The 60,948-nt window shown below is 34.6% G+C and overlaps 1 protein-coding gene across 1 annotated transcript; it reads right to left on the bottom strand.

The window, feature by feature from the left end:
- Positions 1-2,840: 2,840 nt before the first annotated feature.
- On the bottom strand, positions 2,841-60,745 carry mus101 (mutagen-sensitive 101). The gene is given in 5 exon segments (XM_090397694.1): positions 2,841-4,853; positions 4,855-6,225; positions 6,227-7,299; positions 27,457-27,940; positions 60,508-60,745. Coding segments are annotated over 5 exon segments (4,782 nt in total). The 5' UTR covers positions 60,538-60,745; the 3' UTR covers positions 2,841-3,029.
- Positions 60,746-60,948: the final 203 nt, after the last annotated feature.

A 60,948-nucleotide genomic window follows, 5' to 3' on the forward strand; every position in this document is an offset into this window, starting at 1 on the left:
AACTAATTGAATAATAACAACAGAATAACTTAAGTGAAAATTTTAATTAATCATAAAATTTTTCACTAATACCAAAAGAATTCTCGGTATGAATTTTAAATTAAATGGACGAGAGACAACTGGAAGATTCAACAGTGAAATGTGAGCTACAAGCAAATGATATAGAATGGCATGGTCTAAAATACATGATAGTCCTAATAGCATAATTTTAAAACAAGAAATATATTGTTATATCTTAATAATAATAATAATAAATTTAAAAAAAAAAAAAAAGAACATTGTAGGACATATGAAGAAAAACTGTTTCACATAACAGGAACAATTTCAGTCTGGTTGGTAAAGAAAATCTTCATGACTTCCTTTGTAAACTATTTACAAAAGAAAGAGAACTATTTTTTTGTGAAGGACCTTAATCTTTTTCCCAAAGGATTCAATCTTTGGTATAGACGACATGTTTTGCAAGTCCAGACTGTTCCATCTCATGGAATTTAATATAATTGTGGTATTCATTACAATGAACAGCCACAGATCTACCAATTTGGATAAAGTATGATTATCCACAACAATGGCAAGGAATTTGATAAGCACCATACTAGGCTAATACTGGATGTTTTACCTTTGCTGACCTTGAAAAGGCAGAAATCTTGTTAACAGAGCAAAAGGACAAATGAAGGCCCAACAGCTCAAAATAATTTGGCTATTCCTTTTGGTAATGTGATGGACCACTTCTTCAGAGGAAGATGAAGCAAACAGCCAGGAAGGTGGTCTTAATATAATTTTATTTTTCTTGTGATAGCAATGCTTCTGTAGAGTACAAAGAGTGAGCCTAATCAACATGTGAAAAAGCATGAATTCGATTGCAAAACAGCATTATTGGGTTTCTTTCTAAAAATGGAGATGTGTAGGCTATGATATTGCTGATGAAGAATTCAATACAATAATTGCTTTTGACTTCAAGAGTGAAATGAATGCAGTGGCAAACTTTATTAATCATGGTAATAAAATCTTGTATTCTAAAAGCAACATTGCCAAACTGCAAAAATTTCATTGAAGGAATGGAAGAGATGTCTAGCAGCCTTTGTTCCAAACACTCCAAAATAGTTTGTAAAGGTTGGAGAAAGAGGACTACTTATGGCTCTAATCTGCTAGTGAAGCTCATTCTGACAAGTGGCTTGAGTGAATGCAAACAATATCTGCAGAAAATATTTATGAAATAGTATTTCCTCTATTTATCTCATATTTAGTTCATAAATATTTATGAAATAAATGTGTGAAATCAAAATATTTATACAGGGGAACATCCAAACTGATTAAGAGATTAGAGCAAAGACAAAGTTCTGAGATTTCTTGTTTGAACTGTTTTGAATGAGGATGAAGATTTTCTTGTGAATGCAGATAGTAATTTAGAAAGGTGTTTTGTAATTTTATAGCAAGGTGAGCCAGTGCAGTCAACAAGAGAACAGTAGAATATTTGCTTTATGGACTTAAAAAAAAAAGTCCATATAATCTAAGAGGGTAAGATTTTAGTCTTCTTTTGGTTTCTTCATCACAGGAAGAGACACTACTAATGAATGTGTTCAACTTTATGTAACTAGATGTACGATCATTAGAAATGAGGATGATACATAGTGTAGTCACATAGAATTAAGATACGTTTTCCATAATATTCTTTTTGGTTTTGAACTATTGTGCTTTTCCCTCATTAGCTTTACTAACAATAAAACTAGTACTCCTCCTGAGAGAGAGAGAGAGTAAAGCCTTAATAATTTCGGGATAAGATAAGCTAGAAGACAGCTTGGACTTAATAAGGATTTATGCCACTTGTAATGAAGACAGTTAGCCATGTCTAAAAGAATATCACACAGCTCTATCTAGAGTCAGACAAAAAAAAAAGGAACAAATTTAGAAGTGGTAGCAAAATCCAGACTTTCACATAAGATTTATTTTTTCTGTAGAGTAAGGTCAACCTGAAATATTAAGCAATGTTTTATCTTGTACCATAACACTTCAAAAAGAACACTGGCGACAATTAAACAGGTAAGCCATGGATGGGCCCTTTTGCTCCAATCCTTACAAACTATTTCATGAATTGTTTTGAACAAACGTTAGTAGACAACATATCCCCTTAGCATTCCTTGTGGTACAGCTATGTGGATGACATTGAGTTTGCCTTTTGGAACTTCAAGATTTTATTAGCAAAATCGACAAAGATCACCATCACATTCTATTCATGCTTGAAGTAGAAAAAGATCATATTTGAGAGAAATAGTATTATAAACTTAGCCACTAACTGAAAGTCAAAAGATTGCTGTTTCTCAATTTCTGGAAGCAAGATACAACTGAATTTATTTAAATTGGAGGCGTAGGGGAGGTTTAAAGTAGACTCTAGGAAGAGCCTTTCTGTCTTATATTTGTCTTTCTATGGTAATAGTAGGAATCATTTGCATGGGCTGCTATAAGAGCAGCCATAATGAATCCAGTACTGGATGTAATTTCTATGTTCATCTGCTTTGATAATATCTGTTCGTTTAGGCTGATCAGAGAATGTTAATGTGCTTGCATAGGATTCCAAGTTCCAAATTCATATATAATTAGGCTCAAGAATGAAGATCATATCAGAGAAAAGATAGAAAGCATCACCATAGTTTAAAACATTTTTTGGTCCAGATTACTTTTAAATTCAGTAAAAACTAAACAGTAACATTTAAAAAAAATTGAGAAAAATTACGTGGTAATATAAATAAATGCAATTTTTATCTTAATCATCTATCTTTCATATTCCACTGCAAATACAAAGCAACCGACACATGTTTAAGTTCAGCCTTGGGGAGAATGGCAGTGGTAAAGATATACAATCATTTCTCCCAATCATAAATAAAACATAGCTATATATAATATATACATTTTTAAATATTTCATACCATGCTATACATTCCTAGAAAGTACATACATTCTAGTTGTATGTATACCAACACAAAGTTTCATTGACCAACAATAAAACTATATAAACCTGTTATTAAATAATCCATTTATATTTGACGATGCCGTTTCTTTTCAGTTTTGGCACTAGATTCACCATGTCCTCTCTTTTTTGAATTTTGTACTAATTCATTTACTTGTGGTATGAAATATTTTTCCTTGGGAGGGGGCGGGTCCTCCACCAAGAAAAAAGCTAAGTATTCTGCTTTCAAACAACAAACACCTGCTTCTAGCAAAGATGGTAAATCTATTTTTGTTAAAGCAGTTTTTTTGGAAAGTTCAAAAAATGCATGTGTAATACCTTGATAGTCCAGTAATGAATTAAGGGATATAATTTCTGCACCACCGCTTTCTAAAATTCTGCCATATGTAGATGCCTTCTGTTTCTCAGCAAAAATGATAACCTTCCAGTGATGGAAAGCACCCATCTCATCTGTATTTTTTTGAAGTTTTATCCTCCACCTGCATGGGCAAAGAGCTACTTGAACAAGTTTCTGTGGAAACTTGTCTAACATTTGATGAGTAAGTTTGCTTCCCCACTCATATTCTTCCTCTGCCACAAATCTACATTTCTGAGATGAAATATCTAGATAAGATTTATGAAGAACCCATTTACCTGCTGCAACACTGGCCAAGAACTTTTCATTTTTCAATGGCTGACCTAAAATAAGATGTGTTGCTGATTCATCAAAAATCTTTTTATCAGATACTTCTCCACCTAGTTGTTCAATAATAGTTGTGCATTCCACTTTTTCTTCTTCTGATAATCCAGAAAGCATGAACTTTTTAAGCGATTTATAATCTGTACAGGAATCAACACTATCATCTGAATCCTCATGAATGTCTTCTATAAAATCATTAGATTTGAAATGGTTTGTGATAACTTGATTATTTTCTTGACTGTTAATGTTGGAACACTTTTCTTCTGATTTTAGTGATGCACACTGCTCAACTGGAGTATATTCTGTTGATTCAACTATCTTAGCTGAATATTTACAATTTTCTTCCTGTTTTTTAACTGTTGCTACTTTTTCATTTTCCTTAAATCCATTATTTAGAGGATATCTACAAGAATCTTCCTTCTCAATGAGGGTCTGAGTATCTTGTGTGTCTGGCTGATTTTGAGCAAGGTGCTCTGACAATCTTTCCCTTTCACTTCTACCAGTTGGATCATCCCATGAAATTGGCACACTCTGAGATGCTTCTGGTGGAGCACTTTCTAGATGGCGAGATGATTCGACTATTGTAACTGCTGGTTCAGGTGGAATTGGCTGTGGTAACTGTGAGGATGATGCATCTTTTATGGATGAACAATCTACAACTATTCTATTCTGAGCCTGACTCCTTTTCAATGCTGTAATTCCCTTCTCAGGTGTACTTGAACCAGAATTTGAACTATTCAGACGACGACTCTGTCTTTTTCCAACTTTAGCACACTTTGCAGTTGTAGAAATAAAATCTTCTAATTGTCTACTAACATCATTATTAATTCTATTAAAAGGGATACTTGATTTTTCTTCTTCCAAGGGGCTTAATTTACATCCACTGCTATTTTCAGAATATTCAGGCTTTCCCTCTTTTAAAGCAGAAAGCTTGACTTTTGATATCTGACCAGAAAGTGACATCCGAGGGTTATAATGATGAGGAAACTGTGCCTCATCAACCCAGGTTCTGCTATCTCTACAAGCATATACCCATTCAGGTGAAACGATTTTTTTCCCCTGTTCTCTAGCACTCCTAAATTCTTTGGAGATATCATTGACTCTTCCTTGAAATACAAAATGAGTCACTTCTGTACTGTAGCTCCAGCAACAATTTCCACCAAGAGACTCAACTATTTCATTCAATTCACCTTGTTTACTGCTCAGTTTTTTTAGCAACACATAAAACAACTCCATAAAGTATAGTTTTCTTTTTCTGTTCAGAATGTAATTTCTGGAGATCATGTTCAAAAGAATTTGAGATTTCACCTGGAATATTCTCCTGCTTATGCTCTTCAGTTTTTTCATCTTTTTCCTTTGTAGGATTTATAAAATGCTTAACTGCAACAGAAAGATGTTGATCAAACATCTCTTCAATTGGAAAACTAGATTTTCTCTTTCTTCCAGTATTTTGTTTACTGCAATGACTTTCTGAAGTATCTAAAGAAACCATCAGATCTCCAACATCATAAATAGGATGATATTCTTTACTTGGGTTTAAAAACTGACTAGGTGAATTGCTCTTATTACAATCATTATCACTTAAAGCTATTTTATTATTGAATGGCTTATCAATTACACCTTCATCTTTTGTTTGACAATCATCATGAATTGATGGCATACAATGTTCAAGATTTTTCTCAAGTCTTGATGTATTTTCAGGTTTCATTATGTTATCTTCATCCATTTTTTGTTTACTGCTGTCACCATCATGCTTGTCCACATATTCTTTTATTTCCATATCTTCTGCAATTGTTGTATGCAAAGCCTTTTCTGGTTCATTCTTGTGATAATTTTTCACAGATACTTTTAAAGTTGGAACTGTTTTATGCACATCTATATTTTCTGGATCCAGCTCTACAAAAAAATCTTCTTCATTTGCTTTTTCACCCATTTCTGCAGTAGAAATCAACCACAACTTAGTCACAGCTGGTATCTTCCACTTTTTGGCAGCTTCATATTTACTTCCTTCTGGATTAGAGACCACTAAATGGGTATTAGGTAAAAGTCCCCTGTTTCTGTTAGCTTTATGAACAAAATATTCTTGGCACTTTGCCCCAAGAACTTCAGCAATATGCATTAAACAGTCTCTCTCCGTTCCTAAATACTGACTAAATGAGATGACACAATCTTTTAAAGGATAACAACCTTTTTTAATACAAAGTGGTTTAAAAAGTGGATTTGACTCAAATGGTAAGATGGTTTCTTCTTCAATGCATACTTGTAACCAACAGTTGGTAATAATTTTCTCTGCAGGGACATCTCCTTCAAAGCCTAAAACAGGTACAATTGCTATATCAATCGTTAACTGAGAAGGACCAGTAAAAACTAGTCCAGAATTAGATTCAATCATTTCTTTTAATAATTGGGTATCCTTTATGCCAAATCCCATAATAATAAATGAGAGCCCATAAAATAACTTATTTGATGATTTATCAAGGCACTGTTCAGGTTCATCTAAACAGGTATGATTAGCTTCACTTACTTGTTTGTGATCTCCAATCTGACCATTCTGGGCTTGATTATCACACATTTCTTGCTCAGCAGTATTTTTTTACATCATTAGTCAGGTACTGTTTCATGACATCATCAAAATGTTCTTCTGTTGTTGGAATAACAGTCCTTTCCCTTTCCATCTTGCTAACTTCCAAGTTTTTACTGCATACTGAAAATGACTCCTCTATTATTTCTTCCAGAGTCAAAGAAGGATTCTGAACACACATATATGGAGTTTCTTCAACAAACTTTTGCTCTTTGTAACACATAACCAACCAATCATAAGTTACAATATGTGGTCTTACAGAGCTAGCATTAATCTTCTTGATCAATTCACTGTCTTTTTCTCCCATAATAACGTGTGTCACACTTTCACACATTTTACTAAATCTTGTACCACCTGTTAAACTAATTAGTTTCTGAAGTTTTTCAAGATGACTCCCATTAAATCCACTAAGAAAAATTCTGCATCCATCAAGAAATTGATTAAAGCAAGGTGATTTACTTAACTGAAGTGAATCTAAATCATTAAAATTATTTTTCTTTGCAATTCTTGAAGTAGGAAGAGAAACAATAGTTACATTACTCTGAACAGTTTCGTCTAATCTGCTTGTCACAGTATTTTCAATAGCACTACAGTCGGCTATTAACTGTTGTCTTAAACCTGAATCATTTTCATCAGGTGTGGAAGTACTATATTTTCTATTTTCTAATTCATTTAATTGATATAACGATTCATCTTTACAATAACCTGATTTCAAACTATCAAACAGCCATTCAACCGTAACACAATGTAGCTTCCACATTTTGGCATACTTATATTTCTCTCCTTTTGGCTCTCTAACAATTAAATGAGTAGTACCTCTTGCCAGCAAAATGCCAGAATATTTGCCTCCATTTTTCTCAATTAATTCTTGTGCCTTTCTTCGTTCCTCTGCTGTCAACTGAGATACTGTAATAGTAAAACCTCTGAAGACAGGACAACGAAATTTATCGTAACAACTATCACTTGCATGAAGTTGTTCATACTGTCCATTTTTCCAGCACTCATCAACCCAGTCAGGCAACATTACAGGAATATTGAAATTTGCTGCAACATGATATTTCTTTGATCCAACTTCACCTAAAATAAAAATGCAATTTTTAAAATTAAAAAAAATTCTTTAAAATAAGACCATTAACAAATAATAATAATAAACAGTGTAAAAGCTATTGCTCAAGCATAACATAACATGATACCTAATGGAGAGTAAATATTATGTATTTATGAAGATATGAAATCAGTTCTAAGTACTGGAGGGTCATGCTGTCAAGGTATCACAGATTTTGTTTCCTGTATATAACATGCATTACTTTTCAAATCATATAACAACACCACAGTATATTAAAAAAAAAAAAAAATTAACAGAGTAACCAAAACAATGATTTTTAAAATAAGTAAAAACAATTTAACAAAAAGCATTTAAAGATATCATTATTTCTGGGAATGTATCGAGATATATGGAGGGGGGGAGGGGTCTGGAATGTTCTAGGTGTTTATCAGAACTTTCCAGATCCTCTTGTCTTAGTAGACAAGAAGCTCTTCTGAGTATTTGGGAAGGATATGTAGCATGAACATTGGACATAGAATTCTCAAGGGTTTAAGCTCCCCCCCCCCCCATTTCACCAGAAAAAAATAATAAAAAATATTAGTACAATACCAACCACAAAGGATAGCAGATGTTCTAAATTAATACACCCTAACTACTCTGAATTTGTATCTGGTTATGTGCTCACCTATGTTCCCACCAGGAGTACCAACCAACCAACAGAGGCAGAAAAAGAGCTTTGTGCAAGGCAATATTTTGGTCACTATGTAAAGAAGGACTACACAAATTCTTAATCACATCCAAAATAAGAGGAAGTTTACATGGGAATTTGGGAAATATGGCAAACTCTTCTTCTTCCTGGATGTATTGATAAAAAAAAAGTAACTAGATAGATCCCTTGGTATACAGAAATTCAACAAATACTGATAATTATTTATATGCTAGTTCATCCTGCTATCCTTTTCCACAAAAAAAAAAAAAAAAAACCTGCTAAAGGAAAGAACTGAAACTTTCATAAACAATTAATCCACTTGTAAAAATATTGCCAGATTATTTAATTTTCTACCTATTCAGGAAATACTGGTAAATAACAACATGATGTTGAAACTTTTGCTAAATACGATTGCTAAATATAAATAAATATAAATAAAAGCAATTGCTAAAAATTTTGTGTTATTCAAAGACAAAATTCAAAATTTAATGTTCTTTTAGGGTGCCCTTAAGATTTATCCATAACTCAAAGGAAATGGGACATTCTAAGAATGCAACAAAAGGTTTCACCTATTTTTATAAAAATGTCTTGGATTTGTTTGTTCTAAGATTTAATCTTAGAATAAAGATAAAACAAAAATGGAAATGACAAAATATAATACACATAGCAATCTGGAATGTAAAAGGAATAGCATATAAAGAAATAGAATTAGACCAACTATTAAATGAAAGAAATTTTAAAATAGCAGTAATCACTGAAACAAAAAAAAAGAAATTAAAAGGAACTATGAGAACCGAAAATTTTAATGTGATATACAGTGGAGGTGACAGACACCAAAGAGCACAAGCAGAAGTCATGATTTGGATTCATAACTCCCTTTCAAAACAGTTAAAACATTATAAATTATGGAATGAAAGAATAATAGAAGCTAGAATAAAAATACATAGAGGCTATTTAACAATAATTGGTTTATATGCCACACAAGAAGGAAGAGAACAGGATAATACTGATTTTTATAATCAGCTACAAAACATATTATATAATAAAATAAATAAAAATGATTACGTAATTTTAGCAGGAGACTTAATGCAAGAATTGGAAACACGAAAATTAATAATAATATAGGAATGCATGGAGAACATACTCTAAACAGGAATGGTAAAAAATTGAGCGACTTTGTAGTTTATAATAACCTAAAAATAATGAATATTTTTTCTATAAACATAAAGACATACATAAATATACTTGGGCAGCAAGAGGTTGGAAATCAATATTAGATTATTTTATATTAAATGAAAAGACATCAAAATTTTCACTAGATGTTACAGCTCACAGAGGATATGAAATAAACAGTAACCACTTCCTTGTGAAAATAAAATTAAGATTACTACCTAAATGGCTACAAGTAACAAGAATAGAAAGAAAAATTGAAACATTTGTTTATAAAACTAGACTATTGAATGACACAAATGTACAATGGCTATATGAACAAAGAATTAACCAATATCTAGATAAAATAAAACAAAATGAAGAAATAGAAATAGAATGGCTTAATATAAAAATGATACTCAATGCAGTAGCAAATGAAAGGTTAGGAAAGACCAAAAAATTTAATAAAAGGAAAAAACTGAAGATCTGGGATGATACAATTAAAGAAATAATCAAAAAGAAAAAAGAAGCCTATCACAAATGGTTAAGCAGTAAAAGAAGATGAAATAGAATATAAAGATTAGAAGATGAAATAGAATATAAAAGAAAAAGAACCATAGCTAAAAAATAAGTCAGAAAAAGACATAGAGAATCATGGAACAAATTTGTTTCTAATTTTAAACATGATTTATATAAAATAAGACCCAATGTATATAAGATTTTGAAACATTTAAATGCAGATACAAAAGAAAACATAAAATTAAACACCGAATTGAAACGAGAAGAATTTCTAAATTGCTACACAGAATTGTGGACAGACAAATATTTTAAAAAAGACAACTGGCAAACAATTAACAAAAATGAAAAGGAAATAACTAAACAAGAATTAGAAATCAGCCTTAAAGAAACAAGAAATGGAAAATCACCTGAAGAAGATAAGCTAGGTTCAGAACTATATAAATATGCAGGAAGAAGACTCAAAGAAAGACTCTTATTATTTTTAAATAAAATTTATTCAACTGGTATCCCCCAATAGAATGGAAAAAAGCAATTGTGATTCCTATCTTTAAAAAGGTAATAGAGATGACCCTAAAAACTATAGAGGTATCAGTATACTAAATTCCTGTTACAAAATATATAGCAGAATCTTAAATAGCAAACTAATGAAATATTCTGAAAACTTTATTTTAGAAGTACAGAATGGATTTAGAAAAGGACGATCATGTATAGACCTGACCTTTTGCCTAAAATTAATAATAGAGAAAAGAAGAGAATACAATTTAGAAACACATATTGCATTTATTGACTTTGAAGAAGCATTTGACAAAGTTAAAAGAAACATATTATTTAGCATATTAAAAGAAAGACAAATATCAAATAATATCCTAAAAGCTATCACAAGTATGTATGAAAATAATCAAATACAAATAAGATTAAATTACAAGCTATCATATACCAGAGAGATAAACCAAGGGGTCCGACAGGGATGTCCCCTCTCAGCAATTCTTTTTAATATTTACTTAAATGAAATAAAAATTTACATCAAGGTATTAAACTTTCTCCTACAGTGAACTTAAACACTCTCCTTTTTGCCAACGACCAAATAATAATTACAAATTCTGAAGATAACTTACAGAAAGCTATTTTAGATCTAAATGAGATAGCCAAAGATTATGGTATGATAATATCAACAAAAAAATCAATAACTATGGCCTTTAAAGGACAAGATCCAGCAAGAACTAAAATAGTAATAGATAACAAGATCTTAGAACAGGTGAATTCATTTAACTATCTAGGATGATCACATATGAAAATGAAAAAGATATAAACATAAAAATTGCAAAATATTTAAAAATAACAGTGTAATTAACTCTATATTTAAACCAAACCTAGTTCAAAAACAAACTAGACTAAAAGTATACAATACATTAGCCCTACCAGTCTTAATGTATGGAAATGAAATCTGGACAATAAAACAAAAAGACAAACAAAGATTAATAACAGCAGAAATGAAGTTTATGAGAAAAACTGCAAAGTATACCTTATTTGATCACAAAAGAAACAAAGAAATTATGAAAGAATTAAACCAAGAACCAGTAATAGAAAAAATTAAAAAATATAAAGATAAATGGATGGAACACGTTCAAAGAATGAAAACAGAAAGATTACCAAAACAGGCCTTAAAGTACAAGCCATTAGGAAAAAGAAAACCAGGACATCCTCTTAAACGATGACTTCTAAGGCCAGAACAGGCCATGCTAGGCCTAAATCCTTGATATGCATGATGCTGAAGATTTAAATCTACGAACACGTCAATCAGCATGAGAAAAAAACCAGACTAGTCCATCAAATGACTGTCAGGTTTTCTGTTTTTATAAAAAAAATATATGTGCATTATTATATAAACACTGCTTTAGGGTTCTGATTAAGTCTAACCCTTAAAATCAATGACTGGAATTTAATTTAATTTATCAAGAATTTTCAAGTTGAAACTTTTACGATTTAAAGACAAGATAGTGCTGGTAAATGTTTATTCTAAAGCATGCAAACTGATACTAAAAAATTTCACACACACATGTGCACGTGTGTGTGTGTGTGTGTGTGTGTGTGTGAGAGAGAGACTCCATAGTCTCCATAACTCAGTTAGCAGCAACAATGCCATTTGGCTAGAAAAACTTTGGTGCAAATCCTGCCTATTACAAGAAATCCTTAATAATGCTGTTTAAACTGAAAGTGAATTAGCTCATCATCATGCAGAGATTAGCAACATTATTATTATTATTACACTAACCTCCATGGAGTCAATTGACTCATTCTGGCAGGCCCACTCAACTACGTCTATCATACTGAACCCTGAAATCATTTACACTCACTGCATTCACAATGCACTCTGGCAATGTGTTCCACTCTCACCAACAACTCTCCATCCTAGGGCATGGTTGTTTGTAGTGGCGCAATCAGGATTTAATCTTGGGGGGAGGAAGAGTTGAGTAGACAATTTGAGAATAGACACTATGAATTGCATATGATAGGATCACAGATTACGACCTATGACTGAGCATCTGCAGTGATCGCCAATACATGAAACCCGTGATCTCCTCTGGTCCGGCTCAGGCAAAAGAAGTAGCGCTCGGTCAGCCCAAGCACTACCTCGTTCACAACGACCGTGATTCCCGAGAGCTATAGGGTATTCACACCTTATGTGACCGCTAATTCATAAGTAGTATAGAAATAGAAGACACAACACAACATAAATAAAAAAATTAATTTTAATTAGGAAAACATTTTTGGAAAATTTTCTAGTGTTTTTTTTTCCCCTTTTTTGGGTATGCCACTGGTTGTTTGTGATTGTCTTTCACCTTCATTCATACAAGTATATATACACTCTCCCAAGATGGACTGGAGATCACCATGGGAGAAGTAGACCCAATTCTCCCATAATGGGAGATGCCTTAACCTAGTGGTGAAAATACAGGATAATATCATCATCATTAATCTGATAAATCCCTTAACCAACTTGAAGGTCTCTATCATATCTGTTCTTTTCGTTCTATTCCTCGATAGCTCTATCAACACTTTTTTTTTTACTATTTATGCTATTTATTTAGTTACTTATTCACATGTGACATCATCTTGAAGCCGTATAGTCACTCCTGTACCTCACTGGGATTTGGGAGTGAAGCCTTCTGCTAGAATAAATGATAGGGTCACAGATTCCCTTTTCACAAAAAAAAAAAAAGTTAGCAGGACAATCACAAACATCCATGTCCCTGGTGGGATTCAAACCCACAGCCTCTTGGCAGGCGAGCAGATATGCTAACCACTTAGCCAACCAGGCTGGCTGCTATTTATTTATTTAGGATTACATAAATAGGATGTATTTATGCTAAAATAAACACATTCCATCCTTAATAAGTTATAAAAAGTAATGATAGTAATGATAATAATTACTGTTCATGATGAAAACAAAACAGAATGGGATAGCAGCTATGATAAATTGAGTATATATATGATAATTTCTTGATAAGTACTCACAAATGGGATACATGATACTATGATAATACTACAGAATTAAGTTTACATTATTAGTTGCTTCTTGAACCAAAGTGTGTAAAGGAAGATAGTTTTATATAAAATCAGGTGAGACAAAGGTGCACGTTATTTCCACTGTTATTTACTCTCTACTACTACTACCTAATAAACTATTACCTTGTTATTGGATGCCTGAAGTGCCTTTCTGGATTATCTAAGATTTAATTCACATGAAAGTTGAAAATTACAAAAAAAAAGGAAAAAAATGGAAAACATCAATAGCATTTTCAGTGGAGAACTTATAGAAAAAGAAACATATTTCCATTATTTAGATAGTTCTTTTTAGCAAAGTGGCAAATTAAATTTGAAAATTGATAAGAAAATAAACAAAGCTTTTATGGATAAGCAAATTTATATGGAATATTTTTACTCATGTGAAAATACTGAACTAGTAGTATACAAGACGGTGTTCAATCCAATTTTAACTTATGGATCTATGAACTGAGTTAGAAATAAAACAGTTCATCCAAGACGATCACAGATATGGGTACTGAGAAAAATTAGGAAAGTGAACAGATGATATCAATAACAGAATCATATTAAAAATAAAAATGAGAGGAGGAGAGTGTGTAGCCAGTAAGGGAAAGGAAAACTAAATGGTGGGATTGAGAGTATTATGAAACCAAAACTAATGTGAGATAAAGGATGAAGGATCAGCAATGGCTTCATTGGGAGCAACAGATCAAAGATAAGGAATTGTGGGAAGGAAGGGGGGGGGGACTAGTAGTAAGCTATTGTACTTATATAACAATGTAAGGAGTATTAGGAATAAGGATGTAGAGGTTGTGGCCTTAATACAGCTAGTCAGTCCATTGGTGTCATTGGTGTCAGTGAGATGTGGTTAACAGAGGATAATGTTACTTAAATCCCCTTAATTTAAATAATGATGTAACATTATTTAAATTAAGGGGATATTAAATCCCACATTATTTCAAAGCCGAATAAGAAACACAAAGATAGGAATCAAAGAGTTTCATGCCGAATATAGCAAACTATAAAAGTTTCGGCGGACTGTAGCATAAGCAAAAGCACATAGTTCAACACCAGGGCAACTCACTGCAAAGGTGGGTAAAGTTCTGATCACTATTCTTAGTATTACCCATAATGTAAAAACACATCTCCAAGGAGATGTTTGATATTATACATTATGGTGGAAGGTTGAAACCCAGACCGGTTTCAACCTTTATTGAGGTCTCATCAGTGAGTAGGTAGACCAGGTAATACCGAGGTTATAGCGAAGAGAACTTTATACTTTGCAATACGAGTGGTCAAAAAGGTGCATGCATAAATTACTTAAATAAAGAGCCAATAGGCTTCATAGAGGATAATGTACTTATGAGAATAGAATATGATCATTATAGCATGTTTGAAAAGAGAGAAAAGGATAAAAGAGGAGGTGGGGTATTACTGATGATTTTGGAAGAGTTGTGTCCTCTCAATGTGAAACTTGAAAAAAGGCTATAATAACTTTAAGAAATGACTTAAAAAAGGGCTTTGAGACCATTTAGCATCAGGAATCTGGAGATCTTGGTGGATAGAGAACTGAAGATTCAGGGGACATTGCAAAAGTTGTTACCCAGAAAACTTCTGCTATAACATAAAGAATGCTGACATGTATAGATAAGGAAGTGATACTTCAACTTTATAAGGCATTAATTATGACTAATTTGGATTTATGTACTGAGATCTGATTTTCTGGCGATAAGGAAACATTGGAGAGAGAGAGAGAGAGAGAGCGCAAACTAAAGAAGTGAAAACTAAAACTGAATCATGATTCTGGAATATTTGGTATGATGAGAGTTTGAGGAATATGGTCTTCAGAGCTTGTTTGGTGGTAGGAAGAGGAGGAGTGATATTGTTGAGATATACAAGCTGATGAGAGGAGCCTATCAAATATATTCTGGGGAATTATTGAATAAGATAATGCTTGATGCAGAAACTGGAGGTCATCCCTGGAAATTGTACAAAGGTCATGTGAGTAAGGAAGTGAAAAGGAGATTTTTTGCTTGAGGGTGGTGAATGAGTGAAATGCATTGCAAGGATGGGTGGTGAGTGTTCCAGCATTGAATATATTCAAAGGCAAGGCATGAAGTCATTGTGGTCTGTGAGTGTTCAACCTCCTGCAATCAGTCTTCGATCCATGGAGGCTTGGAAATATTGGAAAGGAACTTGACACCACTCTCAGAATTCAAGAATGTGTGAGATGAGCTAATTTAAGGTGGTATAATCACTTAGACCAAATGCTATGTAACCAGTGTAAGACCTCAATATTTGATCATTTTGTTGCTACCTAGCTTTCAACATTTCAGATTTCTGGAATGTTGAAAGCTAGATTTCTGGTAGCATTTCCACCTTCAATACATTCCTGACTGCATTCTTGCAAGATATTTTTCACTGATGTTCTGACAGACTTCTCTCATTTAATGACTATCTGAGAGAGAGAGTTCAAATAACTCTCCCAGATGGCTAGAATATCTTTATCCATAGTTTTTTTGTCACTTTATCACATGTGATTCTGTTTACAGTAATATATTCTGAATTTGAAGCTTTTGCAACAGACTTCAGAACATTCTGACATTTTCAAAATGTTTTTTTTTTTTTTTTAACAGTTATCTCATGACTTATGTTTGGCTACTTTTACATTGTATTTTCTAGTACTGTATTTTTCATTGTATTTGTCAGCAACAACCAATATCTCTTCTTTCCTATCTTTAACTTTTGAGTCTGCCCTCCACCATGATGATTTTTTTTAAAATCCTTATGGACAATTTTCATCACGTGCTTACCTGGCTGAATCCTTCAACAAAGAAAGAATAGTTACATTTTCTGCCATTCAGTTTCTAAGATTTTTTTGTGTTTGTTCAAACCATTCACTTTTCTTTAAATATTTGTATATTTTGGAATACAGTTCACCTCTGAAAACTACTCTAATTTCATTCTTGTTAAAACTTCAGTGCAAATCTTTCTTTTGTTGATACTCATTTTCTCTTGCTGAAAACTACACACATTCACTTTTTATTTCAAATCCTCCATATGTTTTTGCATTCTGAATCAAACTGAAGATACTGTATTAATATCAACAATAATGTAGTCAATAAGATTTTTTTTTTTTATTGTGTGTTTTCTTTATGTGACTTTAGTAACAACTAGTCCATATACTGAACAGAAATCCAACAAAATCCCAGACATTTCTACATGTTTGGGATTCATTTCTTTATATCAGCTATGTTCTACAATTACTTAAAAATCTTCCACTACTTTTTTCACTTATTTCATTTCATTATTCAATCTCCCATTTTAAAAATTTTGACATCACTCTGCTTTAAACTGACACTTAAAAAGTTTATCTTTGTACTTTACTCCTTCCTCACCCTTATCACTACAGCCTGAATAGAACATTTTATTACTTAGAAGTATATCACCTGTTTTAGTCTTCTTTTTTCAGTAACACTAATTATGTCAACATAATTGGTGTCAGTGAGACACCAATTAAATGAGATGTTTAATTAAACTATTTGTTTTAAAGTAAAAATCTTGTTTCAATGACTCCATTTGCCTGAACTGAAGTTTCTCTTCTTGAGTATGCTAACATACCGTATTTTTCAGACCATAAGACGGACCTTTTTACATAGAAAAATTGACTTAAAATTGGGGTGCATCTTATGGTCCGAAGGTAACATTAAAATACGAATCTTTACACTGTACCGAAGTTCAATTACTAGCACAATATGTTAATCAAATTAGTAAGTATGCCACTGAAGGTAGGTACCTAAGTTATTTTTTATTATTATTATTGTTCCGGGCAACTCCAAGGAGTCGACAGACTCATCGAGGGAGGCCCTAACATCATGTCAAGAACAACTATTCGACATTCACACAGTATCTATCATACCTTGCCTTGAGCTCATTCACGGTCATAGCACCCACAACAGACTCTGGAAGCTTATTCAACTCATTCACCACTCTCCAAGTAAAAAACCTAGCTCTAACACCCTTGTCAACCACACTCTTGCCCAGCTTCCATTCATGGCCCCTAGTCCTCCCACCACCAGTCATATTTTCAAAAACATCTTCTGGATCAATCTTATAGAAAACTTTCAGTAATTTGAATGTCTCAATCATATCACCCCTCCTTTGCCTATCGACCAATTTCTGCAACACACAAATCTTCAACCTATTCTCATGAGGTTCGTTCCACAGACCTGCTATCATCTTGGTCACTCGTCTCTGGATCCTCTCCACTTCCTCCCCATCATGAAGAAACCCTGGTGCCTATAACTGGGCACAGTAGTCCAAATGGGGTCTTATCAAGGCTCGATACAGAGGAAGAACAACTTGTTTGTCTCTGCATGTTAAAGTATTTTTCAGAAGCCAAGTGATTTGGTGAGCTGCTTTAGTCACTTTTGCAAAGTGCCCCCTAAACTTCAATTCCCCATCCACCAACACTCCCAAATCCCTGGCCTCATCAATCTCCTGGAGTACAGTTCCACCAATGCGATATACTGCTGCTATTCTTTTCACCCCAAAGTGCATAACCTTACACTTTGGCACATTAAATTGACATCCATTTCTCCTATCCCAGTCCTCCAAACTATCCAAATCATCCTGTAAAATTTTGACATTCTGTGCACTCATAATTGCTCTACCCAACTTTGCATCATCAGCAAACAAGTGAAAACTTCCTCTCAAATCCTTTCCTATATCATTGATGAACAAATTGAAAAGCAGTGGTCCAAGAACAAAGACCTGTGGCACTCCACTAGTCACAAGCCATCTTTTAGACTCCACTCCTGAATAAACCACTCTCTGGTATCTCTCCTTCAACCACCCTCCTATCCATCTCACCAACCCTATATCTATCCCCATCTGCTCCAGTTTACTGATTAGGGTTCTATGTGGTATTCTATCCAAAGCCTTGGCAAGGTCCAGTAGTATTACTGTAAACCCATTACCCCTATCCAGTTCAGCTGTCACTGTGTTATAAAAGTGAGCAAGTTACTGAGGCATGATCTACCCTTCACAAAACCATGTTGTCCCCCATACAATATCCCATTTTCATCTATCCAATCCTGTATTCTTTTCTTGACTAATTTCTCTAAGACCTTGACAATGATTCCTGATATGCTAATCGGTCAGTAATTTACAACAGCAGTCTTGGAACCACCTTTATGCAGTGGAACTATTTTCCCCTCTTTCCACCCCCTCGGAACTAACCCAGACCCGAGACTCAAATTAAACAAAATGGTCAAGGGTACTGACAATTCTTTAGCTGCTTCTCGTACAACACGAGCTGGTATACCATCCAATCCCACAGATGTATTGACATTGAGGTTATGCAATAGACTACTCACCTCCACTTCATTCACCACAATTCCCGTATAATCTACTGGTACATTCGTTTCTGGAATGTCACCACCTGGATGATATATTCTTGCAAATTGCTCACTCAGTAACTCAACTATATCAACTGATTCAGTTACCTCCCTACCATCGGCATTCTTTAAAATCATTCTGCCATGTACATTTTTCCTTTTACTTGCTACATATCTAAAAAACTGTTTAGGATTCTCTTTAGCCTGCATGGCCAATGTTCTTTCGTAATCCTTTTTTGCTTTTCTTACCACACTCGTTATCCTTCTGGCCTGCACTTTATACCGTTCGTGTGCCTGCCGGTCACCTTTCTCCTTAAATTCCCTCCATAGTTGTTTCTTTTTTCAGCTCAAGCTTAATGGTGTTATTCATCCATTTAACCCCTAGTTGATTTATTATTCGGACTCTAGGTATACAGCCAGCCATTGCTTCATGCAACCACTTCTTAACTACCTCCCATGCACTATCGACTTCTGATCCTTGCAGTTGTACATGCCATGGCACTGAACCAATCAAACTCCTAAGCTTGTCATACTTTCCAGCCCGATAATTCCACATGTACCCTGTCTTAATTGAAAATTCTACACCTTTAGCCACCTCCCAAGTCAAGACCCTATGACCACTCTCACCGATTGGTGGCAATGTGGTCATATTTGTTACAGCCAAATCCTCAGATGTAATTACTAAGTCAAGCACTCTCTGACCCCTAGTATTTTCCATTACATGCTGTCACAGATAGTTATCCCTTAATAACTGCATAAAATCCAATTCCTTCCTCCTGTGTGTCCTCTCCTCACTCCAATCAATGCGACCATAGTTGAAATCTCCCATAATAATCACCCTCCTTCCATTCATTTCTTCTATTTGCTTGTGCATACTGTCACCACCATCTTTTCCATCACCTGGTCTATAGCAGCACCCAATTGTATATTTAGTTCTGCTAGCCACAATCTCACACCAAATGGCCTCAAATGTGCTCTTTTCTCTATCCTGCAATTCAACTTCTATTCTCCTTGGCTGCAGCTCATCAGCTATAATCAACAATACTCCTCCCCCCATTTTATTCTCCCTGTCATTCCTGAACACACTATACCCATCACATTCAATCCCACTAGCTATATCATCTACAGTCAGCCATGTTTCACTAATACCAATAACATGTGGTCTGGAAGTGCCAACCATGGCTAAAAACTCTTCCTTCTTGTTCCTAATACTCCTAGCATTAGTGTACATGAATTTAAGACCCCCATTAGCGCCCCAACCCTACCTTGATGTCTTATATTAACTATCCCACTCTGATTTGTTGTCCTTATTTGCTCGGGCATATTATATTCATTCTTACATTCAACTGCCTCCCTAAGGACCGTATATCTACCCCCCCCCCAAATAAATCTAGTTTCCCTGAATTTGCATATCCACCACATTCGGCAACACTTTCTCAAGGTCTTCTTACACCGTAACCATTCAAATGCAAGCCATCCATCTTATATAGATCCCTTCGCCCATCGAACTCACTCCACACGTCCACAAATTCCACACCACTCGTCATACATAACCCACGCATAGTCATTCGCAATTATGGCCCTCCTTTTAAACATTTCACTGTCATACCGTGGCAAAAGATTAATCATTCTAACTCTCTCACTCTTTTCTTTTGCTACCTAATTATCTCGCTGCATGTGGGTGAATCACCGATTTAGAGCATCAATAGTCATTAATGTGTAAACATGTGAGCTTTTGTACGGTTCATTTGAATTATTTTTTATAAGTCATTAAAATTTTTATCTTAAACTTAGAAAAAATGAGTGTAAAACAAAAAAGACTCATATAACGTGAGTTATAAATTAAATGTGATAAATTATGCAAAACAATATGGAAACAGAGCAACAGAAAGACATTTTGGTCCACCACCAACAGAAAAAATGGTTCGTGAGTGGAGAAAACAAGAGGAACAATTAAAACTGCTATGTAAACACAAGAAAACATTCCGTTCGCACCTAGAAAAATGGCCAGAATTAGAAGTACAAATGAAAAATTGGGTAACAAATCATCGAAACATGGGAATATCTGTTTCTACAAAATGATAATTTTTGAAGCGAAACGATGGGCAACTGCTAATGGAATTTTAGATTTTACCGGATCACCGTCTTGGTGCTCTAGATTTATGAAAAGACACGGATTATGCATGCATACAAAACCATTCTAGCCCAAAAATTGCCGGCTGACTATGAAGCTAAAATTATAGAATTCCATAGATTTGTCATATCAGCGAGAAGGAAATTTAACTTTGAGCTTAATCAAATTGCGAACATGGATAAAGTGCCTCTAACTTTTTGATGTTCCTTCAAATCGGACAGTAGATTCAAAAGGCACCAAATCAATAGTGATCAAAACAACAGGTCATGAAAAAACTCACAACACTGTAGTTTTAGCTTGTTGTGCGGACGGAACAAAACTATCCCCATGTTAATCTTCAAGAGAAAAACGTTACCGAGAGATGAAAATCCATGTTCAAGATAAAGGCTGGCTGGATGGATGAAACAGGAATGAAATTATGGATACAAAAGATATGGGCAAAACGTCCAGGTGCATAGTTTAAAAAGCCTGCAATGTTAGTGTGGGATCAATTCAGAGAGAATAAAACAGAATCAACCAAGAAGCTTCTAAAGAAATGAATACAGAATTAGCTGTCATTCCTGGAGGCCTTACAAGTCAATTACAACCCTTGGATGGATCTATTAATAAACCATTCAAAAATTTTATGCGAGAAGAGTGGAACAAATGGATGGCAAAGCCAAATCACGATGTTACAGCAACAGGACGTATGAAATGGCCAACAATTTCAGAAGTATGTACCTGGGTGAAAATTCATGGGAAACTGTAAAAGAAGAGACAATTATAAAGTCATTTAAGAAATGCAGGATAAGTAATGCGATGGATGGTACCGAAGATGACGCAGTTTTCGAAGGGTGTGACAACAATAGTTCAGATGAAAGTAATACAAACGGTGACATTAACGAGACCAGTGATAGTACCGAGAGTAAAGATGAACTGAATATTGCTAATACAAATGATTGTAACAATAAATAAAAATTAAGTAAGAATTTGTAAATATCTTTATATAATAAAATATTTTTTTCTAAAAATCATCTCATAAATTTGGGGTGCATCTTATCGTCCGAAAAATACGGTAATTCTTACCTAGAACACTCAATGCAAAAATTCATCTATAATCATTGTTTTTATTTCTCTTTTTATATAAGGGTTCAGTGAGAAATCTATCCAATCATCTGAAATTTCACCATGTGAATGATGCAAGGTAGCTAATGTAAAACTTTTATATTTTCATATTAGCACATTTCTAGTAAAATAATATCTATTCCAGCTGCCTTTCTACATTTCAGTTTTTCATGGGAAAAACAAAATACATATCTGAAATACAAAAATGTATTCATTACTGTAATCTTCATGCATAGTGATAGTACAATTGAATTTCTGTGACTGATTTTTTTTTTTCATTTAATAATTTTTCAACATAATTACTCCAGACAGCTGACATATTCTGATCTTTTTGGTTTCTTTTACTTTTAACATCTCCAATTCCTTTTGTTGGTTCTATATTCCTAAAAAAATTTTAACAGACTCTAAAACACGTTGCCACCTTAATGACATTCATTTTTTATATTCTTTCCTTTCTTTTAGGCTTACACGGTGATCCGAATGCATTTTTGAAAATTATGGAGACAACTATCGTGTTTGAATAAAAACTTTAGTTTAATATAACTAAAATCTACATTCGACGTTTCGACCTTTATGTCAAGGTCATCTTCTGGAGCATACAACTATACACAGGAAACAAGCTATACTACAATCAAACTGGTCTGTTAAAGACACTGACCAACCGCTACAACAATTGTTGGCCTGACCTCTGGTGAGAAAAAATAAATAAATAAAAAATTATACATCAACGCTAGAGTCCTATTATTAGTGTTGTCTACTATATACATATATTAACATCATTCCAGCCAGTTGGTATGGAATGGTTTCTAATACTAGCTAAGGATTGGCTAGAGTCCTTAGCTAGTATTAGGATCTTTCATATTAGGTAAGTGAATGTGTGCCATCCAGATCCTTGGAAGTTTCATGCCATCTTTGTTGTTGATATTTGGGTGGTTTATCAGGATTTCGCAGGATTCCTTAAATTTCCTTTCTTACCAGGTTTTTGTGTGGTGTAAGGAGCAGGTACTTTTCCAGTTGATTTGGTGTAAGGTGTTGAGTGCATGGTCTGACAGGCCTCTCAGACCACGCACTCAACACCTTACACCAAATCAACTGGAAAAGTACCTGCTCCTTACACCACACAAAAACCTGGTAAGAAAGGAAATTTAAGGAATCCTGCGAAATCCTGATAAACCACCCAAATATCAACAACAAAGATGGCATGAAACTTCCAAGGATCTGGATGGCACACATTCACTTACCTAATATGAAAGATCCTAATACTAGCTAAGGACTCTAGCCAATCCTTAGCTAGTATTAGAAACCATTCCATACCAACTGGCTGGAATGATGTTAATATATGTATATAGTAGACAACACTAATAATAGGACTCTAAGCGTTGATGTATAATTTTTTATTATTTTTTTTTCTCACCAGAGGTCAGGCCAACAATTGTTGTCGCAGTTGGTCAGTGTCTTTAACAAACCAGTTTGATTGTAGTATAGCTTGTTTCCTGTGTATAGTTGTATGCTCCAGAAGATGACCTTGACATAAAGGTCGAAACGTCGAATGTATATTTTAGTTATATTAAACTAAAGTTTTTATTCAAACACGGTAGTTGTCTCCATAATTTTCAAAAATGCATTTATATTCTTTCCATTACTTCTAATTAGGTGCTTTTACAGATATTTGACTTTTCTTACGAACTATGAGGATATGTGATGATTTACTTGCTAAAGAATTTTTTATTCTATTTTTTTTTTTTTTTTTTTCTGGCAAATAACCCTGCCATATGCTTTTATGGCCTTCCCTAATGTTTGTGTATTTAAGGCTATGGTACTCATCTGAGAGCAGTTCAACTATGATTCTTTTTAAAACTTTTGTACACGTTTCTTTTCAACGTGATTCCTGCCATCAACACTGATTTCCAATATGTATTCTCAAGGGGATCTACAGGATACTATGATAGTACTATATAATTAAGTTTATATGCTATCAACAATCATCTTCCAAGTTAATGTACAATTTGTTATGTGTAAAACAATGTCAGATTGCTCACATTTCAGTGTAAGAACATCAGTTTACTTATTCTTGTTCTGGGCTATTTTTCTGTCATCAAATACCAGTTTGCTAACTTTTGTCTCCCACTCTGTTGACCATATTCCAAAAGTAACTATACCATCTCACAAACTCTGTTCATACAGTGTCAAGTTTCCTTTCTAATATCTTCATTTTTGATATCATTCTGCTATTAATGCCACCTGTTCTCCCTTTTAATTTTTTTTTCAGACGTCTCGTTTGTGGTCTTTAGTCTTTGATCAACTGTCATATTTCTAACCTAACTTCTGGATCCATAAATTAAAATTGTTTTCAACACTGTCTTGTATATTGTTACGTCAGGGTTCTGGTCTGTCATAGCCTGCTTAAGAAAATTAATGCACTGATAAAGCAGTTAATATTATCTGTATGGTCTGTTATGTTAACTGAGTTTATCTCTAGTCATTTTGTCTGTCATAAAAGTTGAAAAACCTAGTCACCTTCATATAAGATCAGATAAGCTAACTTGCCTTCAACTCTTGCCAAACCAAAAGGCATTTTCTTTACCAAATGAACTACAAAAGCTTCCTCTTATTTCACATAAATTTATTCAACTGGCTCTCTACCATACCATCCTTGTTTATACTATTATATATTTTCACAATGAATTTGTCTTTTTTATATATATATATATATATATATAAAACATAAATAGATGTAATTGTTCTAGCAGTTCTCAAGTGAGAATGCAGTGGATATTTTCCATGCCCCTACTTGATTTCATGGTTAGCCTTGGTTTTATTTCTGATTTTCATACCAAATGTTACAGCAGTTATTGCATTTAGTTTAAACAATTGTGAAGACTTGTAATGGATTTATTTTGTAGTATAATATCATCTGCATAAAATAAAGAGCTGCATTTCTATCTTCATTCTTCATGCAATCCATATAGATGTTTATTAAAACACACTGAGAATTGAAGGATGTAGTGTTATATCTATGGTTCCTCTTTTAGTTTTTGTTTTACTATCTTTCTTTTCTTTACTACTATTTTTAGTTTTATGCCTTAAAGTTACTTGTACCAGAAATTAGCTTCCGACAAATTTATTTATCTTAGATCGACTGCACCAGCCGGTAACTAGTTCCTGATACTTACGCTTACTCTACTATCTTGACAATATGACAATATTATCTAGCATTGGGAACAAGTGGTGTGCAGTCGCAGCTCCCCCTTTTACTTTCTCACACTAAATGCCCCCCCCCCCCACTTACACAGGTTCGAACTTTTATAAGTGGTAAGTCAGTCTCAAGCAACAGAACGTACAAACTTTGATTTAGAATAATGCATTTTAATACAATTAAAATTCATATATAGGAAATCATGTAGTAATAATATAAAAGAAATAAGTTCATGCATGAATGCTCACGCAACTGCAATAAGCTCACTCAATCCCTCTTTTAATATGCAGGCTCATATAATTATATTCCAGGAGCATCAGTTAATTGATCGTATTTCCGTGGTTTGCGTTAAGATTAAATGATATGCAGTGGTTATGCAAGCTTTGGCAATACAAAGTTAACTAGATTATACATAATATGTTCACTCAATTTTATCAATTACTATTTTAGTTAAAATAAACTCCTTGCTATAAATCTTATACAAGTCACAGGCTTAATGCACAAAGCAGTGCCTTCACTCGTATCTCATATAATAAATCATCACTTAACTGTCCCACTATAGCATCACTCGAACACAAAATTTATATATTACAACAGGAAGGTCCAATCAAGACGTTCAGTCCAAAAACGGATCTTCTAGTTGGGTCGAGCAGGGCTATGCTTAAATTTCTCCTCCTTTTTGCTTTCTCTGGTTTTATAGCACTTAATATATATATATATATAGGTTAAAAGATATGCACCTTACCGGCTATTTTCCTTAATGAGATGGTTCCTTTGTTTTAGATCTGGTCCTTCCTCGGATGTGGCAAGATTTCCTTGTCGCTCTGCTGTTTATCTCTATTAATTCTTTTCGAAATGTGGCTCCTTCGTTATCATCACATTGGCGGAAAACTCACCAATGGCCCTGTCTGCTGTTCAGTTGGATGTCCTGTACACATCGGGTCCCACAGCAACGTGGAAAGTTGCTGGACACCGGCGACAAGCTTCCTCAGCCCTCACGGCCTTCGAACTGGAACACCGAAAAATGCAGAAACAAGAGAGCGTTTGAGGTGCGTGCTGCACCTTACATCTTAACGGCGAGCGCCCTCACTCTCTATGTCACTCACTCAGCTGTCTTTGATTCGTCAGATAATGAGGCCATGTCCTTTTCTCGATGGAACTCTTACTGCAGGGGTTACTGGATGACTTTTCGGGTTTTCTGCTGTGTCACGGACTATTGCGTAGTGATCAGACCGTCTGCTGATTGGTTAACATAATTTTCCCTGTATTGGGTATGATTCTAAACAGTATTTGGATTACACCACAAGAACATTATCAATTAAGTTAATATACGTTTCAATTACAAGTTATTTAATACCTCTCTGCCTCTTCTCTTAAGAGTTTAAGCATGTCTTTATGTTAAGATACTATTTTCTCGTGTTGTGTTTGAAAGAAATGGCCAACTTTTAGTGGGCCAGTTATTTCCTACACAGCAGTAGGCTGCTAAGCAGCACCTACATCCTTCAATTCTAGCCTTAGGATGAGTATAGGCTATACACCATTTTGTATAATGTAACAACTCATCATAGAAGTATGGTGTTTTGAATAGCCTTCTTTCTTTGCACTTTACTATATGTCTTTTCCAGATATATAAAACTGAAATACAGAACTTTATTATATTCCCATGAGTTTTCAACTATTAGTCTTAAATTTATATCCAGACAATCTTTATCTGATCTGAAATCAGCTTATTCTTTCCTAGGTTTTTCATCCACAATTTATCTTTGCCTCTTCTCAAGAATGTTTACATAAATCATCTTACCTGGAACATTTATAATCATCTGTGAATACATATGTTAAAGCAAAAAATAAATAAAATAAAATAAAAAAATAATAAAGATTTAGTTTGAAAAAAAGTTGCACGTGAATTTATTTTTTCCTTTTTCATGTGTACTGTGTATGATCAGTGCATTTGTAAGGCACAGATGACACACACATGAAAAAGAAAAGGAATCTCTGAAACCACTCGAAGAAATATAAATGTTATGCCAATAACAACTAAATGCTACTTCCTATCATTGTATACTTTATTTCCTTATTGACTAACCCCCCCCCCCAAAAAAAAACATGACTTATCAATTTAACTTTTTTTTTTTTCTTCACCAATTGCTATAAAACATGATACTTAAGGAATGATTACTCATTTATCTCAAGAAAAACAGTCCTGTACATATTACAGTTCAACTAGCAGAAAATATTTATGCAGAATCCCCCCCCCCCCAAAAAAAAACATGACTAATCAATTTAACTTTTTTTTTTTCCTTCACCAATTGCTATAAAACATGATACTTAAGGAATGATTACTCATTTATCTCAAGAAAAACAGTCCTGTACATATTACAGTTCAACTAGCAGAAAATATTTATGCAGTTAATTATTAATGAAATTACATACCAGCAACAAGATGAGTCACACTTGTAGTCAAGTCTTTAATAAACAACCCTCCCATCAACTGTACTTTTTTTGCAATATCTTCTCTGATCTGTCGTTCAACATTTGAGCACGTAATAACAAGTTTTCGCACTGCTAGGCTATATACTGGATAAGGTCTTTTAGGCAGTGTCTCACCAAGATTAATGCAGGTGAGAATACATAATGGCCCCATAACTCTGCAATTTACAGAGATTAAGTGTTCATATGCCATATCTTCAAATGGGTCACAAATAAAAAGTTTTGCTAACTTCTCTTGAATTTCAAGACATTCTTCTCCTGATATCCAAGATGGTTCTAAATTGTGACTATCCATTTCTTTAAAAGCTAACCTCATGTTTTCTGAGATCTCGTTTCTTGTCTTGCCATAGGGAACTACAAATCGAACTTCATAAGATGACGATGATGAAATATCTGTCTTAGACACCATACTGCTATCTGGTGTGCTCTGAAAATAAAAATATATCCAGTGAAATTTAGTGGAATAAATACTTTAAACTTTGTATTCTGATCACACACACACACACATATATGAGGGAGGGGGAGACAGTGAAAGCATTCCAGAAAATGTTACAATTAGTACCTCTGCAAAAAATGAATGACATACACAAGCACCCACATAAAAATTCATACAAATATGATGGTAGATACAGTACAAAAAAAAAATCTTCCATTTGAATTTCTTAAATCTCTTTTGTTACTTTAAAACCAAAACATTTAAAATGAAATTTCTTAATATCATTTTAAATGTGAATCTCATCCACAAAGACTGTAAGCCTAAAGTATATGAGCACAGTGAGTGAAGTAAGAATTATATATATATATATATAAGATATATATTCTTCTGCAATATATAACATATATATATATATATATATATATATATATATATATATATATATCTCAAGAAAAACATATTTATATCTTCTGCAATATATATATATATATACAGGGTGTTCGGGATAAATTTGACATATTTATAATTAATTATATTTTTCCGTAAGTTACATGTATTAACACACACTTCTCTTCATTTAAAAGTTTGGACCCTTCTTCATTCATATACAAGATGTCAGAAAGGATGGATAGCTGGAACCCACCTGAATCATGGAAGAGAATAACTTGTATCATGATGATTCGTGCCCGCCATCAAAATAAGGATATTACGACTGCTGCCCAATGCTCCCTGAAAACAGTAAAAACAATCAGGCATGAACTAGAGACTTGCAATGGTGACTACGAGGATGTAGCAAGAAGAAAGATCCCTAGCAGACGATCTGATTGCGTTCGTACAGCAGAATTCCTCGCAAATCTGCAGGAACAGGTGTTGAAGAACCCTGGCATTGGAATTCGGGCTTTGTTCATGGAGTTGCTAACTGTAGTCAAGCCCTGGATAACAAGGGTAGCCAATGGTAGGCCGTATGTATGGCAGCAGGATTCGGCCCCTTGCCACACCTCTGGGAAAAGTCAAAAATGGTTGTCTGAAAATTTCTACGACTTCACCAGTCCAAATGTTTGGCCTCCAAACTCCCCAGACCTTAACCCCATGGATTATTTTGTATGGGGCGCAGTTGAAAAAGACACCAATCGCACTTCCAGTAATACAAAAGCCCAGTTAATGGATAAAATTAAAACAGTTTTTGCGGCCCTTCCCAGGGAGACTGTAGCATCAGCTTGTTCGAGGTTCCGAAGCAGAATTGAAGCTGTGATCGATGCTAATGGTGGTTATTTTGAGTAAATCTTGTTGATAGTATTGTAATTAACTCTGCCTGTAATGTTTTTTTGTCAATTCATTAAATTTAATAGATACAAAGAAGATTTTCTTTTTCCTTACGAAACTGTCAAATTTATCCCGAACACCCTGTATATATATATTGCAGAAGCAACAGCAAGAGATTAGCAGGACTGAGAAGTAATAATTAAGACCAAGCAAACAAATGAGAAACACAAGCAAGGAGAAAATTATCTATGGAGACTCAATGATCAGGGGAATACTTAATAAAAGTGAAACAAAACTTTCCCTGGTGCAAAAATTCACAATATAGTCATGCCATCCAGATGCAAAAAGATAAGGCAAAAGAACTGATTGTCTTGGTTGGCACAAATGATTTGAGAGGCAAGAAGCACCCTATGAGGGAGGATGTAAAGGAATTGTTAGAAGTAAAACTGAAGAGCGAGAAGGTGAAGATTGTATGTCTCCTGCCACGTTATCATAGAAGCAAACTGAAGAGAAGGGCACTGACAAATGAATCAATACATATGTTGTGCAGAAGGAATGATGTAGGATTTGTAGATCTATAGTCTGTGTCTGATGGATAGAAAGATTTGTATAATGCTGACAAACTACATCTAAATGGTATTGCTTGGCATTAGGTATCTACAGAGAGCTTTGTTCACCGAGAATGCTGAAGTGCATATTCAGGAAAACTTGAGCAATTAGGATGGAAGCAGGTGAGTATGTGTGAAAGCACCAATGAGGCAAGTGAGTGTGAGCATGACCAAATGTGGAATCTAGTCTCTCTCAAGAAAACATATTGAATAGGGTAGTCAATCCCACCTATCTCCTATTCAAAACATATTGAATAGGAGATAGGTGGGAGGGTGGCTGGTCATTTAAAGCAGTCTGGTGTGAGATCAAGGCCAGTAAAACAAAATATATAGTTGGTTGTTGCTATAGGCTGGGGGGGGGGGTCCATGGATGATCTGGAAGACATGCATTGGCAAATTAGTACAGATCGAGGAAGAAAAATGACATGGCAGGAAGAAAATGGAATTTATACACCTAATGAGAGATATGAAGCAGCATGTGATAAAGGGGATTAGGGTTGTGAGAGTACTGGTCCTTGTCACAGGATCAGAAGAGATATCCATCAAAAATGTGGTCACATTGCCTCCGACTGGTGAAAATGACCATGCAGTCTTCACTTGGGAAATTGCAAAACAAATATTCTGAGAAATATTCTGTCAAGAAGGTGTATATATGGAACTATAAGGCAGGTGATTATGACAAGCTTAAATCTGTGCTATGGCATAAGACAATGCAAGACAAAGATGTCAGGGGTGCAAGAGAGAAAAATGTCATCTAGAGCAGTGCTTCCCAAACTTCTGGATGTCAGGGCCCCCTTTGGAAAAATTAAAATATTTCACGGCTCCCCTCGAAAAAAATTGTAATATAGACATAAATTATTATAATATTTATTGCATTTACATTCAATACAAAACATACATAGCAAATATTGCAAAAATCAAATGCAAATATTATATTTTTAGCATCTTACATACACATCTGACATGACACATTAAGGGTCAAAGCTGTATAACTGAGAGGAGACCTCCACATAGCCTTTAAAGGAATGCGGAGAACCGACCAGGGCTTCTGACCTAATGTTCAATCCTCACCTTCTCGTGGTGCACCCTGTTGGGTATCTACTTGGATACTGAACGGACGAGGATGGGCTGGCAATTTGGGATTTAGCCGACCAAATTGTATTCTTATTGGTTAAACCAAAATATAGAATGATGGTACAACATGACAAAATCTCATGCCAGCTGGGGCGTCGCCCGGTTAAACAAGACCCCTTGTTGTTTTCGCCAGGGAACCAGGGAGAACAGCGAAAAGTCAGCTACTGGAACAAATCTGAAAATAAACCCCAACTCAACATCACCAGAGTTAAAGATCGGTACTATCAACGTAAGAAGCCTGAATGGCAAAGAAATGGAGCTAGCTGAGGAATTAGATAAGTACCAGATCGACATAATAGGGGTGACTGAAAAAAAAAAGACCAAAACTGGTGAGATCTTTCTGAGCAATAAATACAAAATGTTATATTTAGGCAATGATAATCAAGGAAAAGAAGGAGTAGCCAATAGTATTCAACACAAAATACGAGGCTAATCTTCTTGAATGGCAGTCAGTCTCAAGTAGAGTAATGTGGGCAAATATGAGAATGGGGAACTGGACAATGAGACTTATTTGTGCCTATGGTCCCACAGAAGGTTCTACTAAGGTAGAAAGGAGGAATTTTTTGAGGCTTTAGAAAAAGCAACTGACACAATGAAAAATTGGTCCTTGTGGGGGATCTAAATAGCAGAGTAGGAAATGATTGTGAAACATACAAAAATATTTTGGGAAAATTTGGAGAAAAGAGCAAAGCTAATAATAATGGCAAATATCTGTTGGATTTCTGCTCAGGACATGGACTGGTTATTACTAACACCATGTTCCAACATAAAAATGTGCACAAATTCACATGGACAGAAGAGGCTAGGAATAAGAAAAGTCTCATTGACTATGTTATTGTTGATAGTGATGTTTTCTCCCTGGTGCAGGACACCAGAGTGTACGGAGGATTTGAAATTGGAAGTGATCACTATTTAGTCTTGAGCAGGATAAAATTGAATTTCATATTGAAAAGAATAACATGTAAGAAAGTTCTAAAGCAAATAAAAGTTGAGCAGCTCTCAGATGTGAATTGTAGGCTAAAATACACAAAGATTATTGAAGAAAAAATGAAAGAGTTTGAGAACAGGAATCAAACCTTGGAGATTCAGTGGCAAACTCTGAAGAAAACATTGATTGATTCTGCCAGAGAGGCATGTGGTGAGGTTATCTGTAAGGATAAAAAAATCAGAACTCCCTGGTGGACACAGGAAGTTAAAGAGGCAGTGAAGGAAAAGAAGAAAGCATACCAAAAGTTCCTGTCAAATAAATCAGCTTGTGTCTTAGAGAATATAGAGACAAATGCAAGAATGCTAAACACTGTGTAAAACTAGCTAAACAAAAGTCATTGGAAGACTTTGGCAAGAATATAGAAAATAAATATCAAGAAGGTGGCAAAATATTCTGGAGGTTGTTGAAGAAGCTTATGAATGGAGGAAAGAGTGCTGTAAAAGGAATTAGAGATGATAAAGGAGACATGAAAACGGGAGAAAAAGATATCCTTGAAGTATGGAGTAATTACTTTGAAAAACTGCTAAATGAAACAAGCAGTGATGACAACACAGTGGTAAAAAACACTGACCAGGCATGCCGTCAGGAATACATATCCATACTTGAAGTAGAAAAAGCCATCAAAGGCTTGAAATGTGGAAAGACAGCAGGAGTAGATGATATTCGACCAGAAATGCTGAAGTATGGTGGTATAAAGGTCTTACAGTGGCTGCACTGCATAGTTCAGAAAGCCTGGACAGAGGGACAAATTCCCGATGATTGGAGTAGAGCTCTCATAGTACCCATATATAAAAAGGGAAATAAAACTGCATGTGAGAATTACAGAGGTATTTCCCTACTGAGTGTTCCTGGTAGGATATATGCAAGTATACCTGAGAAACGGTTGAGAAGAATTGTGGAAGAAAAGCGTGGTGAAGAACAAGCTGGATTCAGGTCAAATAGAGGCTGTCAGGATCAGAACTTCACTTTACGACAAATAGTGGAGAAATCGTGGAAATATAACAAAGATCTGTATTTAAGTTTCGTCGATCTGGAAAAGGCATATGACAAGGTGCCAAGAGAGAAGCTATTCAATACGCTGCAGTTATATGGTGTAAATGGGGCATTATATCAAGCAATACTTAGTCTTCATTTGAGTTGTAAGTCAGCAGTTAGAATTGAAGGAAGTAGAAGATGGTTTAATGTTAAATCTGGTGTGAGACAAGGATGTACATTATCCCCTCTGTTATTCATTATCTATATGGATCACATTATGAAGGAAAGTGGTATTAAACATGATATCAAAATTGGAAATGTTAATGTCAGCTCTTTGCTTTATGCGAATGATGTTACACTTCTAATAAATCTGCTACAAATTGTCTGCAAGATTCTCTGACTAAATTGAATAACTGTTGTAATAGATATGGTATGAAGGTCAGCAATAAAAAGACAAAGACAATGAAAATAGGCAGAATCATTGAAAATGTCAACTGTGTTGTGAATGGAGAACCTTTGGAACAAGTAAAACATTTCAGCTATTTAGGCACGATTTTTACTGAAGACGGTAAATTAAATATAGAAATAGACAACAGAATCAGCAAAGCTGGTATGGTGGGAAGTCAATTGAATAAATTCATATGGAATAAGAGAGAAATTAGTCGGAACACTAAATTAGCTGTATACAAGACAGTGTTCAAACCAGTTTTAACTTATGGATCTGAGAGCTGGGTCGGAAGTAAAACACTTGACCAAAGACTAGAGACCACAGATATGAGAGTCCTGAGAAAGATTATAGGCATGAACAGATAGCATCAATGGCAATATCATATTAAAAACGAGGATATTAGGAAAGAACTTGACATTATCAGCATCCAGGAATGCGTTAGCAGAGCTAATCTCAGGTGGTATGGTCACTTAAACAGAATGGGCGAGGAAAGATTAGCAAAACAAGTGTTCTCTGCCAGGTTGGCAGCAAAACGACCCAGAGGAAGACCAAGATATAGGTGGATGGATACAGTACAAAGTGCTTTAGACGATAGAAATATAAGATCTGATAATGTTAGAGTCTCGACAAGTAACAGACTGATTTGGAGGAAAATTGTAGATAGGAAATTAATAATGATGTAATTTTTTTCATGTAGTACTATCATATCCTGTACACCCCTTGAGGGTACATGGCAGGAATTTGATGATGATGATGATGACATTAATCTCATATTTTTATATAGATAGATATACAGTGGTTCCTTGGTTAACGACCAAGGCACGATTCCCCATAATATTTAATTGAAAATCAATTAATTTGTTCCGGCTCCTCCCCACAACCATAGTACATATTAAAAATACAGATAAAACTCATTTAAAATGTCATAAAAATATGGTAAATATCATTTATTTATTATATAGTATATGTATTTGCTACAAAAAAATTAACATATGAATTGTTCATAAAAACAGGTTTTAAATATCAATCTTCACCAGAAGGACAATTGGGCTCACTTTGGAGTTTTTTGACAAATGGACCTGTATAAAACATGTCTACGGTTGTTTGCTTCTGCCTCTTTCTTAAAATGTTTCTGAGAAACTGCATGGACTTTTCATTAAATAGATCTGCAGTTCTGATAACCTCAGATTTTGATTCCATTTCATAACAACATTTTGAACTTCCTCCCACCTTGCCAAAACATTTTTGATTTCAGCAGTCGTAATTTGTTCTTTCTCTCCATCCTCATCTTCAGATGAAATTTCCATTTCCTTTTCTTCACATTGCTGCTTGAAAAGTTCTTTTAGCTCGTCAGTAGTCAGTTTTCTCGGTCATGCATCTCCAATAATTCTTCAACATCTTCTTCCTCTACTTCCAAGTTAAGATCATAAGCAGTTGCCACAATATCCTTTACCAATTTGTGTCCTTCATCTGAAGTTTCTTCATTACCAAAGGAAGGACACAGTTTCCTCCATGCTGCTTTGAGACATTTCATTGTTACTTCTTGCCAAGCCTTTACAATTAGCCTAATTGCTATGACAATGTTGAATTCTTCCTTCCAAAATTTTCTTAGGGTTATGTTCGTAGCCTCACACATTTCAAAGCACCTGGTAAAAAGTGCCCTTGTGTAAAGTTTTTTAAAATTTGCAATTATCAGCTGATTCATAGGTTGAATCAGAGATGTAGTTTTGGGAGGAAGAAAAATCACTTTGATAAAATCTAATTCCTCTGGTGGCTCTTCTTGTATGCCTGTTGGATGGCCAGGTGCATTATCTAAGGTTAAAATGGCTTTCAGAGGCAGATTGTTTTGCTCAAGATAGGCTTTGACAGTTGGTCCAAACACTTCGTGAATCCAGTCTCTAAATTCTATTCTTGTGACCCAGGCTTTGCTGTTAGACTTCCACAAAACACCGAGATTGGATTTAGAGACATTGAACTTTTTGAATGCTCGGGGATTCTCTAAGTGGTAGATTAACATTGGTTTTACCTTGCGGTCTTCACTTGCATTTGCTGATAAAAGCAATGTTAACTTATCATTCATTGGTTTAAGCCCAGGAAGTGTTTTTTCTTCTTTTGTGATAAATGTCCTGTTGGGCATTTTCTTCCAAAATAACCCAGTCCCATCACAATTGAAGACTTGTTGAGGTAGGTATTCTCCTTCTTCTATAATACTTGTAAAGCTATTGACAAATTTATCTGCTGCTGCTTTGTCAGCACTAGCTGCCTCTCCGTGTCTGACCACACTATGAAATCCTGTTCTTTTTTTACAGTTGTCAAACCAACCTCTGCTACCTTTGAAATCATCATCATCTACCTCAGAACTTGATCCCAAAGCCTTCTTTTTCAAATCTTGATAAATCTGTCTAGCTTTCGGACAGATTGCATTCTGAGATGTAGTAATGCCCACCATTTCTCTTTCTTTGATCCAAATTAGTAATAGATTTTCCATTTGCTCAAAAAGAAGCCCTCTGACATTCAACCTTGAAGTTCCCTTAGCAACCTTAGCTACCATAAGTTCTTCTTTCTTAGCCAAAATGGTTGATATTGTAGAATGACTGGTTTCACATATTTGAGCTAGCTGCATAACTTTCACACCTTCATGATATTTTGCTATTATTTCTTTCTTCTGTTGAATAGAGAAAATTTTTCTGTTTTTTTTTTTCCCCCTCACTAGCTTTCTTTTTGGGACCCATTTTGTCACATGGTAAAAAAATTCACTCCATAAAAAAAAAGATACGCAAAATACGGTATTATTACAAATTGTACAACACTAAGACAAGGGATACAAAGAACATATCGTCACCAAAAAATAAAAGTAAAAGTTCAAAAAAAAAAAAAACCTTTTTGAAATAAAAGTTAACAGTTAAATTCGAAAACTGCAATTTTTGACTTAGTGCATTTTGCTTGTAAGATGACGATATTAGATACAGCACATACTGTGACATACACTGATTAGCAGCTTATAGATACGATTATTATACAGATGAGATTTGATTTTGCTTTTTGATGGCGAACAAATAGTGACACGCACCCACCGAGTTATTGTCTATATGAACCAAATAGACCAAATGAACCAAAACATAAAAAATAAATGCTTAAATACTCATTTTCAATCATAAAATGCATTTCATCATCATCATCTTCATACGTATCAAGGATTTAGGCCTAGCATGGCCTGTTCCGGCCTTAGAAGTCATCATTGAATCGTTTAAGAGTACGTCCTGGTTTTCTTTTTCCTAATGGCTTGTACTTTAAGGCTTGTTTTGGTAATCTTTCTGTTTTCATTCTTTGAACGTGTTCCATCCATTTATGTTTATATTTTTTAATTTTTTCTATTACTGGTTCTTGGTTTAATTCTTTCATAATATCTTCATTTCTTTTGTCATCAAATAGGGTATACTTTGCAGTTTTTCTCATAAACTTCATTTCTGCTGTTGTTAATCTTTGTTTGTCTTTTTGTTTTATTGTCCAGATTTCACTTCCATACATTAAGACCGGTAAGGCTAATGTATTGTATACTTTTAGCCTGGTTTGTTTTTGAACTAGGTTTGGTTTAAATCTAGAGTTAATTACACCTGTTATTTTTAAATATTTTGCAATTTTTAAGTTTATATCTTTTTCATATGTGATCATACATCCTAGGTAGTTAAATGAATTCACCTGTTCTAAGATCTTGTTATCTATTACTATTTTAGTTCTTGCAGGATCTTGTCCTTTAAAGGCCATAGTTTTTGATTTTTCTGTTGATATTATCATACCATAATCTTTGGATATCTCATTTAGATTTAAAATAGCTTTCTGCAAAGAGGAGAGTGTTTAAGTTAACTGTAGGTGAAAGTTTAATTCCTTGGCGTAAATTTTTACTCCATTTTATTATTATTTCATTTAAGTAGATATTAAAAAGGGTTGCTGAGAGGGGACATCCCTGTTGGACCCCTTGGTTTATCTCTCTTGTATATGATAGCTCGTGATTTAATCTTATTTGTATTTGATTATTTTCATATATACTTGTGATAACTTTTAGGATATTATTTGGTAGTTGTTTTTCTTTTAATATGTTAAATAATATGTTTCTTTTAACTTTGTCAAATGCTTTGTCAAAGTCAATAAATGCAATATGTGTTTCCAAATTATATTCTCTTCTTTTCGCTACTATTAATTTTAGGCAAAAGGCTGGGTCTATACATGATCGTCCTTTTCTAAATCCATTCTATACCTCTAGAATAAAGTTTTCGGAATATTTCATTAGTTTGTTATTTAAGATTCTGCTATATATTTTGTAACAGGAATTTAGTATACTGATACCACTATAGTTTTTAGGGTCATCTCTATTACCTTTCTTAAAGATAGGAATCACAATTGCTTTTTTCCATTCTACTGGGGGGGATACCAGTTGAGTAAATTTTATTTAAAAATAGTAAGAGTCTTTTTTTGAATCTTGTTCCTGCGGATTTATATAGTTCTGAACCTAGCTTATCTTCTCCAGGTGATTTTCCGTTTCTTGTTTCTTTCATGCTGATTTCTAATTCTTCTTCAGTTATTTCCTTTTCATTTTCGTTAATTGTTTGCCAGTTGTCTTTTTTAAAATATTTGTCTGTCCACAGTTCTGTGTAGTAATTTAGAAATTCTTCTAATTTTAATTCAGTGTTTAATTTTATGTTTTCTTTGGTATCTGCATTTAGGTGTTTCAAAATCTTATATACATTGGGTCTTATTTTATATAAATCATGTTCTAAATTAGAAACAAATGTATTCCATGATGTTCTATGTCTTTTTCTGACTTCTCTTTTAGCTATGGCTCTTATTCTTTTATATTCTATTTCATCTTCTAATCTTTTACTGCTTAACCATTTGTGATAGGCTTCTTTTTTCTTTTTGATTATTTCTTTGATTGTATCATCCCAGATCTTCAGTTTTTTCTTTTACTGAATTTTTTGATCTTTCCTAAGCTTTCATTTGCTGCTGCATTTAGTATCTTTTTTATATTAAGCCATTCTATTTCTATTTCTTCATTTTGTTTTATTTTATCTAGATATTGGTTAATTCTTTGTTCATATAGCCATTGTACATTTGTGTCATTCAATAGTCTAGTTTTATAAACAAATGTTTCAATTTTTCTTTCTGTTCTTGTTACTTGTAGCCATTTAGGTGGTAATCTTAATTTTATTTTAACAAGTGGTCACTGCTTATTTCATATCCTCAGTGAACTCTAACATCTAGTGAAAATTTTGATGTCTTTTCATTTAATATGAAGTAATCTAATATTGATTTCCATCCTCTTGCTGCCCAAGTATATTTATATATGTCTTTATGTTTATAGAAGGACTTCATTATTTTTAGGTTATTATAAACTACAAAGTCAATCAATTTTTTACCATTTCTGTTTAGAGTGTGTTCTCCATGTATTCCTATATTATTATTAATTTTAGTGTTTCCAATTCTTGCATTTAAGTCTCCTGCTAAAATTATGTAGTCATTTTTATTTATTTTATTATATATGTTTTGTAGCTGATTATAAAAATCAATATTATCCTGTTCTCTTCCTTCTTGTGTGGCATATAAACCAATTATTGTTAAATAGCCTCTATGTATTTTTATTCTAGCTTCTATTATTCTTTCATTCCATAATTTATAATGTTTTAACTATTTTGAAAGGGAGTTATGTATCCAAATCATGACTCCTGCTTGTGCTCTTTGGTCTCTGTCAACTCCACTGTATATCACATTAATTTTCAGTTCTCATAGTTCCTTTTAATTTCTTTTTTGTTTCAGTGATTACTGCTATTTTAAAATTTCTTTCATTTAGTAATTGGTCTAATTCTATTTCTTTATATGCTATTCCTCTTACATTCCAGTTTGCTATGTGTATTATATTTTGTCGTTTCCATTTTCGTTTTCCCTTTTCCATTCCAGGGTCGTTTCCTATAGATTCAATCCGATTATCTTTTTCTGTCAGCTTACAAGTAGGATTATGTTCTCCATGTCAGGGGACTAGCTTGACGATGGAATAATTCAGTGGTAGGGCTGCTACCTTAAGGCTTCTGAACTAGCTATCTTCCAAATTTAAACCCATAGGAGGAATAGGGTATAATGAAGGGGAAAGAGTAGATTATAGAAGAAATATAGTAAGGTTTATAGAGAGGGCATAGTTGTAAGGCCAGAAATGAAAAGACCCCATGGCCCTCGAGTACTCTAATAGCATAAGGGTCATAAAGTAAGAAGAGTTGGCTGATAAGGCCTTATAGGAAAGATTAAAGTAAGTGGATCTTCCTCAAAGTAGAAGAAGGAGAGGATAAATCCAGCTAGGGGTCCATGGGAGTGCCGCTTCCCTTACAATCAAGATGATTGCCCCTTATGGCCCTGTTGGTCCACGAGTCCTTATTCAGTATATTCGGACCACCCCACCATATATATATATACACACACACGCATGCGCATGTACACACACACACACACATGGTGGGCTCCCCTATCCGCCACCCAGGGGACGCGCTCTCTAGGGGTTACAGGGTCCCCTGAAAAACGTATTTATAACCACAAATTTTAAAATAAAGCACAGTACACTACAAGAAAAGACACAATAAACGGAAAACGTAAACAGCTGGCTATGATGGGTCAAACATATCTAAGCTTCACAGCTATGCTGCGTGGCTGTTCTTTATTCAACAATGTCTTCCCGCACGTGGTTGAGTGCGATCGGAAAATTCCATTTTTAGAGGTTCACATAATTGAGAGTCGTTAACCAAGAGATTTTTTCTTACAGCCACTCATCGTTAACCAAGGCACCACTATATTGTTATTGTATATTTGCAGTACAAGCACATAAAACAATTAGTAATAAAGAAAGAATTAAAAAATAAAAGAAGTTTAATAACAATTTAATGTGATGGTCAATAAGTCAATATCAGATGAAATATTTGAAACTCCAATGCAGATTTCTGCTTTGAAATGGAACTTATATGAATAAGCATATATTTACTAATATTCATTAAGTGCCAAAATATGCAGGAAGCAAAATTTGTGAACCCACACCAATGTGTGATTTTTTTCCATTAAAATATTAAAAATAACAAAAAAGAAATAATAAATAATAAAAATTAAATAAGTTTCTTTTAAGATAAAAAAAGATCTACTTAGTCTTAAAACATTTTTAATTTGTTTTCATTATTTCACGCCCCCCTTCCTCAACAAAACCTACGCTCCCCAAGGGGGTCACGGCCCACGGTATGGGAAGCACTGATCTAGAGGAAGCAATATTAAATTGTATACCTAAGATAAGGAGGGTTAATCAAGCAGGAATTCAAGGGATGAATAATATCATTAAGCATGAGCTGCAAAAGAAGAAGAAAATGCTGTGGAGGGTATATAAGTAAAAAGTGACCAGAATGGCAAAATCAGATTATGAGAAGATTCTAAACAGGCCAAAGGAAATCCCAAAGAGTTCTTTCGTTACTTAGCAAGTAAGAGGAAGAATGACTATGGAAGATTAACCTTGATGAGTGATGATTGTCACAAGGTGACAGAAGCAGATAAAATAGTTGAGTTAACAAGTGACTACTTTGCAAATCCAAGTGTGGTTACTGCTATAACACATGTGACAGACACTGATGTGGGAACAATGAATTGGAAGTTCTTAGGATACTGCAGAATCTCAATGTAAATATAGTTGTGGGATTGGATAGGATATCAATACAGGTTTTGCGAGAATGTGCAAGGGAACTAACAATGCCTCTGATTGGACTCTTTAAGTCTCAGCTCTGGTAGAACTCCAAGAGGAAAAAGAAAAATTCAAGAATTCAAGAATGGGTGGAAAAAACTATGATACTGCATGAGGGGCAACATGGCTTTGTGAAGGGTCAGTCATAAAGGGTAAGGAATTTACTAACTTTTTATAAGAGTAACAGCTGAGTTGGATAAAGTAAATAGCTGCATGATGATTCTGCTGGATTTTGCAAAGAATACATAAATTAGAACAAATGGAAATGAATGTGACACTGGTTATGGATAAGAGAATGGCTGCTGGACATATATCAAAAAGTGGTATATGGAGGGGTAGAATCAAGGCAAACACAGGTGACTAGCGCTGGATTGTAGTGGTCCTAGCACTGAACTGTTTTAATTTTTATATAAAATGATACAAGAAATAACCTGAAAGGAAATATTCAGTTGTTTATTTATGATGCAAAATTAGGTAAAGTAATAGTTAATCAAGACGATGTGGAGAGCTTGCGGGACAATTTAAAGGCTGTCAATATGGACAAAAGATAATGAGTATCATTTAAATGTGGAGAAATGAAAAGTTATGCATTTTGGGATAAACAGATTACAAGCTGCGTACCACACTGATGGAAATGTACTCCAGGAAATAAATGAAGCAAGAGATTTAGGGGTGGTGGTAGTATATAGAGTTAAAAGTTTAGAGGTCATATTGCTGAGGTAGCCCATAAGATTACAGGTATCCCTCGATTAACGTGGTTAATTAGTCCCTCGATGTTACCATGCATATCAAAATCATGTTAATCAAATCTAATAATCAATGGTAAAAATTACAATTCGGCCATGATCGATTACTGTATTAATAATTCATTTTATATGGTACTCTTTTAGGAAAGATAAAAAATTAATGCAAAGTAAATGTTTAATAAATGCTTCTACCTACATTACTTACTGCAATTTTTTTTATCAAAAGAAGTTATCAAGAATCGTTTGAACAGTTTTAGTTTTTTTCTACGATAACAAGCAAAATGACTCTCCAGACCTCGGCAAACAAGCAATAAAACACACTGCAAATATAATACATGATGATACAAATTAAGTGGATTTTGAATCAAACATTTCATAGCCGAATATAGAAACTACAAGAGTCTCAAGCCGATTATATAGAAACTAAAAGTTTCAGCAGATGTAAGCATAAGCAACTTTATGGGCAACTTGTAGTAAAGATGAAGTAAGCTCCAGATCACTTTCCTTAGTATTTTCCATAATGTAAAGCTCATCTCCTAGTGGACATGTATGATAAATAAGCCTTTGGCTCTCTATTTCAGTAATACGGGGTGTCCGAAAATTCACGCAAGATTTAAATTTAGCGCTATTTGTGCGGTAAAGTGTTGCCAACGAGAAAAAAAAGACAGCGTGACAGCTGACGGTTCAGGGTTCTTAAAAATAAAGCACACACAGTGAAGAGAGTTCGTTGAATGGATTATGGAACAACAACAAGTGGATGCTTATTTTTCGAACAAAATCATCTTCAGCGATGAGGTTCATTTTCATCTTGATGGCTTCGTTAATCGACAAAATCGTCGCATTTGGGGTTCAGAAAATCTACGAGTGATTGTTGAGAAACAAATGCAACCACAACATGTCACTGTTTGGTGTGGATTTTGGGCTGGAGGCATCATCGGTCCATTCTTCTTCGAAAATGCGGCTGGTAAGGCAATAACAGTTAATGGTGCTCGCTATCGCGACATGATAATCCAGTTTTTTGTGCCTAAATTGCAAGATATGGATGTGGACGACATGTGGTTTCAACAAGACGATGCCACATGCCATACAGCCCGAGAAACAATTCAATTACTGCATGAGTCATTTCCTGGTGTGTAATTTCCCGTTTTGGTGATCAGAATTGGTCGCTCAGATCATGTGACATAATGCTGTTGGAATTTTTTCTTTGGGGTTTTTTGAAGTCTAAGGTTTATGACATGATAATCCAGTTTTTTGTGCCTTAATTGCAAGACATGGATGTGGACAACATGTGGTTTCAACAAGACGATGCCACATGCCATACAGCCCAAGAAACAATTCAATTACTGCATGAGTCATTTCCTGGTGTGTAATTCCCGTTTTGGTGATCAGAATTGGTCGCTCAGATCATGTGACGTAACGCCGTTGGACTTTTTTCTTTGGGGTTTTTTGAAGTCTAAGGTTTATGCCAACAAGCCCACAACCACCCACGCCTTGAAGGAGGAAATTGAGAGCTGTATCAACGAAATTCAGCCACATTTATGCAAAACGGTCATGGAAAATTTCAACAAAAGAGAGCGTATGTGCCAGCAAAGCCGTGGAGGCCATTTACCCGATATGCTATTCCATGCATAACCCTATACTGTATACTTTATGAATCAATAAGAAATTACAATTTTTAATTAAAAACCTGTGTTTTCTATCAAAATTACTTCTTGCGTGAATTTTGGGACACCCTGTACATGATGGTTTATTTATTTTCAGTTACAATCTAGAAATTATTGAACAAAGAATAATAATAAGAAAAAAACTAAACCATACTATACTGACATCGGAGGTCATGGTATTTCTCAGATACAATTTACTGTCAAATATCATAAACCTTTACAGTATAACATGTGTTAAACCAAACTGACAGCAAAAAACAGTGCGGAATATCACTCGTAACATAAGAATGGACAGCTACTCATGATCTCCAAGCTATACACTGAATTGTGTAAGAATATTTATATTAAACATTTTGCATGTATCTGTCAGATCAGCTGCGAGCTCCACAGGGTTAAAGGCGCGTTAATCAAAACTCTTGCTGCATATATCAAGGGACTGCCGAAATTAATTTCACCACGTTAAGCAAGGAATACCTGTACTTAGCTATTGAAGAACAAAAACACTAACAAGTAGAGATAAGGAAGTTATTATTGCTCTTTATAAGGCCTTGATACATCACATCTGGATTACTGTGCTCAAGTCTAGTCACATGGGTTTCTTGGGAATGAGGAAGCGATGGAGAAGATTCAGAGGTAAGTGATCAAAATGGTCAGTGGTCTGTGGAATATTCCATATGAGGATAGATTGAGGATGTCTGGATTGCAGAAGTTGGTTGATAGGAGGAAAAGAGGGGATATGACAGAAACATTTAAGTTGCTTAAAGGGTTTCAGCACTTGGCTAGAGGGGACGAGGCCATCCCTGAAAGTTGAATAAAGATATGGTTAGTACAGGTGTGAGGACTAAATTTTTTTGCTTGGAGAGTTGCAAATGAGCAGAACAGGTTGCCAGAATGAGTTGTGAATGCTTTTGTCTGTTAATGGGTTCAAGGAGAGGGTCTCCCAAGATGAATGAGTCCTTGGACTCCATGGAGGTGCACGTATACTCATAATAATAATCATTATTATCAGCTTCCTATCTTGTATTAGGCCTTGGGGCCTGTTGCAGTCTCATTCCATATTTTATATTGTCTTCTAACTGATCTCTTCCCCACGGATTTGTATTCAAGAATTTGTTTAGTGATTCTACTAGCGTCCATTCTTCGAATCTGCTGTTTCCATTTCCATCTATAGTTGTGGATATATTCTATTATTCGTTGTTCATTCATTTCTTCCGTGATTTTTTCATTTCTTTTATGATGTAACAAGAAATTCCTGTGGTTCGCCTCATAAATCTCATTTCTGCTGCAGTTATTCTTCTCTCATCTCAAAGGTTTAAAAACTTGATTTATAATAATTAAAGCTCTATTAAAATTTGTAATTTTCATTTCTATGTCTTTTTCTTCTCTGTAGGTTAGGTGATTGAATTAGAAAAAACCATCAAAGGCTTGAAATGTGGAAAGGCAGGAGTAGATGATATTCGACCAGAAATGCTGAAGTATGGTGGTATAAGAGTCTTACAGTGGCTGCACTGCATAGTTCAGAATGCCTGGACAGAGGGACGAATTCCCAATGATTGGGGTAGAGCTCTCATAGTACCTATATATAAAAAGGAAATAAAACTGAATGTGAGAATTACAGAGGTATATCCCTATTGAGAGTTCCTGGTAAGATATATGCAAGTATACTTGAGAAACGGTTGAGAAGAATTGTGGAAGAAAAGCCTGGTGAAGAACAAGCTGGATTCAGGTCAAATAGAGGCTGTCAGGATCAGAACTTCACTTTACGACAAATAGTGGAGAAATCGTGGGAATATAACAAAGATCTGTATTTAAGTTTTGTCGATTTGGAAAAGGCATATGAGAATGTGCCAAGAGAGAAGCTATTCAATACGCTACAGTTATATGGCGTCAATGGGGCATTATATCAAGCAATACTTCGTCTATTTGAGTTGTAAGTCAGCAGTTAGAATTAAAGGAACTACAGGAAGATGGTTTAATGTTAAATCTGGTGTGAGACAAGGATCACATTATGTGATCCTTGTCTCACACCAGAGTTTCCTTCATAATGTGGATCACATTATGAAGGAAAGTGGTATTAAACATGATATCGATATTGGAGATGTTAATGTCAGCTCTTTACTTTATGTGAACGATGTTATACTTATCAATAAATCCGCTACAAGTCTGCAAGATTCTCGGACTAAATTGAATAACTGTTGTAATAGATATGGTATGAAGGTCAGCAATAAAAAGACAAAGACAATGAAAGTAGGCAGAATCATTGAAAATTTCATCTGTGTTGTGAATGGAGAACCTGTGGAACAAGCAAAACATTTCAGCTACTTAGGCACAATTTTTAGTGAAGATGGTAAAATAAATATGGAAATAGACAACAGAATCAACAAAGCTGGTATGGTAGGAAGTGAATTGAATAAATTCATATGGAATAAGAGAGAAATTAGTCGGACCACTAAATTAGCTGTATACAAGACAGTGTTCAAACCAGTTATATCTTATAGATCTGAGAGCTGGGTCAGAAGTAAAACACTTGACCAAAGACTAGAGACCGCAGATATGAGAGTCCTGAGAAATATTAGAGGTGTGAACAGATGGCATCAATGGCAATATCATATTAAAAACGAGAATATCAGGAAAGAACTTGACATTGTCAGCATCCAGGTATTGGATTCTGAGGAGAGTATGGCAAAGGCTACATTTGTAAATATTATTTAATGTAAATCACTTGTTTATAATTTAATATTCATATAACTACTGTAATTTTGTCTAATATTTAATTAATTATTCAAAGATATATGTATTAATAATGAAAAGACTGTGTTAAATATTATTAATCTATTTTAATTATTACTATGTTAAATTTTATAAGGGGGTGCTTAAGGGTCAAAGCTGTATAACTGAGAGGAGACCTCCACATAGCCTTTAAAGGAATGCGGAGAACCGACCAGGGCTTCTGACCTAATGTCCAATCCTCACCTTCTCGTGGTGCACCCTGTTGGGTATCTACTTGGATACTGAACGGACGAGGATGGGCTGGCAATTTGGGATTTAGCCGACCAAATTGTATTCTTATTGGTTAAACCAAAATATAGAATGATGGTACAACATGACAAAATTTCATGCCAGCTGGGGCGTCGTCCGGTTAAACAAGGCCCCCGTTGTTTTCGCCAGGGAACCAGGGCGAACAGCGAAAAGTCAGCTACTGGAACAAATCTGAAAATAAACCCCAACTCAACATCACCAGAGTTAAAGATCGGTACTATCAACGTAAGCCTGAATGGCAAAGAAATGGAGCTAGCTGAGGAATTAGATAAGTACCAGATCGACATAATAGGAGTGACTGAAACAAAAAAGACCAAAACTGGTGAGATCTTTCTGAGCAATAAATACAAAATGTTATATTCAGGCAATGACAATCAAGGAAAAGAAGGAGTAGCCATAGTATTCAACACAAAATATGAGGCTAATCTTCTTGAATGGCAGTCAGTCTCAAGTAGAGTAATGTGGGCAAATATGAGAATGGGGAACTGGACAATGAGACTTATTTGTGCCTATGGTCCCAAAGAAGGTTCTACTAAGGTAGAAGTGGAGGAATTTTTTGAGGCTTTAGAAAAAGCAACTGACACAATGAAAAATGAAAAGCTGGTCCTTGTTGGGGATCTAAATAGCAGAGTAGGAAATGATTGTGAGACATACAAAAATATTTTGGGAAAATTTGGAGAAAAGAGCAAAGCTAATAATAATGGCAATTATCTGTTGGATTTCTGCTCAGGACATGGACTGGTTATTACTAACACCATGTTCCAACATAAAAATGTGCACAAATTCACATGGAGAGAAGAGGCTAGGAATAAGAAAAGTCTCAATGACTATATTATTGTTGATAGTGATGTTTTCTCCCTGGTGAAGGACACCAGAGTGTACGGAGGATTTGAAATTGGAAGTGATCACTATTTAGTCTTGAGCAAGATAAAATTGAATTTCATATTGAAAAGAATAACATGTAAGAAAGTTCTAAAGCGAATAAAAGTTGAGCAGCTCTCAGATGTGAACTGTAGGCTAAAATACACAAAGATTATTGAAGAAAAAATGAAAGAGTTTGAGAACAGGAATCAAACCTTAGAGATTCAGTGGCAAACTCTGAAGAAAACATTGATTGATTCTGCCAGAGAGGCATGTGGTGAGGTTGTCTGTAAGGATAAAAAAATCAGAACTCCCTGGTGGACATAGGAAGTTAAAGAGGCAGTGAAGGAAAAGAAGAAAGCATATCAAAAGTTCCTGTCAAATAAGTCAGCTTGTGCTCTTAGAGAATATAGAGACAAATGCAAGAATGCTAAACACTGTGTCAAACTAGCTAAACAAAAGTCATCGGAGGACTTTGCCATGAATATAGAAAATAAATATCAAGAAGGTGGCAAAATATTCTGGAGGTTGTTGAAAAAGCTTAGGAATGGAGGAAAGAGTGCTGTAAAAGGAATTAGAGTTGATAAAGGTGACATGAAAACAGGAGAAAAAGATATCCTTGAAGTATGGAGTAATAACTTTGAAAAACTGCTAAATGAAACAAGCAGTGATGACAGCACAGTGGTAAAAAACACTGACCAGGCATGCAGTCAGGAATACATATCCATACTAGAAGTAGAAAAAGCCATCAAAGGCTTGAAATGTGGAAAGGCAGGAGTAGATGATATTTGACCAGAAATGCTGAAGTATGGTGGTATAAGAGTCTTACAGTGGCTGCACTGCATAGTTCAGAAAGCCTGGACAGAGGGACGAATTCCCGATGATTGGAGTAGAGCTCTCATAGTACCATTTATATAAAAAGGGAAATAAAACTGCATGTGAGAATTACAGAGGTATTTCCCTACTGAGTGTTCCTGGCAAGATCTATGCAAGTATACTTGAGAAACGGTTGAGAAGAATTGTGGAAGAAAAGCTTGGTGAAGAACAAGCTGGATTCAGGCCAAATAGAGGCTGTCAGGATCAGATCTTCACTTTACAACAAATAGTCGAGAAAGCATGGGAATATAACAAAGATTTGTATTTAAGTTTTATCGATCTGGAAAAGACATATGACAAGGTACCAAGAGAGAAGCTATTCAATACGCTTCAGTTATATGGTGTCAATGGGGCATTATATCAAGCAATACTTAGTCTTTATTTGAGTTGTAAGTCAGCAGTTAGAATTGAAGGAAGTACAGGAAGATGGTTTAATGTTAAATCTGGTGTGAGACAAGGATGTACATTATCCCCTCTGTTATTCATTATCTATATGGATCACATTATGAAGGAAAAATGGTATTAAACATGATATCAAAATTGGAGATGTTAATGTCAGCTCTTTGCTTTATGCGGATGATGTTGTACTTCGGAATAAATCTGCTACAAGTCTGCAAGATTCTCTGACTAAATTGAATAGCTGTTGTAATAGATATGGTATGAAGGTCAGCAATAAAAAGACAATGAAAATAGGCAGAATCATTGAAAATGTCAACTGTGTTGTGAATGGAGAACCTGTGGAACAAGTAAAACATTTCAGCTATTTAGGCACGATTTTTACTGAAGATGGTAAATTAAATATAGAAATAGACAACAGAATCAGCAAAGCTGGTATGGTAGGAAGTCAATTGAATAAATTCATATGGAATAAGAGAGAAATCAGTCGGAACACTAAATTAGCTGTGTACAAGACAGTGTTCAAACCAGTTTTAACTTATGGATCTGAGAGCTGGGTCGGAAGTAAAACACTTGACCAAAGACTAGAGACCACAGATATGAGAGTCCTGAGAAAGATTATAAGCATGAACAGATGGCATCAATGGCAATATCATATTAAAAACGAGGATATTAGGAAAGAACTTGACATTGTCAGCATCCAGGAATGCGTTAGCAGAGCTAATCTCAGGTGGTATGGTCACTTAAACAGAATGGGCGAGGAAAGATTAGCAAAACAAGTGTTCTCTGCCAGGTTGGCAGCAAAACGACCCAGAGGAAGAACAAGATATAGGTGGATTGATACGGTACAAAATGCTTTAGACGATAGAAATATAAGATCTGATAATGTTGGAGTCTTGACAAGTAACAGACTGATTTGGAGGAAAATTGTAGATAGGAAATTAATAATGATGTAATTTTTTTCATGTAGTACTATCATATCCTGTATACCCCTTGAGGGTACATGGCAGGAATTTGATGATGATGATGATAATATTATAAGAACTTGTATTTGATAATTTAACTGCGCATTATTCGAAATGTAAATATTCTCTATTTATTCCTGTTTGTAAAGTTTAACGTTATGTAATAGCTCAATTTTATTATATTTTGTTTTGTTGTCATGGAAACGTATGTAAGTGAGCAAGCACGTTTTGGAACACCACGTGAAGTTTATTGAAAAGAGTTTAGAAAGAAATCACGAGAAGAATTTAGGCAGGAAGAATGGATATAAAAAGCAATGAAAGCTGAAATTATTTATTAAGAGAGCATTAGAGATTTATTAGAGAGAGATTGGCATTAGGTTGGAATCGGAGCATTCGGAAATCACAGTGCGATAATAGCGAGTCGGCAAGGCACTCAAGCAGCTAATAAAGTCTACTAGTCGAGAGGCGGTTGGCTAATAAATTGTAGAATAACAATTATAGCTACAGAAGACAGCTGAGTGACTACTAAATAGACTAGCAATACTTGAGTTGAGATATAATTTCGCTGCCGACCTTTCAAGGACATACGGAACCTTGAAGCAAAGCACGAAGTTACTAGAGGCTGTAAAGTTGATGTTTACCGTTAGCTGTGTTTGGAATTATAGAGCCTAAAGAATTAATTGAATGCCGGAGGAATGAACAACTGTGCATATAAAACCTAAAGTTAAGGAATTATTGTGTTGCCTTATTTCATGAGTGATCAGTAGTACTTATGCAACAACGTTTGTTTGTGTGTATTGTGACCGATGATTAATTAAGTTATTACTTAGAAGAATTATTTTGAGTGCCATTTATTGTTAAAAGTGTTTACGGTTGTAAAAAGTGTATGTGCATAAGTTGATGAAGATAGAAGATGATTGGTAAGATTATTCCAACCATTAATATTCCTATCCAAAGATGTGTGTGAGTTTCATCCTAGAATTTCCTTATGTTAACAGTAACTATCGCGAAGATTAACTGAAGTGAAAATTTTAAAGTGTTTGCTTGTAAAGCGGTGTTACTGTGATTTTATTGTATTTTGGAACTTAAGGAACTGTGAGAAGACTGTATTAGAGATGACAAATTTACCATTGTCTGAGTTTGTATAACAGTATTATCAGAAAGGCTGAAGTGATTATAATAACTTAATTACTGATTTGAATTTGAGTGTAAAATTTGTGATTTTAAAATTAAATGTTTCTTTTTGTTTATCTAAAGTTGTATTTTGCCTGAATCTCTTTTACTGCACCATTCATAAAATATTCAAACCAAAGCGGGTAAATTAAGTAAGTTAATATTCTCAGCCAGTATTTATAATATTAACACCGAAAAGGAGAGATAGTTGTGAATTGGTTTATCTTCAATTCTTGAACTAATTCAGATATAAAGTGGCGCAGTCTCTAAATATAAATTTTCTTTATATTTGAATTAGAAATAAACTAGCAACCTTCTATTTTGTTAAGAACATCATAATAAATAACATGTCGGATCCAGAGTACAGATTAAGAAGAAGTAGGATCCGACACAGGAATGTGTTTGCAGAGCTAATCTCAGGTGGTATGATCACTTAAACAGAATGGGTGAGGAAAGATTAGCAAAATAAGTGTTCTCTGCCAAGTTGGCAGGAAAACGACCCAGAGGAGGACCAAGATATAGGTGGATTGATACGGTACAAAGTGCCTTAGACGATAGAAATAAAAGATCTGGTAATGTTGGAGTCCTGACAAGTAACAGACTGATTTGGAGGAAAATTGTAGATAGGAAGTTAGTAATGATGTAAATTTTTCATGTAGTACTATCATATCCTGTACACCCCTTGAGGGTACATGATGATGATGATGAGGTTAGGTGATATCCAAGGTATTTGAAAGAGTTGACTTAATCTATAACTGTATTGTCTAAACAGAATTTACTTCTTATTGGTTCTCTTCCCTTAAAGGCAAGTGCCTTTATTTTCTCTTTTGAAATTTCCATATTAAATTTTTTTACTATTAGATTAAGATGATGGATAGAGAAATGCAGATCAGTTTCAGAGGTTGCAAGTAGAGCCTGATCATCTGCAAACAGTATTGTGTCTATATTAGTGCATTTTTAATTGGGATATAACCAATGTACGGTGAGCCTCCAAATGTCTTACTATAGAATTCATATAGATTGTGAGGAGAATGGGTGATAGGCTACAGCCTTGCCTTACTCCTCTGTTTATAGGTTCCCAATCAGAGATTATTCCATTAACTTTTACTGTAATCATGTTGTCTGTATATGTATCATGGGTCACTTTAATTAGATGATGAGGAACTCTACCATGTATTAATATTTCAAGAAGTTTAATGCGGTTAACTGTCAAATGCCTTAAAATAATTAAATGAGTTTCCACACAGTATTCTTTATGTTTTTATAATAAAATTTTTAACGTAAAGTATCCATCTGCACAAGAGTGGCCTCCCCTGAATCCATTCTAATCTTCTCTTATCTTATCTTCATAGAATTGGGACAGTCTATTTTTCAGAATTTTACTAGATTTTATATCCAGATTTTAGGAGACTAATTCCTCTATAATTTTCACATTTATTAATATCACCCTTTTTGTGTATAGGAATAACTATTGCTTTTTGCTAGTCTTTTGGTGGAGGTTCACAATTCCATATTTTACTTATTGGTTTAAGAAAATGAATTTTGAGGTTTAGGCCTGCATATTTGATTAATTCAATATTTAACCCATCTTCACCTGGTGTTTTATGGTTTTTACGACTTTTTAGAGTAGTTTCTAACTAGTCTATTGAAATAGGATCCAGGAGTGTCTCATTATCGAAGTTCATTGTTTCAAAATCTTTATTATGAGTCCAGAGGTTTTTATAATAACTTAGCCAGTGATTGATGGGTGAAGGATGTGTGCTTTCTCTTAGATCTCTATTTAAATTATTTAATATTTTAAAAGTTTTGGGTGGGCATGTATTATCTGTTTAAAGTTCAGAGACAGTTGTCCAAGGACTCTGTGTTTATTTCTTACAACTTGTCTAGCGACTGCTCTTTTTCCCTTGTATTCTATATAGTCATCTTGAGATTTTGTTGCTGAATATTTTTTTAAAAGCATTCCTTTTGTCTTCAATAATTTGGGCAATCAGATCATCCCATTTTCTAATTCCCTTTCTTCTCCACCATTTCTTCTTTTTCCCAGTGATTCGTTGGCTGTGTCTGTTATAATTGTTTTGATATTTTCCCATTCTTCCTCAACAGTTTAGCTTAAGTTTATATTTTCTATTTTTTTTCATTAATTATTTTTTATAGAGCCATTTAATGCTAGGGTGATTTAAAAGGTACATCTTAAAAAAGGTTTCCTATTCAGATGAATGGGCTTTTCTCAATAACCATTGGGGTGGGAATCTTAGGTTTGAAGCAAGAAGAAAGTGGTCTATTTCTAATTAACAACCTCGGTATACTCTTGTATCTAGAATGAATTTTGCAAGTTTTTTATTAGCTGTTACATAATCTATAAATGTCTGTGAACCACGTGCTGACCAAGTATATTTATCGCAGTCTTTATGCTTAAAGAATGAATTTGTGATTTTTAAACTATTAAATACTGAATATAAATAAATAATCTACTTCTTCTTCTCCTTTCTATGTGTTAGGCCTACTGGCCTGTTGCAGAGATATGTTAAGCCCTTATAAGTCGTACCTGTCACGAGCGTGTGGTGGGTGTGTTCATGGGGCTGGTTTGCCTGCTCACAACGCCCGGCTAACTTGGCTATGTCTGAGAAAGATCCTTAAACTCCTCACGTCAACAACGGGAATCGAGCCCAGGACACTCTTTCCCGGGCATATGGTAACGAAGGGCATAGCCACTAGGCTAACTGCACGGACCTAAATAAATAATAATGAATATATATATATATATATATATATATATATATATATACACACACACACACATTAAAACACCTTTTTTTACACTTTTCAGGGAACTGATGGAAAAAAGTGTAAATAGCAGGAAATGTAAAAAAAACATTTAAAAAGGGCTAAAAGATGACTTACTGCTAGTATGTGAGTCTACATACTAGATTACAAAATTTAATAACTGAAAATAAATAAATTTGCAATTACTTACATTTATCTATTTAAAAAAATCTTTAATTGTTGATTGTTTTTGCTTTTCATTTTTTTTTTTTTGACATAGCGCAAAATTGCTTTGCATTGAGTTCAATGCTTGACCTGTTTTTTTACTATTGTGTTCAAAATGGACACAGAGAGTCCAAAATCTTTTGCTAAATGCACATGTGTTCCGGCATGCCAATCTACACGTTGCAGAATGGCCATCTTTTCTTCTACCGAAATACATTTTCTGTCTTTTTTTCTCCATGTTACGAACATGGATAATCCACCACTGCAACTTGAAAGCAACTTTAACATGCTAAATTACGTAGTAGAAATTCTGCAATATCAATTCTTATTGTGATTGAAAAATCACAGTATCGCTCATCACTACATTACTACTGTAAGCGTGCAAGTCGATGGCGGAAACGAAACTACAACCGAAAGCAACACCGGCTGGGAACAGAAATCGATTCAAAAATCAGTATTGCACCCCCCCCGACACGCAAATCAAGGGAAATAACGTCCACATCAAGTTGTTAATGGCGGGAAAACAATATATCGTAAGAATAGGCTTTAAAATGGGACCAACGTAAAATGACGTAAATGGCAGGAAAACGTAAATTGCGGGAATGTAAAAACGGGGTTTTACTGTGTATATATATATATTCATTATTATATATATATAAATAATATTATAATAATAACATATAAATATATATATAAATAATATTATAATAATAACATATAAATATATATATATAAATAATATTATAATAATAACATATAAATATATATATAAATAATAATAATGAATAAATAATTAATAAATAAGAATGAAAACAGAAAGATTACCAAAACAAGCCTTAAAGTACAAGCCATTAGAAAAAAGAAAACCAGGATGTCCTCTTAAACAATTCAACGATAACTTCTAAGGCCGGAACAGGCAATGCTAGGCCTAAATCTTTGATACACATGATGATGATGATGAATAAATAATTAATATAAATAATAATAATATATGTATGTATGTACATAAGATAGAAATCAACAAGACTAAAAATGTAATTGGTTGCTGCTACAATCCAAGAGTTACACAAGAGAATAGATGACAAGCACTCGCAAATTAGCATGATGAGTATAGGTTGAGTAATTATTATAGAGGATATCAACTATGGGGACATAGATTAGCAGAAAGGGGTGGTCACAGGCAAGGAAGGAAATGGAATTTATACAGTTGTTGAGAGATAAATACCTGAGGCATCATATAATGGAAAGGACAGAAGGTTTAAGAGTGCTGGATATGATTACTGCATCAGAGAACTTAATACTAACCAATCTAGCTACTGCCTCCACTTGGAGAAAGTGATCATGTAGGGAGAGATGTTGATGCATGTGAGGAGGTCAAGGGATTTTTGAAAAAAGTATTATCTAATGTATACCAAGAGTCAAAAGGATATATCAGTCAGGAGTCAGATGAATAGATTAAAGCAGTTATAGACAAAGAAAAAGTTGTGGAGGGATTAAAGAAAACGGTGATCAGTGTGCAACAAGAAGGACGACCGGTATGGTATAGAAGTCTAACGCTAATTATGAAGGAAAGCCAGTTGATGAAGCCAATGGAAGAATAACTTTAAAAAGTGCTGAAGAGGTAACAGAACCAAAAGTTCTGTTACCTCTTCAGCTGGAAATGAGTGAGCATTTTCCAGTGATGTATCATCTAGGTGGTGACATCAATACTAGATACGACACTGACTGATGGGAGTTGAAGAAATGAGGATGCTTAAAATATTACAGAATTTCAACATGAACACACAGCCATGGGATTACAAGAAATGTACAAGGGAATTATCAGTTCCTCTGACCAAGCTGTTTAACCTAAGCCTCAATAGTGGGGAAGGTGCCAATGGAGTGGAAAGAAAGCAAAATAGTATATTGCATAAAGGAGGCTCCAAGAAAGAAGTAGCAAATTATAAGCCAATCAGTATCTAAGGAGTGGTGGTTAAGATATTGGAGAAATTGGTGAAAGACAGAATTCAGGGCTGGGGACAGGAATATGATAATCTATAAGGAACACCGTGGTTTTGTGAAGGGTAGGTCTTGCCTTAGTAATTTGCTTACTTTTTATAATTAAGTGACAATGGAGTTCATCATCATCAAATTCCTGACATTGTACGCTCAAGAGGTGTATAGGATATGACAGTACTACATGAAAAACTTACATCACCAATAACTTCCTATCTACAATTTTCCTTGAAATCAATCTGTTACCTGTCAAGACTCCAACATTATCAGATCTTATATTTCTGTCTTCTAAGGCACTTTTTACTGTATCAATCCACTTCTATCTTGGTTTTCCTCTGGGTCTTTTTCTTGCCAACCTGGCAGAGAATGCTTGTTTTGCTAACCTTTCCTCTCCCATTCTGTTTGAATAATCATACCACCACCTGAGATTAGCTCTGCTAACACCTTCTTGGATGCTAACAATGTCAAGTTCTTTCCTAATATCCTCCTTTTTAATATGATATTGCTGTTGATACCATCTGTTCATGCCCCTAATCTTTTTCAGGACTCTGAAAAAGAGTCCTGAAAAAGTATTAGTATTTTGACTAATTTCTCTCTTATTCTATATAAATTTATTCAGTTGACTTCCTACAATATCAGCTTTATTGATTCTGTTGTCTATTTCCATATTCAATTTACCATCTTCAATAAAAATTGAGCCAAAGTACATGAAATATTTTACTTGTTCTATAGGTTTTCCATTCACAATGCAGTCGATATTTTCATTGTCTTCATATTGTTATTCCTGACATTCATCATACCATATCTATTACAACAGTTATTGAATTTAGTCAGGGGAATCTTGCAGACTTGTACCAGATTTATTTACAAGTATAATATCATCTGCATAAAGTAAAAAAGCTCAAATTAACATCTCCAATTTTCATATCAAGTTTCATACCACTTTCCTTCTTCATGTGACCCATATAAATAATGAATAACAAAGGGGATAATGCACATCCTTATCTGACACCAGATTTAACATTAAACCATCTTCCTGTACTTCTTTCAATTCTAACTGCTGACTTACAACTCAAAGACTAAGTATTGCTTGATATAATATCCCACTGATGCCATACAACTGTAGCATTTTGAATAACTTTTCTCTTAGCACCTTGTCATATGCCTTATTTGGCCTGAATCCAGCTTGTTCTTCATCAAGCTTCCCTTCCATTATCCTTTTCAACAGAGGCGAATGCTGGTCTTGAAATTCACGCTTGCTCTTGTTATCATTTAGGGAGTGAGAGGTGTGATTTATTTTACAAATGATATTCTATCTTTTTCAATTTAGCTAAGTGAATACAAATTCTACCATACGGTTCTTGTTTATGAACTGGTCAATAACATCATCGTAAAAAGTTGGTTGTAACTTAATTTTCCCAAGCAACACGCACACTTGTAAAGGCTGGCTGAAGCTCACTGGCTAGAGCTACATTTGACTGCTTATGACCTTGTGTTTAACAACAGAGTGAGACGACGTGAAATGGCTATGCGCGCGCATGAAATCACAGTGCTGCTGCAAGGACCTGGAAGCTCCTACAATGGAGCAACCCAAGATAGCTTTGACTAGACGAGCAAGCATCGGCCTTCAATACACAATGCAAAGCTCAATTATTGCTGTGCAAGCTTAAGACGTCTTCTGTCTACAAAAATAAAAGCCTAAATGGAATACTTATAAATGCATGCATTTATTAACAAATAAATATTACTTCTTTCTCAATTAATGAGCTTGTGCAGCAAGCATGGAGAATTTGGCCCTGCTTTTCAACCATTTCTCAAGTATACTTGCATAAATCTTAACAGGAACACTCAGTAGGGAAATACATATGTAATTCTCGCATTCAGTTTTATTTCCCTTTTTTATATATGGATACCATGAAAGCTCTGCTCCAATCATCTGGAATTATTCCCACTGTCCAGGCCTTCTGAACTATGCAGTGCAGCTACTGTAAGACTTTCATATATCTTCATACTTGAACATATCAAATAATGTCCACTCCAGTTGCCTTTCCATATTTAAAGCTTTTAGTGGCTTTTTCTACTTCAAGTGTGGATATGTATTCCTGATTGCATGCCTGATCAGTGTTTTTTTACCACTTACCACTGTGCTGTCATTGATTGTTTCATTTAGCAATTTTTCAAAGTAATTACTCCATACATCAAGGATATTGGAAATTTTTTTCACTTGGTTAGACTATAATAAATTTAGTTTAATCCATGTTGGAGGCTTAATGGAATAATTATCAGCACTGAGAAAAGATTAAAAATAATTTTAATACTTTCAATATTTCATCTCTGTCACAGAGGCATCTTCAGGAATTACAAAAAACTTTTTGTAACAACACACACATAAAAGCAAAAATATCATCAGAAAAAATTGCCAGATCATTAAAAAAGTACAACCTCCATACAGCTTTTAAGCCTTACCATAAACTTGCTACCCTTATCCATTCCACCAAAGGCCAATTCCATCCTCTCTCAGTGCCTGGAGTATATAGAGTACCTTGTGCCTGTAAACTGGCTTACTTCAGGCAGGCAGGCAGGCAGGTCAGCATCCATTCGGTTAGAAGAACACAGATCTTACATCTGCAATCACAATTATGGTCAATCTGACCTTGCAGACCATGTTTTGGATACTACCCACAGGATTTCCTGGAAAAAAACGACCATGCTCCACCATAGCAAATTCAAAAGAGAAAGACTGTGTTTTGAGTCTGCATCGGCACTCAGGAATCAACCTAATTTAAACAAATATGGTTGCATTAAACTTCCCAAAATTTGGGAAACATTAATTATTAGAGATCCCTCTTTACATCCTAGGCCATCTGCAAATGCCCATAGAGGGCGCACCACCTAGATAGGACTTTAGTTTCACTCACTACTGTACTGCTTTTGTGTGTGTGTTGTTACCAAAAAGTTTTTTGTAATCCCTGAAGATGTCTCTGTAACAGAGACGAAATATTGGAAGTATTAAAATTATTTTTAATTCTTTCTCAGTGCTGATAATTATTCCATTAAACCTCCAACATGAATTCTGCACAGCACTTAAGCCTCAACACACGGATTTAGTTTAATCCTTTATCCAAGTGTAAGCAAACAAAGTTTGCACCTGAAGTATCTTCAGGCCTGAGGTAACTCGTGGTAAAGGGGAACCAAGCTCTCATCACTACTTGTCTTAGTATCTCCCATAATGCAAAGAACATCTCCTTGCAGACATGTATAATGCTATGCATTAAGGGAAAGGCCACTACCCAGACCGGTTTCGACCTTTATTTAGGTCTCATCAGTGGGAGCCAGACCCAAAGGTGGTGATACTAAGGTGGAAGCAATGAAGAAGTCATAATTACCTATATGAGTTGCCAAAAGGTGACTCGCCTTATTATTAAATTACTCTAGATTTATATAAAGATGTTGGAATACACTTGGATAAAGGATTAAACTAAATTTATTATAGTCTAACCAAGTGGGAAAAAAAACAAACTTTCAACGTCTTTCTCTAAATCAAATCCCATAGAACTGCCACAATCTTTGTCACTCACCTCTGGAGTTAATAACTTCTTCATCCCTATAGAATCAGGTGTCCAGATCTACATTCAGTAGTAGAGATGTGATTAAAGCCTTATAAAGGGAAATAACTTTTTATCACTACTTGTTGGTGTGTTTATCAACAATGATATAATTTGCTGTGTGGTTTTGGCTACTTTTGCAATATGCCCTCTAAACTTCAACTCTCTCTCCACACTAATTCCCAATGACCTACTTCCTGGCCACATCAGTTGCCTGCAGCTCAATTCCATCAATATAGTACACAGTTTGTGATCTCTTCTGTCCAAAGTGCATCACCTTACACCTGCACACATTAAAATGGCAGTTATTTACCTTTGCCTATACTGCTAGTCTGTTTAAGTCATTCTGTAGTGTATTTCTACATCACCTTCATTTACTATTGCTCTTCCCAGTTTTGCATCAGCAAACAAATAAATGTTTCCCATGTACAAATTAAACAACAGATGCCCAAGTACTGAGCCCTGTAGTACACTGCCTTCTCCTGGAATGAACTTCTCCATAAACCACACTTTGATATCTGTCTATCTATCTTATAACACAAATCGATCATCAGATTTATATCCATTCCCATTTGCTCCAATTTATGCAAGAGTTCTATGTGGAATCCTGTCAAATGACTTTGCAGTCTAGCAGCATCACTGATAGTTATTTCCCTTATCCAGCTCCACTGTCACTTTATTATATAAAAAAAAAAGTAAGCAAATTACTAAGGCAAAACTTACCCTTCACACGTTGCATCTTTTCTATGCATTCAGTACCGAAGTCTATCTTTTACCAATTTCTCCGATCTTAACCACCGGTCTTGAGATGCTGATTGCCCTATGACTTGCCACTTGTCTTGGAGCCTCCTTTATGCAGTAGGACTACTTTGCCCTCTTTCCATTCCATTGGCGAGTTCCCAGTACAGAGCCTTAAATTAAACAGCTTCATCAGAGGAACTGATAATTGCCTTGCACGTTCTCATAACACACGGGCGATATGCCATGTGATCCCAAATATATAAAATTCTTGTTTCATTACTTTTGAATAAAATTTTACGTAACGAATATTCTACTGTACTGCAATTCCAGATCTTACCTTAAAGGGCAAAGCCGTATATCCTGACATTCGATTGAAGTTCTTCACAGTGAATTGTAATTGATATGTTATATCATACAATTCACAGTTCGCTGTTATGCAGTATACGATTCATAGTTCGTCAGTTGTTTTTAATTGGGATTTCAATAACATCAATCGCGATTTTAAAATCGGTTCTAATTTTTACACGACAAATATATCCTACAATCAGTTCCCGTTGCTTGCTAACATTACAGTTAAAAACAATCTTCCCGCCAGCGCCATATTACACAACCAAACTTTCTTGGTTAACTGAATGACCACTAGGCGATCTGGAATAATGAATCAGTTGTCATTGTTGATGTAGTTTATTATTATTATTATTATTAAATGCCACAAACTGAAGCCCAAAGATTCATCGAAAATATCCTCTCTTTGGAATTAGGGAAGAACCTTGTAGCC

This window comes from Typopeltis vanoorti, chromosome 9 (assembly GCF_054136105.1).
Source record: "Typopeltis vanoorti isolate ZY-2024b chromosome 9, IOZ_Tvanoo_1.0, whole genome shotgun sequence".
Lineage (NCBI taxonomy): Eukaryota > Metazoa > Arthropoda > Arachnida > Uropygi > Thelyphonidae > Typopeltis > Typopeltis vanoorti.